The sequence below is a fragment of the Dendropsophus ebraccatus genome, chromosome 10 (assembly GCF_027789765.1).
Source record: "Dendropsophus ebraccatus isolate aDenEbr1 chromosome 10, aDenEbr1.pat, whole genome shotgun sequence".
NCBI lineage: Eukaryota > Metazoa > Chordata > Amphibia > Anura > Hylidae > Dendropsophus > Dendropsophus ebraccatus.
The window spans coordinates 36,759,853-36,831,941 of NC_091463.1; the positions used below are offsets into that span (position 1 = coordinate 36,759,853).

At 46.8% G+C, this 72,089-nt stretch overlaps 1 protein-coding gene across 1 annotated transcript; it reads left to right on the top strand.

The window, feature by feature from the left end:
• Positions 1-19,625: 19,625 nt before the first annotated feature.
• Positions 19,626-38,324, top strand: STEEP1 (STING1 ER exit protein 1). Its single transcript, XM_069986759.1, has 7 exons — positions 19,626-19,865; positions 28,803-28,920; positions 30,964-31,005; positions 34,294-34,432; positions 34,729-34,818; positions 35,682-35,774; positions 37,878-38,324. Exons 1-7 carry the CDS (start codon positions 19,742-19,744, stop codon positions 37,938-37,940), a joined length of 669 nt encoding a protein of 222 aa, XP_069842860.1. The 5' UTR covers positions 19,626-19,741; the 3' UTR covers positions 37,941-38,324.
• Positions 38,325-72,089: the final 33,765 nt, after the last annotated feature.

Sequence of the window (72,089 nt, forward strand, 5' to 3'; positions counted from 1 at the left end):
AACCAATGGGACACGGCAGGGGTGCCCCCTGTCCCCATTGATATTCGCCCTTGTAATGCAACCGTTGGTGCAGCGCATTGGAGAGTCCCTTGTGGTCACTGGAGTCAGCATTGGGCCCAAGGAGAACCGCATCGGTCTCTTTGCAGACGACGTGATTCTGTGTCTGACTAATCCAGAGGTATCCTTGGGGGGAGTTATGAACTAGCTGTAACTAACTTGAACTCCCTGTCCACAATAATCAGTAATGATATAGCATCCTTTGCCCACTTACCCATTTCATGGATGGTTCGCATATCAGTCACTAAGATGATGTTGCTACTTAAAATTTGGGTCCCTTAGCTATTACAAAGTCAACTCTACAAAGTCACTAATTTTAAATATGGGTGTATCTGATGCACTGCGGCAACCATTGCAACACCAGTTCCCGTTCCCCTGGTCAGATGGTAGTATTCCCTACCTAGGTATTACCCTTACTTTCCCCACATCCAAACTAGCTGTAACTAACTTGAACTCCCTGTTTACAATAATCAGTAATGATATAGCATCCTTTGCCCACTTACCCATTTCATGGATGGGTCGCATATCAGTCACTAAGATGATGTTGCTACTTAAAATCCTTTACTATTTTAGGAATTTGCCTATCATGCTCCCCCTTCATTGCCTCAAACAATTACAAAAACTACTGATGCGTTTCATTTGGAAAAAACAAAGGGCCAGGGAGACAGAACAAATTTTATGCCTAGCTCCTAATTTGGGGGGACTGGGATGCCCCTATGTAGTGCGTTATTATTATGCATCTATCTTGGACCAGATCAAAAGCATATGGGTCAAAGACACGTCCAAACAATGGGTCGAAGCCGAGATAGAGATACTGCAGACCGCAGACCCTCAATTAGCACTATGGCACACTAGGCTCTCAGGGTCCCTTTCCTTAACCAATCTCCCGACAATAAAGGCCGCAATTCATGTGTGGAAGACGGTAGCAATCTCCCCACAATTTCTACCTACACGCTATCTGAATCTACCGATAGATGTCATCCAGCGACAGATCCCAGACTCCAACTTTAGTGATTGGAAATCAAGAGGAATAGTACTGCTTAAAGGAGAAGTCCGGCGAAAGTATTGTATTGCCCCCCATCTTCCTCTCCAGCAGCCACAGCCCTTACTGCTCTGGGAGTTGGGTCGTGACATCACCATTTTATCCAGGAAGTGAAGCCTTGATGCTGTAGTAAGTGCAGGGAAAAAAGCACTTTATGTGCATTTCCTGTAATAAGTGTATATTGGGAATTTGCATAACTTTTGGGGGGCAATACAATACTTTGATAAAAATTTTCACTGGACTTCTCCTTTAAAGATATGTATGGTCCTCAGGGATTGCATCAGTTTGCCCAATTGGTAGATCAATATGGTGTCTCCAATAAGGACTTCTTTAAATTTTTGCAAGTCCACCATTTTGTTGCCACGCTGAAGGTGGAGTCCCCCTCGCCCCATTCAATTTATAAGAGGTTCTTCTATAGCACATCCCGACTTGCGCATAGTATATCTAAAGCGTATGTGGCCTTGACCCCTACTGGGGATAAATTATCTTTCCAGACTAAATGGGAGGAGTTAGGTCAGAATTTCTCGCAAGAACAATGGCTTCACTCTTTTACCAGCAGCTATGCTGCATCTCACTGTATTAACCATGTTGAGACCTCTCGCAAAATCATGTACAGATGGTATTTAACGCCCTACCGCCTCTCTAAAATGTTCCCTACGTGTTCACACACTTGCTGGAGGTGTAATGCGGAGGTGGGTTCCCTCCTTCATGTGTGCTGGAGCTGCTCCCTGATCACGCAGTTTTGGTCTCAGATCTGTGCAATATTGGGCAGAATCCTGCAATATCCTATACCTTGGGGCCCAGAGGTGGCGCTCCTACACATGCAACTTGATTCACTTGACAAGGCAGATGCTACTATAGCGGTCCATATCCTTATAACGGCCAAGAATAAGGTTGCTAAGAAATGGAAGAGTGTGACTTTACCTTCCATGCCTGAGGTCCTAAATGTGGTCCACTACAACTACAATATGAAACGCACCATTAGAGCTAAAATGAATAATCTACGGCCCTTCCTTAAGTTATGGGATAAGTGGAGAACATTTAAGTCCATTGATCGTTGCACACTGTTTTATATTACCAATATGCTATGCTAGATTTCTGTTGGAGCGGATCATGCTCTGACCTTACTGATAGTACCTTGACTCTCTTGTACCACCCTCTCTTACTTATTTGTTTGTTTCCTTGCTTGTTTTTTGTTGGTTTGTTTTATTTTTCATGCTTATTTTGACCGGTACACGGTAGGGCTGGGCGATATGACCAAAAAATAAAATCTCGCTTTTTTTGGAAATCTGGACGATTCTCGATTTAAATCTCGATTTTTTTTTTATTTTGATAAATAAACTAAATTTTCCTCACAGCGTCAGATACTATTTTTATGATGTTTGAGACAACAACTGTATTGCTTCCCAGTGTAACAGTGCTCCCCTGTGACTGAGGGGGACTGACAGAGACTGGGGCAGCTGGGGATGACTGACGGGGACTGGGGATGACTGACAGGGCCTGGGGCAGCTGGGGATGACTGACAGGGACTGGGGATGACTGACAGGGACTGGGGCAGCTGGGGATGACTGACGGAGACTGGGGATGACTGACAAGGACTGGGGCAGCTGGGGATGACTGATGGGGACTGGGGCAGCTGGGGATGACTGACGGGGACTGGGGATGACTGACAGGGACTGGGGCAGCTGGTGATGACTGACAGGGACTGGGGCAGCTGGGGATGACTGACGGGGACTGGGGCAGCTGGGGATGACTGACGGGGACTGGGGTAGCTGGGGATGACTGACGGGGACTGGGGCAGCTGGGGATGACTGACGGGGACTGGGGATGACTGACAGGGACTGGGGCAGCTGGGGATGACTGACAAGGACTGGGGCAGCTGGGGATGACTGACAGGGACTGGGGCAGCTGGGGATGACTGACAGGGACTGGAGATGACTGGGGGGACAGGGGCAGCTGGGGGTGACTTTGGGGTACTGGAAATGACTGAGGGAGAGCTGGGGGTGACAGAGGGTGGACTGGAGATGACTGGGGCAGCTGGGGGTGACTGGGGATGACTGGAGATGACTGGTGCAGCTGGGGTTGACTGGAAGGGGACCGAGGGGGGGGCTGGAGGTGACTGAGGGGGGGCTGGGGGTGACTGGAGCAGGAGTGCACATAGCCCGCCTTCTCTCACCCCGGCACACAGCGCCCCCTGTCAGCCACAGTTACAGCTCCCCGGTTTCTGGAGGAAGCAGCAGGGACTGCAGCATAGTGTGATTCCTGGAGCTGTACAGCGGGATCTGACCGGTACACGCCCGCGTACTGCACCGTCCAGCCCGCCCGCAATGATTTTTTGTGAAAATCGAATTTACGATTTTCACAAAAAATCTAATGGATTCAAACACTCTGGGCGAATTAATCGCCCAGCCCTAGTACACGGTTGATACTGGTCCAGTTTGTTACATTTGATGTGCTGCATTGGGTTTGCAAAGATTACATTCCAATTGAGTATGGTGCTAGTGCCCCTCGCATCACTGCGTATTACTCGCTAAATCAGGGTAACTTAGGTAGCTTGTTCCATTGCTTAGCTGAAGTCCTAGGTCTATTATTACTCTAATGTTTGTATGCTGATGTAGAACGTATTAATATGTATGCGAACCAATGCTGTTCCTTAGGTGTGTGTGTACTTTTTATAAATTTTGAGAAAATGTAATAAAATATAAGTTATTAAAAAAGAGATTAAAGAAATTTAAAAAAGATTAAAGAAAAATTGATAAAAAATTAAATTAAGAAAAAAGTACAATATATCAATACATGGTGTCTTAGTAAGGGGTGGTGTGGTACATCATAGTGCAAATGTTTGGGGGGGAAAGCACACATCCTTCTAAACTATCAAAGTGGTAAAAGTGAACTCAAACTGTGCAATCAAACAACAACCAATGAAAAGTGAGATAAGTCCAGAACTTTAAACTTTTACAATGTGAACTATGAAGTGAAAACAGTCACCCAACAATAGTGACATCCCAATCTCTAATTTACTAATTTGACAATTCTAAGTGCTAACTGGTTTAAGTGCTAACAAACAAGCATGAGCACAGCTAGATAGATTTCTCTCTCATACTGTGCAAACTTACAATATGTAAATATTCCAACAAATTAAACTGAAGGGTAACCATCATTTCTAAATTTCTGACATGTCACCAAACTTGTTAGGGTGCAAGTGCTGACCCTAACCCTACTTGCTTAAAGGAAGGGGCAGAGGGCCCTCAGCAGAGTGCGGCATCTGATCCTTCCTGATCATTACTTCCCAGATAGACAAACAGAAACAAAAAGGTGACGATCTGACCACCTCTGCCCTATTTTGCCAACAGTTGGGGGTAAGGAGGCTGACATGTAAATATGAAAGTTATAGTCACGTCAATCGTTCTATGAAGTGATAGTTACCCTCCCCTTTAAGGCACAAACAGCATTAACAAACTATTAACTGTGGCGGTGTGTATCCTAAACGTCTTTTGTGTCAACTCCATTTCCTCACTCTTCTCCTCACTTTGAGTTACATCCATGACAACAACCTCACTGTCTGACAACCGTGTCTCATCGTCATCACCTCTTTCAACCCTGCTTGCAAGTCCCCACTCTCATCACCCACTGACTGCGTGAGCTGCATAGTTTGGGCATCAGGACAGATCGACTGCTCTGGTTGCTCTGACTCAGGGAAGGGTCCAGAAAACAGTTCCTGGGAGCATGGTGGTGAATCTGAATCCCTTCTTTCCCTGGAGGGGCCAGGCTGTGGGGAAGGAGGCTGAGCTAATGGAGCAAGGGTTCCACTCCCTTGGGTAGCGTGGCTGGACTGCGTGGAATACTGGGTGATGGATAAGTTACTGGACACATTATCCGCTATCCACGTGATCATCTGTTCACACTGCTGCAGTTTCAATATCGGTCTACCTTGAGACCCCGTAAGTTGGGCAAAGAAGCTAGGGAGTGGACATCTGCGTTGTGCCACTGCTACCTCCTCAACAGGTGCTGCTGTGTCACCCTGCCCTGAACCACGGCCTCCGACAACCACATTACTTGGAACCCCATGCCCTCGTCCTCGACCCTTATCCCTGGGGTTCACCATTTTATGGATACTGCACAGTATGGAACTTAGATAGGCCTTGGGTATGAAATACAGAAATCATGAAAAATACTTGTGCTCCCACAAGTTTTTTGGGGGGGCTGTATGGTACAATCTGGTAGTGGCTGGACCTATACACACTCTGTGACACCCCTTTACAATGAGCAGTGAAGTGCTATGCAGGTGTACTACAAATCCCAGCAATACAGTGTAGTACCCACAAGTTTTGGGGGGCTGTACGGCACAATTTGGCTAGGCCAGCTGTCAGTCACCATCAAGGGTACATCTGATGCCTCTTGACCGGGGGTGGAGAGGCCACGGCTAGACAAAAAAATAAAATAAAACAGCTGGCTGGTTGGCGGGGGCGCGATCGGCGGGCCCCCGGCAACCAGTCCCGCTCCGCCGCAGACGTAGTGTGATGTCAGAGCATGGCAGTGAGGACACAGAGAAGCATTAGAAGTGAGTGAGGAAGCAATTGAGCCTCCCAATAATTAGGCCAGACACTGCATGGCGGAAGAAGACTTGGCTGTTGGCTGAGAATTGAAGGAAGAGGAGGAAGAGAAGTAGGAGGAGAGGAGATAACAGGAATCTTAATGTTGAGCTGCTTTCTCCTGGTGGACAGTTGAATTCAGGTGAAATCCAGGTTTTGTTCATTTTTATAAACATTAGCTTATCAGTGATAATGGCACCAGCTGCACTGAAGATACGCTGTGACAACATGCTAGCGGCAGGGCAGCCCAGCACCTCAAAGGCGTCAAGCCCCAGTTTGGGCGGTGTATCTAGCTTTGCAACCCAGTAGTTGTAGGTAGAGTGATCGGGAAGGATCTATGGTCAGCAAGGTACTCCCTCAACATCTTCCTAAAGGCTTCCCCCCTACTCTGTCTAGACTGGGGACAGTTGACATAGTCTTGCTGGGGTGCCATGAAACTGTCAAAAGGCCTTGGAGAGTGTTCCCCTGCCCCCTTGACAAGCTGCCTGCTGCACCGCTCCTCTCCCCCGCTCTTTGGCCCACAGAACTACGTACTCTGGCGCTAGTGGTGTCAGATGGGAAGTACATTTTCAGCTTCTGCACCAGGGCCTGTTAATATTTATTCACTCTCATACTGCGTTCCTCGACAGGAATGACAGTGGAAAAGTTTGGTTTGTACCGAGGGTCCAGGAGGGTAAACACCCAGTAATTTGTGTTGTCCAAAACAAGTAGTCAACATGGATGCCAGTTAAGGCCCAGCAACAAGGAGGCAAGGGTTGGCACACCAGTAGTCAACAAGGATGCCAGTTAAGGCTGTAACGCCTGGAGTCGTGGATCCACTGAACCGTCACTAGCGATGGCACAAACCGCACCAGGGAGCGGAGTCTAAGGGGCCGCTGGTTTTCACCAGAGCCCACCGCAAGGCGGGATGGGCTTGCTGCGGCAGGCGACCCCCAGGTCGCTACCCCTGGCTTGATTGCTAGTGACAGCAGGCAAGGCGTGGCAGGAGCAGTAGGCAGAAGAAAGTGCAGGCAGAGGTCTGTAGGCATAACCGCAGGTGGCAGACAGTACTCAGGAAACAATGGGTTAAGCAGCGGACAGGAGCAAGGGACTGGGACAGCGGACAGGAACTAGGAACAAGGACTGAGGTCATGAACAACAGGGAGCTGGGCCAAACGCTATGGGAAGCATGTAGAGGCTCTAACACCTGTGGTGGGGCAGGGCTGGAATTATAGGAGAGTGTGTGTGCAGGAACCAATTAGGGGCGGACTGCCACTTTAACTCTGAGACAGCCAGCGTGCACGCGCCCTAGGAGGCGGGGACGCGCACGCCGGCCGGCACAGCGATGGACAGGAGCGGGCCGAGGTGAGGCGCCCCCAGGGGCCGAAGTGGCAGCAGCGCCGGGTCCCTGCATGTGGACACCGCCGGCTGCAGAACAAGGTGAGGGGGTGCGTCGGCGGTCCGGAGTGCGGGCCGCCGCCACAGCCCTGACAAAGGCCCAGCAGTAGCCAACAAGGAGGCAAGGGCAGACACACCAGTAGTCAACATGGATGCCAGTTAAGGCCCAGCAACAAGGAGGCAAGGGCAGGCACACCAGTAGTCAACATGGTTGCCAGTTAAGGCCCAGCAACAAGGAGGCAAGGGCAGGTACACCAGTAGTCAACATGGATGCCAGTTAAGGCCCAGCAGTAGCCAAAAAGTAGCCTTCTAACCCCAGCACCCTTTCGATTTTCAATTTGACTGTAGCAGTTGGGGTAAGATTCCCTGCAAAATGTAACTACTCACTTCTACCCCCACCACCCTTCGATTTTCAATTTGACTGGAGCAGTTGGGCTAACATTCCCTGCATAATGTGACTCACCACCTCTACCCCCACCGCTGTTTTGATTTTGAATTTGACTTTGATCCTTGAGGATCTGGCAACTGTCTCATTGTCAATTGTCATTGTCAATCTCATAGTCATTGGCAATTGTCTCAAAGGGATCATTACTTGAGGGGTAGTGTACTACAAATCCCAGCAATACAGTGTAGTACCCACTAGTTTAGGGGGGCTGTACGGTACAATGTGGTAGTGGCTGGACCTAGATACACACTCTGTGATACCCCCTTACAATGAGAAGTGAAGTTTTATGCAAGTGTACTACAAATCCCAGCAATACAGTGTAGTACCCACTAGTTTAGGGGGGGCTGTACGGTACAATCTGGTAGTGGCTGAACCTAGATACACTCTCTGTGATACCCAGGGGCGTAACTAGAAAGGTCTGGGCCCCATAGCAAACTTTTGATTGGGGCCCCCTCCTCGTCCCCATCCCACTGCAGGTAATCCCCCCGCCCAGTAGATAGCATATGTTAGGCATCTCAACCGAGAACCCCTCCTGGTAGATCGTGCCCCCCATGGTAGACATCTCCCCTAGTGTCCCCCATGGTAGGCATCTCATCTCGTATCCCCCCATATATAGTGTCACCCATGGGGGTATTATCCTACCCCCAGTACATAGTGTCACCCATGGTGGGCAACTCCCTCGGTAGAATAATGATAGCTCAAGAGGCCCAGTGTATTGCGAGGATGGGCCCCCTTATGTGGTGGGCCCCATAGCGGCCGCTATGGCTGCTATGGTGGTAGTTAAGCCCCTGGTGATACCCTCTTACAATCAGCAGTGAAGTTTTATGCAGGTGTACTACAAATCCCAGCAATACAATGTAGTACCCACTAGTTAAGAGGGGGCTGTACGGTTCAAACTGGTAGTGGCTGGACCTAGATACACACTCTGTGATACCCCCTTACAATGAGCAGTGAAGTTTTATGCAGGTGTACTACAAATCCCAGCAATACAGTGTAGTACCCACTAGTTTAGGGGGGCTGTACGGTACAATGTGGTAGTGGCTGGACCTAGATACACACTCTGTGATACCCCCTTACAATGAGCAGTGAAGTTTTATGCAGGTGTACTACAAATCCCAGCAATACAGTGTAGTACCCACTAGTTTAGGGGGGCTGTACGGTACAATGTGGTAGTGGCTGGACCTAGATACACACTCTGTGATACCCCCTTACAATGAGCAGTGAAGTTTTATGCAGGTGTACTACAAATCCCAGCAATACAGTGTAGTACAGCAGCACCACCAGCCCCAAAATAAAAAAAGAGTACACTGAGCACTTCTTAGGGGTCTGTATGCAACACCTAATGTCCCCTTTCTGCCAGCAGCCGATCACCACAGTGTGCTGCTGAAATCGTGGTAGCTGCACTGCAAGTCCCAGCCAGCAGTCTGTAGTATTAATAAAAGCTTTTAAGCCCAGAAAAGGGCTGTTTGTTTGTATTGCTAGTATATACCCTGCCTACTGGCACGCTAAATCCTACACTGACACTCTCCCTGACCAGCAGCAGCTCTGTCCCTGATCTCTCACAGCATGCGTCTGAAGCGAGCACTGCCGTCTGCGCATTTTATATGGCAGGGTCATCTGATCTGGCCAACCAATCGCTGCTATCGACATGTATGGGTCCCACGTCATCGCAGGATGTACCAAAGAGTCTCCTGCATGTTTATTGGCTGAGAAATAGCGCCCAAACTTACAGGAAACGGATGATGAGATTTTCTCCAGTATCGCGAGATGCTTGTCCAAGTAACGAGTACCATTGAGTACCCTAATACTCGATCACCAAGCTCGGATGAGCATGCTCGCTTATCACTAGTAACTACTACCCCAAATAAATTATTAGTTAATTATTAAGTTATTAGTATTATGAAGCATAAACCTACAATCCATGAAGGCTCCCTTTAAGTATGGTGGCAACCATCCCATTTTTCCTGTGGTAGTTTGGCTATCGGACAGGCTTCTCTTATAATAGAAGGCTGTCGACAGAACAGGTAAAAGAATCTTCTGGAAATGAGCGTGCGTATGATCTAAGTTTGTTTTCAGCTAGGCTCATATTTCTAGCAGTGCTATGATTAGTTACAGCTCATTCTTCCAGACATTGAAAAAGCCTGGCAACATTATAATATCAATCTGCTAAACAACTGTTATGCTACCCTAAGTGCAGAGTAAAAGGAGTAGTCTCATCTCAGCCACCATAATTAAACTTATAGTTCTCACTAAGGTAAAAGTTTTTGGAAACACATTCATTTAGCAATCTCCTTCTCCTGATATGCTGTTCTTTCCTTCCTTCTCATTGTCTGGGTTACAGACCACTGTTGTAGTTTAAAAGCAGTGGTCTGGCTGGCTGGGGTGTGTATAAATATCTAGTGTATAAATATGTATAAATATAAAATATAGTATAAATATATAAATATGTGTGCTATACCTATGTATACACCAGCCAGACCACTGCTTGTAAAGAAGAACGGTGGTCTGTAACCTAAACAATGAGCTATCAACAATAGGAAGGAAAGAGCGGAATATCAAAAGAAGGTGTAGATTTGAATCAAGAATTACGCCTGCAAACAGGTGTAAATCATGATAAATGAGGAGTGGGAGGAGGCCACGACTCCCTGCCTTACTCCCCCCCCCCATTACGAGCGGAGGATGTGGCAGAAGTACGTTAGGGGAAGGGGCAAATCTGCACCTTCTCCCTGGCATACGCCCCTGCCACAAGCTTCAGAAATGCCCCCCTAAGAGTTTAATTGTATTGGTTGAGATAAGAATGTCTCTTTTAGGTACCTTCAAGTTTTAGAATTTTACTTCGAGTCGTCTGTTGAAGAGGTTGTCCATGCTTAGAAAATTACGGCCACTTTTTCCAGAAATAGCACCTCACTTTTCCTCAGTTTGGGTGTGGTTTTGCATTTCAGTTCCATTGAAGTGAATAGAGGTGAATTGCAATACCACCAACTACCTGAGAACAGGGGTGGTGCTGTTTTTGCAAGAAAGTAACTGTTTTTTTTAATTTTTTTATACTGGATAACCCCTTTACTTTTTCTCACCACTGTTTCTTGTATGTCACTATTAGAGTAACTAGATTCCAATAGAATACAGATAGGATGCATTGTGGGCGATCCAAAAACTCTGCCCTGTAGCCACCAAACTCTAAACGCAAATCTCTAAGACAAAGTCGGTGCCATGCATGTCTGGCAGTAAGAGATGCAATTTATAATGTCTTTGGTTCAGTTTGTAAAGTGTTTCATGCGTCACAATTTATATGTACAGTCAAAGAGCCCAAGTATCAGAGTCAGGAGTGCAGGGATTTCCATTTGTGAACATGGCGTTCAGGTTCCCTTTAATCTTAACATCATCTGTGACACCCACATAAATATACCTGCGGAGTATTTGCTGGTGATGACAGTGAATATGAAGATGTTCTGAAGGATAGGCCGTGTTTCCCCTGGGTATCCAGCTATAGACTAAAAGCATTGCCTCCGGACTTATTAGAGAAGTGTGTGAAGTGACCGCTCAATCCTCAGCCACTAGGGACCAGAGCTTAATAATTGCTACGTTGCTGAAAAAGCGTTGCTTATTTTTTTAAGCCTGATAAAAGGAAATCATGAGCAGCTTATATGGCCCCACTTAACTATGCTATTAAATATTAATGCACTGAAAACACCTCGCCCCAATACAATTTTCAGTCTTCATTAGATACTTCTTGTATTATTTGCAGCACCTACAGTTAGGCTCACGCCTTACTGCTTTTTACCAACCCAAAGTTTACTATCAAAGTATAGAATAACAATCACTTATAAGGTGGGTTCACAAATAACTTTCAATGAGATTATTTACTTGTCATCCTGCTGGGAGAATGTAAAAGGCAGCCCCTCTTAATCCCCGCAGCCCGGTGCATTTATCACCGGGTCCGCTATTCGGTTTGCTTTGGGGTCTCCTGACACTCAGCCAATCAGTGCGCTGCCCTGCCACAGAGCACTGATTGGCTAAGCGGGATGTCCAGACGCTGGGAGCCTCCAAAACAAGCCGGCGCGGACCTGGTAATGTATACCGATGAGAATCTCACTGCGAGTATGTAATCTCATTGAAAGTTACAGTTGAAATCCACTGCGGATTCGTTTTGTGTGAACCTACCCCTAAATGGATTTAATTTTATTGTACTGATCCTGAGAACAGGGGTGCTGAACCCAGTTCACAGCAATGAGGACGACACACATTTGTTATAATGCTTCAAAACAGTGAATGGAAACACTCAGATGTTCCCTTATCTGCTATTCACTATACAGTAAAATGAAGTCTGAGTATATGGTGTGGCCAGGGGCATAGCTAAAGGGTCAAGGGCCCTGGTGCAACCCCCCCCCCCCCCCCCATTTCCTACTCTTGTCAATCAATGTGTGATAGCTGATCTGAATAATTTTGCCACCATGACCCCTTAAAAGGATTGTTTAAATTATCTAAAATAAATAAATGTGAGCAGTGTGAGGTGGGTGACCAGTGGACTGGGACTGATAGTACATACCAGTAATAGTAACCTGCATCCTGATTTACTTGCTTGTATATGCACTGTTCTGAGCAGCGTACCGTAGCAGCAAGCACTTGCACTTTATTTATTTGCACCTTATGTTGTAGGAATGTTTACATATGCTCTACTATAGTATTTATATGGATGCATTGTCACTTTAACAACCTGTCCCAGCAACCTGGTCCCCCGCCTCCCCAGGTCTTGTTTTTAATGTTGTATGTGTTTTTTCTGTGATTAATACAATAAATTTGATGAATTGATGTAGATACTATCTGGTTTTGATGTAGTTCCCCCCCCCCTTTTCTCCTATTGGTGTGATTTGATTCGTAGTGGATTAGGGAATATTTATGTGGTTAATAGAACACTCAGGTTGATCCTAGTGTATATAGGTGTTTCATACAGTAAAATGAAGTCTAAGTATATGGTCTGGCCAGGGGCATAGCTAAAGGGTCAAGGGCCCTGGTGCAACCCCCCCCCCCCCTATTTCCTACTCTTGTCAATCAATGTGTGATAGCTGATCTGAATAATTTTGCCACCATGACCCCTTAAAAGGATTGTCTAAATTATCTAAAATAAATAAATGTGCCATCAATCACTGACCTCAGACCATTGAAGCCTGTGAATGGGCAGGTAATAGCTGAAGGGAAGTAAACAAAGGTGCAAAGGTGGACCAGGGCAGGAGAACTGGTAATGGCTGGGATAAAATAGGTAACAATAGCATTTTGAACAGTGCCACTGTCCCAAGGCGAAATTTACCACTAGGCACCCGTGGACCAGTATCTAGGACGGCAGCCTGCAGGGGACAGCGCTGGCCCCCCCCACAACCCCTTTTTTATTATTTACATTTTTTAACCCTCCCTCCCCCACCCATGGCATACTTTATGTTGAACATAGCCTTGCAGTAGGGGGTTGCAGATTGACTTGTTAGCAAAAGTAGTGGCCGATCCTAGCGCTACTTTCAGTAACCTGACACTTGAGGTGACTGCGCTGACTGTGCACTGACAAGTTCCCCGGAGGTTGAGGAACAAGTCGCCAACCAAAACAGAGTGAAGGATAGAGCTCCCAGACAATGGGAGCGTTGCCTGTCTGACCAGTATCTGAAGGGAAGTGGGGGCGGGGGGTTGTTGGAGGAGAGAGGGGCTTTACCAAGAGGGTTCGGAGCCAGAGCAGAGCAGTCCACTATTCAATCTCAATGTAAGCAGAGGGTCAGAATGCTTTGTTTGTGGCACTGCTGGGGTTGCCCATCATCCAAAGTCTTCCTGCTTACTCAGTAACTAACACCACCATGTGGTGTTGTAAGTTACTGATATCACTGTTAACATTACTGACATCACTATAACATAATCAACGACATAATTGATGATGACTAGAGATGAGCGAACCTTGAGCATGCTCGAGTCCATCCGAACCCGGACTTTCGGCATTTGATTAGCGGTGGCTGCTGAAGTTGGATAAAGCCCTAAGGCTATGTGGAAAACATGGATATAGTCATTGGCTATATCCATGTTTTCCAGACAACCTTAGAGCTTTATCCAAGTTCAGCAGCCCCCACTAATCAAATGCCGAAAGTTCGGGTTCGGATGGACTCGAACCCGAACCCGGTTCGCTCATCTCTAATGATGACATCATCAACAACATCATGGATTACATCATCGATGACATCAAAGAGGATGTCAGCAAAATCACTGATGACTTAATCCACAACATCATTGATGACATCATCAACGACATCACATATGACATCATTGACGACATCATGGATGACATCGTCAACATCACAGTTTACATCATCGACGACATCACTGATGACATCATCGACAAGATCAAGGTTGATATCATCAACTACATCACTGAATACATCATCGAGGACACCATTGATATCGTCAAGTTACATCATAGTTGACATCATCAGCAAAATCACTAATAATAAATTCACTTATTACATCGACAACATCATTGATGACATTACTGATGACATCAATGATGACATCATCAGACTTCACTGATGATATCATTAGCAAAATCACTGATGACTTCATTGATGACATCATTGATGACATCATCAACATTGATACTGATGAAATCATAGATGAAATCACTAATAATATCATTGAAGACATGACTGACTATATCATTAGCAAAATCACTGATCACTTCATGACTAAATCATTGACGTTGACATTGATGAAATCATCGATGAAATGACGGATGACATCATTGATGATATCACTGATGACATCTTTGATGACGTAAATGTTCTCATTGATGACATTATCGATGACATCACTGATGACTTCATCAATGAAATTATTAAACAAGCACCATGATGTATGATATAAAATAAGGTATGAAAACTGGTACATTTACCCTTTACACCTGTGTAAAGGAGTCAGAATGCAAAAAGGGGGTCACTTTAAATGTATCTCTTTACTGATGTTGCGGTCATTATAATGGGTGAGTGAACCACCTCTGTTATAGTCTGTGGAGTGAATGGATCAGCCAGGGAGTGAAGTGTACTACTACGTGCTTCAGTCCTATTTACAAAGTCACAGACACCGGCCCTACAACTCTCTCCATGCGGCTTGGATCCACACCAGAATGAATGGAGTAGTACACTCTTGTGTGCTATGCACGGTGGTGCTCGCTTGCTGAACGGCAGTCAAGCACTTCCACATACAATCTTCAAATATAGAAAATGCAAGGGCACTCACCAATTAGTGCAGTAGTCTTAATTGTCTTCTTTTTAAAACATGATATAGCAGGTGGCGAGGGCGCCAAACACCTTCAAGACAGCTGTTTCGCGATATTCCCTTCGTCAGTCTCCTACGTGCTTCACCCACTTCATAACTGGCAATTTCAGCGGGTCTTGTGTTTCAACAACATGTCAGAAGTTTAGATAAGTGACAGTAGGGATGTGAAGCACCACTCTTTTCTGCCCAATTTGAAATTGGCTATGTAGAGAAACTGCTGCACACTATGTAGCACAGCTGCCAAGCAAACCATCTAATGCAGGTACTGTGCATATGTCCTAATAGAAGGTGTGTACAGTGCCTTCTAGGATGGGTGCTGTGTATAGTAGCATCTCCCCATGCCCAGTGTCTGATCAAAGAGAAGAGAGAAGTTCTGCAAATCTCCACAGCAGATTCGAAGCTGCAGATACAAAGCAAATCAAATTTGGGCCATCAAATCTGCTGCGGATCCTGTACGTGTGAATGCATTAAGGGGACATCTACATGTATTGTGTTGGCTGCACATATTATGCTACAGATTTTGCGCTGCAGACTATGCTGTGTAAATTAATGTAAATAAATTACTAAACACATGAAATCCACAGCAAACCTGGTACATCTTTATTGGAGCCCCACCGGCCCTGCTCAGGGCACCCCAACCTCATAATATTCTACAAAATACCTTATTCAGTGACTCACAGGTGACGTCTTCATTGACCTGAGGCATTTAATATCAGTTTCCCCTCCATCTGGCAAAGACCACCATGATGATTTCTTCAAGCAATAATCCATCCCTTCAGCCTTCTAGCCAGGCAAACATCTTAGGCTCCATACTTTTCCTTCAACTTTCTTTCGCCTTTTTATCTACCTATAGGGTCCTATACAGTAGTAATTCTGGTGTTAGGTATCATGTGCAGTAAAGTGAGTAGGTATGGTGGTTGCCCCCTATATGTAGTATCCCCTGCTGTGACCTCCAAATAGTAATAATGCTCCTTGCTTTGGCTCCATATAGTAATAATGCCCCCTGCTGTGCCATCCACATAGTAATAATACTAACTGGTGTGTACCCCAACTTAGCAATAAGGTCCACAGCACCCCCGCCCCATAGAGATAATGCCCTCTGTTGTGACCTCCCACCCACCTCCATTTATTAATAATAGCCCATTGTTGTGCTCCAACAAAGAAAGCAAAATAAAAACGTAATACTCACCTAATCCAGAAATGGAGTGATTCTCTCCCTCTTCTAGTCTCCAACCTGTGCAAGCATGATGTTGTCATATCACTACACCTGCTGGAGAGATCATGTTTTGGCATCAGGCAAATAGAGGAGCAGGATGCTGATGGTTCCTGATCCTCCATTCTGTTCCCTGATTAGCTCACTCACCCTGCCCTACAGTAAGCAGGCTGAACATACAGCAAGCGGGCATCCCTAGAAGCTGTCCTAGGGCTGCTTAAAGGGAACATGCCTACCGGAATGCTGGGGAACCCCTGGCAGGTACCACAGCTCCCTGGTTTGGAACTGCTGCTCTATGAGCTCAACATCCAAACTGTAATTTCAGGGAAAAGATCAGGAAATAGAGCCTATTTCTTTCTATACCAGTGGCCGTCTGTTTAGGACTTCTCACACCTTTATTTCTATTTGTGTATGCATGCTATATGGTACTGTTATACCTGTTAGTTTACACTTATTGTAGGGTCCAATGCAGGTCTACAGAAAGTGTAAACGTCCAATACAGGAATAAATAAGCGGTATGCGGCACTGATCAAATACACAGATACTTATTTCCACATCTAAAAGGCACTGGTACATCTTCTTCTGACTTACAGAAAGCGTAACCCTATTTAGGCGGGAGGGATTTTAAACTAACAGTCTGGGAAAATGGGACATACATAATGGATTCAAAACCTTATGGAGCTATCTAGAGTGTAGATATCTGCATAGTGTTAGGGTACTATTACAAGAAACAATAATCGGCTCGATTTGGCAACAAAGATAAAGACAACAATCAGCCGATGATTGTTGTCATCGGCTGATCGTTGATATAGGTTAGAACCTATAATTGTCGGGTGCCGACCGCGCACTGCTATGTGTAATAGCGGTGCGTGGCCGGCGACTGACAATATAGATTACCTATCCACGCTCCAGGGCTGCTGCTGCAGTCCGCTTCTCCCCGAGCCCCACACGCTATAGCTTCAGAGCGTCCTGTCGGAGCTGACAGTCCGCTCAGCCAATCACAGGCCGGGCCCGCAGCAGCCTGTGATTGGCTGAGTGGCCTGTCAGCTGACAGTCAGCTCTGAAGCTAGAGCGCGCGGGACCCAGAGAGAAGCGGACTGCAGCAGCAGCCCTGGAGTGTGGATAGGTAAAGTATACCGTTTAAGCAAGGGCTGCAAGGACATCAGTAACGATGTCCATGCAGCCCTTGTTGAACGATTATTAGGCCGCGTAATAGGCCCAGTAAACGAGCGGCGATCTAGAAGATCAGTGCTCGTTTACAGTTGTTATCAGGCCCATATTGGCCCGTCTAATAGTACCTTTAGCCAGGAAGTGAGTACAAAGCATTTCTAGGTTCCTGAAAGGCGAATCTGCCTGGAGCAAAGGGCGTTTATCTAGGTAGATTAAATGTTTTGTTGTTTCTACTACACCTCTATGGTTTGTTACCCAGCTTTACCATGACCCTAAAAGGTAAATCTGCCTAGCTAGATAGATATAGTATTTTGTGTAACTTTTAGCAATTACAGATTCTGAGGGATCCCTCTCCAGCGTTTCCTGGCTCCTGGATAATAAAGCTCACTAGTTTTTCTGTAATATGTGAATTGGGGACCTGGACAGATATGGCGGCCTGGGAAATCTGTGTAACAACTTCTGTGGAGCTGTGAAGATAACATAAGATGATCATGCAAAACACAAAGGATCCATCAGTAATATACTCAAAGTTGTCAACAGTCCAAGTTTTGCCAGGACTGTCTTGATTCTGAAGAGACAGCCCCGGCAAAACCATGTCCCAGGTATGTCCTGGGAAGCCCCGCCCCCTGTCACGGGAACTCCGCCCCCTTCCAGCGCAAGCGATGTCATGCAGAGCAGAGAGAGAGTAGTCCCTGGGGGACTAGAGGAACCATACTGATGAGGTAAGTATAGCTTTTTATTTTTTTTAAATACAGATGAAGGGACAAGAGGATGCTGAAGGGGTACTGGTATGATGATGAAGGGACAGGAAGAGGATAAAGAGGGAACTAGTATGGTAATGGAGGGGCAGGAGGATGAGAGGGGTAGTACTATGATGATGGAAGGGCAGGTGGATGAAGGGGGTGGTAGTATGATGATGGAGGGGGAAGGAGGATTAGAGGGGTAGTACTATGATGATGGAAGGGCAGGAGGATGAAGGGGATGGTAGTATGATGATATGGGGTGCAGCTGCATCATATGGGTACAAACTACCAGTATGTACAGTCAGTCAGTAGAATGCTATCTGAGTCTCAGCCTGCTCTGAGTGGGGTGGGTAAAATATAAGGGACCTAATACTGGGGTGTGTAATATACTGGGGACATAATACTGGGGTGTGTAATATACTGGGGACCTAATACTGGGGTGTGTAATACACTGGGGACCTAATACTGGGGTGTGTAATATGCTGGGGACCTAATACTGGGGTGTGTAATATACTGGGGACCTAATACTGGGGTGTGTAATATACTGGGGACCCAATACTGAGGTGTGTAATATGCTGGGGACCTAATACTGGGGTGTGTAATATGCTGGGGACCTAATACTGGGGTGTGTAATATACTGGGGACCTAATACTGGGGTGTGTAATATGCTGGGGACCTACTACTGGGGTGTGTAATATACTGGGGACCTAATACTGGGGTGCGTAATATACTGGGGTGTGTAATATACTGGGGACCTAATACTGGGGTGTGTAATGCTCTTTTTGTGTTGTTCTGACTGCAAATTCTAACTGGAAAATGTTGAACTCGCCCCCATGATAGGCCACACCCACCGAGACCACACCCACAATAAGCCACACCCCTTCTTAACTCTACTGTGTCCCTGGAAAAAAATTTCAAATGTTGGCAACTATGTATACTGTGTGTACTTATCATGAAATGTAAGGCCTTGTTCCCATGCTCCATAATCCATGGACAATACGGAGTGTGGAGCTGCCCACTGGAATAAAATACCTTCATGATACATGATGCCGGGAGTGGCAAGAGTGTTTAAAGGAGAAATCCGACAATTTGAAAAATTTCACAGCCGGCAGGGGCCTGAAGGCATTTTTCCTTGAATTGTGACGTCTTTGGAAATGCCAGTCATAAAAAACTTTTCAAGTCCCCGGACTTCTCCTTTAAATCTTTGCGGGACTGTACTGACACAATAAGGATACATGGTGCTGAGAGATCTATCACTCCACTGGGCAGCTTCTCGCTCCATATTGTCCATGGATTATGGAGCTTGGGAATAAGGGTTGGGTCCCCATTGTGGCACCACAGTGACATTACTCAGCTTTCCCAGCAGCCTGAATGGAAAGTCTTGCTGTATATTGGGGATTTATCACTATATAATAAGGCAAATGTGTTCTATGCACAGGACACCATGAAGCCCAAGACCAGTCATCCCAACTGGTCACACACGGGGCTGTTACTGGAGGGTGCACAGGACTGGGGGGTTGGTTGCTACATAGCAGTCTCACTCTCCCTTCCTCTGGACACACGCTTATGCTGATATACTTAGTAAAACAGAGACACTGTCCCGTAAAACTGTACAATATGTCTGTCTGTCTATCTTGGTCTAGTCTATCTGTAACCTATGTAGCATAACGTTACTGACCCCACTGAACACGCACTTTGTTCTTGCTAGAGGTATCAATAAAGTTGTGGTGACGTCATGTTTCCGCGACTAATGTGAGAGCGCTCCATCTTCCCCGCAGTTGATCAGGAAGCGAACCCTTTGCGATGCCTAAAGTGGTGTCCCGCTCGGTGGTGTGCTCAGACACCCGGGACCGGGAGGAGTATGACGATGGGGAGAAGCCGTTACACGTCTACTACTGCCTGTGCGGTCAGATGGTGCTGGTGCTGGGTGAGTGCCGCTCTGCCTGGCCCAGAAGCTGGAGGAGCCTGATGGCTGAGTGTGGGGCGGTAGTTCTGTGTGGATGCGGGCTGTGGTTGTAAGGTATAGGACTTATGTACTGGGTGTGTTATAGGTGGCTGCTTGGTGGCATGAGAGATGTTGTGTCACCATGGTTACTGACTGCTCCAGGCCTGTCATACTGAGAAAGCAATGGGAATCTGTGTGGACACTGGGGGTCAAAGTTCACAGGAGGAGCTTTATCAGTCCTTGAAGGAACAGTGGTGTAGTTGCCAATAGCAACCAATCAGATTACTGCTCTCTGAAAAATGACAGCTAGAAGACTGTGTTACTCTTCCTGTGCTTGGGGCCGGTGATGTCTGTCTGTCTGTCTCCGGATGTTGTGCCTGTGGTTTTATGTCTCCGCCTTTTGTCTCTGTGCCTGTGCTGTGTGTCATACATGTGCATTTAACCTTTAACCTTTGACCTTCGCCGGGCTCAGTAAGATGGGCAACCTGCAGGCTACACAGTGTGTTACCGTTCTACAGAGAAGAAGCCTGTGTCTTTTCAGCAGCCATAAAGAAAACTGGAGGCATCAACTGAAGATAGAGAATAAAAATCCAGGCCCTCAGGTGGAGCACTAGGGTGGCCACAGACGCATACGTCATCAGATGATACTGCTGTAAATCAATGGCTTTGGAGGTGGTACAGGCCTATCTTCCACCCTGAGTGAGGAGGGGTGCAGCTGTCTGACACCCAGAAAGTGTTGGCCTCAGTTCTATTCTGATTATTGGGACCTATGTGTGTAGTTGTCAGGTGCCAGTCTGCTGTTCTTGCAGCTTGAGTGCCAGGGTGCAGTGGCATCCCTCCTCCATGACTGATTTTAGATTGATAGGGGCAAGATAAATTATCTTCCTGAGGTAAAGATGCCCACTAGACAGGTCTCCAGGAGCCAGTTAGTTTCAGAGGTTGCCAGGGAATATATAAAACAATATATTAGAAATACTAAAAAAAAAAAATATTAGTACATTTAAAAAAAACCATCTGACTGACATAAGCTCTCCTTCCTGCTCAGCCGGTCACTCTGTAGTATGTTACCCTTTATTATTCATAAGAATGACCGTAGAATGCTGGATGCTGCTTCATTTATCCCTATTTGACATTCAATGTATTCCCCGCACTTCCAAGTGCCTGTATGCCTCCAGCATTACTGGTCACAGTGCACCGATTCTGCATAACATTAGAGGAAAAGACTCACAGCAGCCCATGCCTCATCCTCCATAAAATCAGCTGTGTGTGTGTGTCCTATGTAATAACCTGTATACTCTAATGGTGCGACAGACTGCAACAGGGAACAGGTCATAAACGAAAGACTGGGATCTTTCTTCTTTTCAAATCCTTTCCTGGATTTGGCTTAAAAAAATCTTGTCTGTGTAAATGCAGAATTAGGCTGCATTCACACATCCATATAATGAGGATGTTGAATGGCTGACCTTATTTCATCTTTATAAAGCCCTTCAAGACAGAGCCCTTTGATGCATGAAAGTCCAGGTCAAATTAATGCAATGTTCCTCCCCGCCTTCTAAGAGCTTTTATTTTTCCGCCTACAGATCTAGTTGGAGTGTCATTTTCCCATGATCTCTAGTTTTTATTGATATCATATTTGTGTAACAGAAAAATTTTGATCACTTTATTAAATTTTTTTTTTCTGATATATAATTTTTTAAAAATCAGCAATTCTGGTGTGTTTGTTTACGCCGTTCACTGTGCGGGAACAGTTATGTAATATCTTAAAGGGGTAGTGCGGCGCTAAACATTTATTCACAAAATAACACACATTACAAAGTTATACAACTTTGTAATGTGTATTATGTATGTGAATGACCCCCTTCCCTATGTTTCCCCCCCACCCCAGAAGTGTGGCGCATGAGGGACGGCTGGAGCAGTTCGGCCGGCCTCCCGAAGATGTCGTCATTGTCACAAGATGGCGGCCGGGGGTCGACGCGAATGCGGTGAGTATAATGCACCACACTTCCGGGGTGGGGGGGGAACATGGGGAAGGGGGGGCCATTCACATACATAACACACATTACAAAGTTGTATAACTTTGTAATGTGTGTTATTTTGTGAATAAATGTTTAGCGCCACACTACCCCTTTAATAGATCGGACAATTCCACACGCTACGATTTATAATGTTTATTTATTTTATTTTTTAAAATATTTTTATTTTTATAATGGGCAAGAGGGTATATTAAACTTTTATTGGGGGCGGGTATAAGGGTTTTTTAATACTTTTAAAAACTTTTTTTTCCCCAACACTAAAACATGCAATTATTAGATTGCATATTTTGATCAATGCTATGCCAGAGTAAGCATAGATCAGTGTCATCGGTGATCTATGCATAGAACCTGCCTGAGAGCAGACTCTATGCACAGATCGCCGAACCAACAGGACGGAGGTAAGAGGCTTACCCCCGCCCGTCGATACAAGCGATTGGGACCCCCGCACCAATCACTCAGTGACAGGTGCTTGTTCTGTCACTGAGTACCCTAAACACCGTGATCGCTATAGATTGCAGCATTTAAAGGGGATCGCAGCTGCCTCTCATTACCCTTAGCTCCTGGGACACTGATGTGTGCGGGGCCACTCTAACTGCAAAGGTCCCGCACACATCAAACCCCTTCAGTGTCAGGACTGTGTCAAACTGGAAAGAATGCACTACTTCCTGCAGGACATACTGCAGCTAATAAGTACTGGAAAACTTAAGATTTTTAAATAGAAGTAAGATACAAATCTATATAACTTTCTGACACCAGTATATTTGAAGGATTTGCCTGGAGTTCCCTCTTTAATAAAATTGTTGAGTTAAAGTGCTTTTTCAAGTGTGACACTAAAGTGAGCAGAGCCTAAAACTGTGTTCTAATATGAGCCAAAGGATGAATTGGTAAATCTTATGGTGCGTTTACACAGAGATTTTTGAAGCCAAAGCCAGGAATGGATTTGACAAGAGAAGTCCCAGTCTTTCCTTTATGACCTGTTCTCTGTGTATAGTCTGTTCCTGCCTTTGGCTTCAAAGATATGTCAGATGAATCTTTGTGTAAAGGCGCCATTATACTGTGATATACCTTCCCCTAGGTATGTGTTTACAGCTGTGGCTATTTCAGATTAACCGGTCACATGAGATGACCCACTGCTTTTCTTGCGGCCTGGATGTATCTGGGTCAGGACATTCATGCATTATGTAGCCCAGGCTTATCCATCTTGTATAGAAGGGACAGAGCTGAGTTATGTTTTTGCCACTATCCAGATCAGTCATGATCACTGACGCCTTTTGTTAAGCTGTTTTATAATGCCAGTGCCGTGTGGTCCTGCTGCATTGGTCACTGTTAGAAAGACTGCTGGGGAAGGTCATCTATAGCAGATGGCAGTACTTTGCTGTCAGTAGGAATTGCTGCTATGACTACTCAGACGGTAGCAAGAGTGTTACGGAGAGGGAGACTTGAGTCCTGTTGGGATGTGGTGGTAGACTGATAGAGAATTCTCCTGTTTCCTACATTGGGGTTATGCTGTAGTTAGAGAAGTGTGTAGTCTTGGGGAGAGGATCCTATGGTTGCAAAGACATGTCAAAAGCTTTGATCTATGGGGGTCTGAGTGTTCAGACCCCCATGATCTCTAAAACAAGCAGGTTGTACTCTTCTCTCCCTGGCTACAATCTCCATTTCAGTGCATGAAAAGAACTTTATTGTAAAAGTGTTAACCAAGATTTGTAACACATAAAGCCTAGCTGCTTTTTTTTGTTGCTTTTTTTTCCAGAAATAGCGCCACCCCTGTCCTCAGTTTCTATGTGGTATTGCAGCTCTTTTCCTTTGAAATAAATGGGGTTTAGTTGAACTACCACAAATGACCTGAGCACAGTTTTTGCAGATTTGCTTTTTTTATATTGTCTATTTGTTAACTCTTTAGTATGCATCCACACGTAAAGGATCTGTAGCAGATTTGATGGCCCAGATTTGATGGTAACCCTATTGTTATTTAAGTTTTGTATTTATAACTGTATTTGCTACATGGGCTCCATGAAATAATTGCTGTACAATTGTCTGCATAAAGCACCCCAATACCCAATACCTGTGCCTGATTAGTAAAGGCCCTATTACACAGAACAATTATTGTTTAACCCTTTAACCCCTAGACGACCCAGGACCTAGAGTTACGTCATGGAAGTCTGTCACCAGACGACCCTGGACGTAACTCTACGTCCTGGGTGTTTCTCCGGCTATGAAGCGCGCTCCGGAGCGGAGCGCGCTTCACAGCAGGTGGGGGCCAGCTGCAATCAGCAGCCGGGACCTCACCGGTAATGACACGCTGCAGCGATCGCGCTGCCGCCTGTCATTAACCCCTTAAACGCCGCGGCCCCGGTATAGGTGTCAGGGGGAGTCCCTTGTCATTTACTGATCGGGACCCCGCAGTGTGACTGTCGGTGTCCCGATCGTTAAAACGGACCGCCGGAGGTCTCTCACCTGCCTCCGTGCGGTCCGATCGGCGTTCTGGTCACTTAGCCTGCACAGGCAGGCTCAATGAGCAGATCGCCGATAACATTGATCAATGCTATGGCAAAGCAATGGTCAGTGTAGAAATCCAAGTAGTGAATGTAAAAGTCCCCCAAAGGGACTTCAAATGTGTAAAAAAAAAAAAAAAAAGTTAAAAACACCAATACACAACCCCAAAACCCCTCCCCCAATAAAAGTTGAAATCTACCCCCTTTCCCATTATATAAATAAAACATATAAAAATAAATAAATAAATAAACATATAATATACCGTAGCGTGCATAATTGTCCGATCTATTAAAGTATAACAAGCGTCATTGCGAACGGTAAACGACGTACACGAAAAGAGGGAAAAAAGTGCGCGGATTACCGATTTTATGTTACATTATATATATAAAAAAATTCATAAAAAGTGATCAAAACGTCCGATCTTCACAAATATGGTATTAATAAATACTAGAGATCATGGCGGAAAAAATTACACCCCATACAGCCCCGTAGGTGAAAAAATAAAACCGTTATAAGCGTCACAATAGTCCCATTATATTATTAACTAATTGCCAAAAAAAAAGAATTTCATAAGAAAAATATATATAACATTAGAGAATCTGTGTAACCTGCATATGGTTGTGTTCAGACTGACCTATAGAGTAATAGTATCATGTCGCTTTTACCGTATAGTGCATTACGTAGACACAGGGTTAAGGACGGGGCCAATTTTTGTTTTTGCGTTTTCTTTTTTTCCTCCTTGTGTTTAAAAGGCCATAGCACTTGCATTTTTCCACCTAGATACCCACATGAGCCCTTATTTTTTGCGTCACTAATTGTACTTTGCAATGACAGACTGAATTTTTGCATAAAGTACACTGCGAAACCTGGAAAAAATTCAAAGTGTGGTGAAATTGAACAAAAAAAAAAACACATTTCTTTTATTTGGGGGGACTGTGTTTTTACGCCATTCGCCCTGTGGTAAAACTGACTTGTTATGCATGTTCCTCAAGTCGTTACGATTAAAATGATATATAACTATATATGTATAACTTTTCTTTTATCTGATGGCCTGTAAAAAATTCAAACCATTGTTAACAAATATACGTTCCTTAAAATTGCTCTATTCCCAGGCTTATAGCGCTTTTATCCTTTGGTCTATGGGGCTGTGTCAGGTGTCATTTTTTCCGCCATGATGCGTTCTTTCTATCGGTACCTTGATTGTGCATATACGACTTTTTGATCGCTTTTTATTAATTTTTTTCTGGATTTAATGCAACCAAAAATGCACAATTTTGCACTTTGTGAATTTTTTGCGCTTACGCCGTTTACCGTGCGAGATCAGGAATGTGATTAATAGTTCGGGCGATTACGCACGCGACGATAGCAAACATGTTTATTTATTTATTTACTTTTATTTAAAACCTGGGAAAAGGGGGAAGATTCAGACTTTTATTAGGGGAGGGGGCTTTTTACTTATAACAATAGATTCCAGTCCAAATATTTGGTCCTGTATCAGCAATATCCCAGGCAACTGATCCCGAGCGTCTAAATACATCTTGTGTAGAATATCATCTCACTATCTATGAAACTTCATTGGGACTAACTCTCACCCGGTTGACATCTCTGAGAGACTTTCCATTAACTGGCACGGCTGTTTACTCACGCATATCCCTGATGAACCCAGCCACCTGCATTAGCAAGGGGGAAACACGTCGGATGACTAGTGGAAGAGCCGAATGCTATGTCTAAGCGACAGCCCAGACAATCAGTCAACCAAATAGTGCACCTCATATATTCTTCTGTGGACAACCTAGTCTACCACTGATTTCATACGCCCTCACTGTAAGTGACTGTGTGACTGACTATCATATAGTCTTCTCTTTTGTGGACTAGTGTCAGCTCCCGCTTGGCATAGGGGACGCTCTATCCTAGCGGTCCCTCTAGAATTAGGCAGGGTGTAATAGCTATATCCACCTTGGACTAACACCCTCTTCTCTGTATTGTGTGGTTTATGCCATACCTGATTATTGTTACGGTACGTGGCTCTTTGTACATAATAGTAGTATACCCACTGAATAAATCTGTTTGACACTGCTTTACCCAGTAGTCAGTCTATCACTTATTTCTATACAATAATTGTTACGTTGCAGGAATAGCCATTGATATGTTCTTTCACCTTCTGCCCGTCGTATTGAGATTGCTCTTTCTAGATGGCACGGGGAGGTTGTACCACAGCAGTCTTCATTAGCTGCACCACTTTTATCTGCCCGCGTGGCTTTCACTGAGAATATATTTATTTTTGAATGACGTCAATAACTTTATCCGCTTTTCATTGCAAAATGAAATCTTGTGAACTTGTATCTTTGGGGAAGCAGCACTTGAGTTGTGTGAAGATGTAATTGGATTGGAGTCCCTGTGTGCGGCTCGGGCCGCTGCCCGCTGTGCTGCGCTGGTTATTAAATTTGTGAGCCAGCTCAGCGCCGCGCCGATAACCATTCTCAGCCTAAATGTTATGTTAATCAAAGACCTTTTAGCGGTAATGACCGGCGCCCTTTACTGTTGCCTGCAGTAAACAGAAAATAATGATGTCTGGAATGCTCGGGAAAAGTGTGAAACTGTAAACCCTCCGAGGCCTTAAAGGCGCCTTTACTTTTCCTTGAGCCTGCTTACATCCTTGTGCTGTCTCTTTTCTCCGGTAGTAATAAACAGTATTAATTTTGTGAGAAGCAGGTAGTGGAAATAATGCAGGTTCCGGGACCCCACAAATGGCACAACCCTGAAGTAAGCCGTAATAAATAGCCTTATGGCATAGCAGAACCTGTTCCTGTGATATGTAAAATGAGAGAGTGCAGTCAGTAGTAGGGAATAATGTGTCCATATGTGGAAATTTAGGGTAACATTGTTCATATGCACTGAGAATGTTTTGTAGGTGAGGGTGGTGTACGGCTATATTCACACCACTGCCATGGTTTCCGTTATAACAGAAGCCATGACAGCTCCTCTGATTTCTCCTTTATTAAAGGAGAAGTCCAACAGATTATAAAAGCCGTCAGCACTACAATTTGCAATTAAGCTCCATTTATTTTAATGGAACTAAGTTTCAACCCCCATCCAAACTGGAGACGAGTGGTGAAAAAGTGGCCATGTTTTTGTAGCACTGGATAACCCCTTTAATGTGCTTCTGCTGTATAAGGGGGATAAGCTTGGTGGCGGTCTAACTGCTGGGACTCTTACGATTACAAGAAACTCTTCTATTCATTTGGGGACGGTTTTCCTCCATCCTCATCAGTTAGCTTCTCAGTTATTGGACTGTGTAGCCCCTGTGTAGGGGCCACTGCTGGAGGGTCACTTTAAAGGGAGCGTGTCATCAGAAAATTACTTATTATTTAAATTATGTTTTTATGTTAAATATATATTTTCAAAATTTGGTGACGTTTTTTCTAATTTTCCATCTAACAATCTACATAATAAAATAATTTTGAAATCTTGCAGTTTTCATTCTTACCACTGGGGCTAAAACTAAGCTGAGACTGCTGTAAAGTTAGATAGTAGATAGAGGAGACAATAGCAGCTGCCTGTGGAATGACCACCTGAAATGTCACAGAGCACGCTCAGTAATGTTTTACATTCATCGCAAGGGGACAGAGTCTGTCTATTGTCATCTATGTCCATGAGTCTTGCTGTAAATGCTTTTAACAGCACAGGCAGGATGGCAGCCATCTCACACAGACCTAATTACTGTCGTCACCGTCACCAAGCTCTTCTCTCAGCTCCGTCTCCTGTTACACTAGCCTCCCCTGCCTTGTCAGGTGACTCAGCTTGTTCAGCTCCCATTGGCTGAACAACTGCAAGCCATCACTTGTCACATCTCACTTGCTTATCTTCCCTCAGACTGACTCCGGCACATAGGCAGCTCCCCCCTCCCCTCATACCCTCTCTCCTGCTGCCGTGGACTCGGTGAAGGAGTCATGTCACTAGAGAAGATAAGCTGAGCAAGCAGAGTCACCTGACAAGGAGGGGAGGGGGAGGCTGGTGTAACAGGACCTAGAGCAGCCCTCCTGCTGATGACTCATCCTCACAAGAAGGAGCTGCCTGGTGACGGTGACGACAGTAATCAGGTCTGTGTGAGTCAGGACACTTCCTGGTGGGGGGTGGAGGGGGGAAAAGACAGGGAAGGGAGGCAGATAGGTGATTGAAGCAAATTACAGAGTTATATAACTTTGTAATGTGCTTCAATTACTGGGAAAAAGTTTTTCATGGCACTTGTCCTTTAAGATGAAAGTTTTAGTAACTGACTCAGTAAAATATAGGTGATACCTGCCCTTTAAGACTTACCCCAGACCTATTGGTGAAGCATTTGGTGTTTCTCTATGTTCTCTATTGATTCTCTTCTGTTCTTCTATTTCAGACTGCCAGCTGGAAAAACTTCCCATGAGGCCTCGGGACCGAGCGAGAGTTATTGATGCAGCAAAACACGCTCACAAGTTCTGTAACACAGAAGAGGAGGAAGCGGTGTATCTGCGCAGGTATCTCCCCTGGGTCTCCTCCTCTACTCTGCCTTCATTTAGGTGGTTACTCACAGATGGGATCCCATGGTTGTGCGCATTTTATGTTATGTTTATTGCTTTTACCTGTTTATCTCTGCATAAGTGTCTTGTGTGTCAGAGCAGAAAACCAGCTTATAGTCTGTTTCTTTTACTGGGACATGACGAGTACAGAGTAGGGATTTCTTCAACACGATAACTCTCATATAAAACCTCATACATCAAAGAAACATCATAATATCTTTAGGAAATATATATTTGGTGCAGAATTCTTAAAAGGGATATTCAGAGTTACATCACTTATCGACTGTCCACAGGGGATACATTTCAGATGACTGCATGGGGGGGTCAACTGTTGGGATTCCTCTCGAACGGGGTTCCCAGGTCTTTCCTTTTGGTGGTGTAGCTAGTTGTGCCTGCATGCTGCCCCAACATTCATTGTCCATGGAGCTGTCGGAGATTGCCAAGTGCTGTACAGTTCTTCACAGTTTGGCTGTGTCTTATGATTTTGTTTGCAGGCTTGTCTCTATGGAGTTGTATCCCCTGGCAGGCTGTATCGACTGTATTTATGTCTTACAAGGGCTATGCGTGAATGAGCGGTGTGTTAATTCCTATTAGTCGCAGTTGGAGGTATAATTGAGCTGCTCTTCCCTGGCAGCGCCCGTCCTCCCGTCATCTATTTACCAGCTGATTGCCCTTGATTACTGAAGCCAATTTCCTCTCTGCAGGAATCCTCAACTCAAGGAAAACTTCTGCCAAGTGACACGAATGGCGGAGCAGCATTGGGCTTTATTTACGCGAGAGCCTCTTAACCTCCCTTGGGCTTCACTCCAATTATGGGAATCAGCTGCATGACACACACTTTATTTAGAATTATGGCTAATAAATTAGATTAGCATTGTTCTAATTACTCTTCTGCTCGCTGTTATTTTGTTAGTCCAAAATTTATTTGCAAAAGGAGAATAGGAGTATCTGCCGCTCCATAATCTGTGTGTAGGTAAAGGGGAAGAATCTTCAATTTTCCTTGGTGATTTTAATAGTTTTCCTATTCTTTGTATTGCAAACCAGAATACATAGATGTTAAGCCTGTGTCTCCTTCAGGATGTGTTTCTATGCTTAGGTTTTAAATGCAATAATGACTGGATTTCAGAAAAGCAGAAGTACCTTATGTTTCTAGATGACCCGTCCAGGGGACAACTGTAGTGGAGGTGTATTCTGTGTCATTGTTGGCTCTCAAAATAAGTTTATCTAGGGTCTAAAATTCAGTGCGGATCTAGATTTTCTTGATATATCTTTAAATATAGGGGTCAGAAGTACATTTTCTTTACTTATTTATACTTCCTGGAATCCATCCATGTTTAATTGATCTCAAGTAAAAAAAAAAAAAAAAATGAGCTGACGCTGACCAATCTGACAGGGGCTTCGTCAGCTCAGCCTATTGCTAGGATGAGGTAGGACACAGCTGTCCGTCCCCAGCAGACAGTTCTTTACACCGACCGTTCTGTACAGTGGGACTGGAGAAACTGTGAGAATAGTGGATTCAGTGGGAAGGGAGAGTGAGCAAGAGAAGTATAGTGTTTGTTTGTTCTTTCCACACAACTGCCTGAGCAGAGTTAGCAATAGGACCCGGAGTACGGACAGGTAAAGTATTCACCTGGCCCCGCAGGTTTACATACTCGCAGCAGAATGAAAAATCTGCTGCGAGTACGTAAACCATACAAACTGACAGTATCGGGAATCGCACTGGATTTCACTGCGGAATCCACTGCGATTCCGGTACATGTGAAGTTGCCCTTAAAGGGTACCTGTAATGCTACCATCTCCCCACATCAAACTATGTTTACATCTTCAGAGATCTGTTTGGGGTCGTCTGTTTAAACGCTGGCTCCTGAATGGACAGAAAAATAGAAAATGTATTAATAAAATAAAATCTCTGGAGTACCACTTTAATAAAGCTTACCATTTTTGTAGAATGAATAATTGTGATGTTTAATGTATTAATGTTTGTATTTTTTTTTCTTGCAGACCAGATGGCATTGAGCGTCAGTATCGTAAAAAATGCAGCAAGTAAGCAAACGATAAGATGTGTTTGTACCGTTTTGTAAAACAATTATTTGTTAAACACATCCTTTAAGAATTTTTGGTGATTCTTGTGTTTTCTAATTGACTGTCTGTATTATACAATAACCCTGAAAGCCTGCAGTTTTTATTCATGCCACTAAGCCTAATAAGCTGGTTTTGTGTACTTTTTAGTTGAATCTACAGCCTACAGTTGAATCTGTATATGCTAATAAGTTGGTTTGGTGCACTGAACTCCACCCCCAACCCCCGCCTCTCCGCAGTGATGAGCGTCCAAGTGACGTCACTGCTTCCCCCCTAGTATTCATGAGAAAGGGCGGGCCGGCTTGGGTGGATAGGTGCTAACACAGCTGTGCCAGTGCAGTGCCACAAAGATTTAACTATTTTAGAGCTTCTGGTAGGGCTGGGCGATATTGGCCAAAATCAATATCGCGGTTTATCGCACACGTAGCCGCGGTAACGATAATTGAACGATAATTCTGACACGCCCCTTTTGTAAGCCACACCTACTTGCCATGCCAAAGTGGCAATATTTTGATTCACAAAAGTGAAAAAAATAATAACTCACTTAGCAGCAACACAAGGCAGAGCCATTTAGTGCATACTAGTTATTACAGTATAGGGGCACGGCGCACAGTATAGGCACAGTATAGGGGCACGGCGCACAGTATATGCACAGTATAGGGGCACAGTATATGCACAGTATAGGGGCACAGCGCACAGTATATGCACAGTATAGGGGCACGGCGCACAGTATAGGGGCACGGCGCACAGTATACTGTATGCACAGTATAGGGGCACGGCGCACAGTATACTGTATGCACAGTATAGGGGCACGGCGCACAGTATACTGTATGCACAGTATAGGGGCACGGCGCACAGTATACTGTATGCACAGTATAGGGGCACGGCGCACAGTATACTGTATGCACAGTATAGGGGCACGGCGCACAGTATACTGTATGCACAGTATAGGGGCACGGTGCACAGTATACTGTATGCACAGTATAGGGGCACGGCGCACGGTATATGCACAGTATAGGGGCACGGCGCACGGTATATGCACAGTATAGGGGCACGGCGCACGGTATATGCACAGTATAGGGGCACGGCGCACGGTATATGCACAGTATAGGGAGGGGCACGGCGCACAGTATAGGGGCACGGCGCACAGTATATGCACAGTATAGGGGCACGGCGCACAGTATATGCACAGTATAGGGGCACGGCGCACAGTATATGCACAGTATAGGGGCACGGCGCACAGTATATGCACAGTATAGGGGCACGGCGCACAGTATATGCACAGTATAGGGAGGGGCATGGCGCACAGTATATGCACAGTATAGGGGCACGGCGCACAGTATATGCACAGTATAGGGGCACGGTGCACAGTATATGCACAGTATAGGGGCACGGCGCACAGTATATGCACAGTATAGGGGCACGGCGCACAGTATACTGTATGCACAGTATAGGGGCACGGCGCACAGTATATGCACAGTATAGGGAGGGGCATGGCGCACAGTATATGCACAGTATAGGGGCACGGCGCACAGTATATGCACAGTATAGGGAGGGGCATGGCGCACAGTATATGCACAGTATAGGGGCACGGCGCACAGTATATGCACAGTATAGGGGCACGGCGCACAGTATATGTACAGTATAGGGGCACGGCGCACAGTATAGGGAGGGGCATGGCGCACAGTATATGCACAGTATAGGGGCACGGCGCACAGTATAGGGAGGGGCATGGCGCACAGTATATGCACAGTATAGGGGCACGGCGCACAGTATACTGTATGCACAGTATAGGGGCACGGCGCACAGTATATGCACAGTATAAGGGCACGGCGCACAGTATATGCACAGTATAGGGGCACGGCGCACAGTATAGGGGCACGGCGCACAGTATATGCACAGTATAGGGGCACGGCGCACAGTATAGGGAGGGGCATGGCGCACAGTATATGCACAGTATTGGGGCACGGCGCACAGTATACTGTATGCACAGTATAGGGGCACGGCGCACAGTATATGCACAGTATAGGGGCACGGCGCACAGTATATGCACAGTATAGGGAGGGGCATGGCGCACAGTATATGCACAGTATAGGGGCACGGCGCACAGTATATGCACAGTATAGGGGCACGGTGCACAGTATATGCACAGTATAGGGGCACGGCGCACAGTATATGCACAGTATAGGGGCACGGCGCACAGTATACTGTATGCACAGTATAGGGGCACGGCGCACAGTATATGCACAGTATAGGGAGGGGCATGGCGCACAGTATATGCACAGTATAGGGGCACGGCGCACAGTATATGCACAGTATAGGGAGGGGCATGGCGCACAGTATATGCACAGTATAGGGGCACGGCGCACAGTATATGCACAGTATAGGGGCACGGCGCACAGTATATGTACAGTATAGGGGCACGGCGCACAGTATAGGGAGGGGCATGGCGCACAGTATATGCACAGTATAGGGGCACGGCGCACAGTATAGGGAGGGGCATGGCGCACAGTATATGCACAGTATAGGGGCACGGCGCACAGTATACTGTATGCACAGTATAGGGGCACGGCGCACAGTATATGCACAGTATAAGGGCACGGCGCACAGTATATGCACAGTATAGGGGCACGGCGCACAGTATAGGGGCACGGCGCACAGTATATGCACAGTATAGGGGCACGGCGCACAGTATAGGGAGGGGCATGGCGCACAGTATATGCACAGTATTGGGGCACGGCGCACAGTATACTGTATGCACAGTATAGGGGCACGGCGCACAGTATATGCACAGTATAGGGGCACGGCGCACAGTATATGCACAGTATAGGGGCACGGCGCACAGTATAGGGGCACGGCGCACAGTATATGCACAGTATAGGGGCACGGCGCACAGTATAGGCACACAGTATATGCACAGTATAGGGGCACGGCGCACAGTATAGGGGGAGTTCTGTAGTCAAGACCGTAGCACATGGTCCTTGCATGGAAGATGTGAATCTGGCTAAACTCACCACTGGCAGCAGAGATACCTCTGAGCAATCCAGTTTTTCTGATTCAGAATAAGCCCTGGACAACGAGCAATAGCTCTCTATGTGTTTGAAGAGTCTCATGCCTAGCCCATGCTCTGTGCAATTTAGCACATAGTGCCTCATAATGAGCCGCAGTGTAGGCCACTAGAACATGATCGTAGTAATAAAGGAGTGTTTTGATGCCGTAATTGACTGATCATGTCTTTTTGCTTATATACAGGTGCAGCCTTCCTCTTTTCTACCAGCACCAGACAAAGAATGCCCCAGCAACATTTATTTTCAATGGTGCACTGGTCAAGTTTGGACAAGGTTTTGGCAAAACCAACATCTATACCCAAAAACCTGATCCACCTAAAAAGGTATATTACTATACTATATTTTTAAGTTAATGTCTTGAGTGGAATATTCCCGAATGCTGTGGCTCTAAAGTTCAGCTGGGAGGAGATGGTATGTCAGATCAGGACATTGTCTTGTATAAAGTGTAGATGAACCCAAGTGGTCGGTGTCATGTTTCTTCCCTGAGGCACCAAGTGATTGCAAGTTCAAGGACAGTTCCTGGTTATGGTCAGATGTCTTGTTAGATCTCTGTGCTGGCATTACAATTTTTTTCTTCACGTGTACTTCTATTAACAATAATAATTCTTTTCTTTGTTAGGTCATGATGACAAAACGCACTAAAGATATGGGCAAATTCAGCTCTGTTACTGTATCCACTATTGATGAAGAGGAGGAAGAGATAGAGGCGGTGGGTGAAACAACAGAGAACAGCATCTATATTTAACAGCCTATGCACAATCTATTTCACAATATTGTCTATTATATAGGTTTAGACCTAGAAATTAACCTATATTAAAGTATCAGTTTGAAAAGTCACTGCTGATGCTATAACCAGATTACCATGAACATTTCCCCACTTCTTTGTTCAGCTTTTTATAAAGCATTACTGTCACCCTAAAGGCCCTATTCCACGGAACGATTATCGGCCGATAATCGCCCCGTGGAATATGAGGCAACGATCAGCTGACATTGTTCATGTTGGCTGATCGTTGCAGTTGTTTGTCCTTCAAACATGTTGATAAACAAACTACTGATATAGCAGCGATTGGCTGCTGTGGCTCCCGTGGAATAGGAGCAGCGGCAGCAGACCACCACTATCCTCTATGGGCTGTCCTGACAATCTAGCGATCACCCGGGCAGCTCCCCGCGGCTCCTCCAGCACTCACCCGCTCGCTGACGCCGTGTATAATAGCGACATCAGCGAGCGGGAAACGAGGTGCAAACTAGCGCTGACCGTGCTTGTTTGCTCCTCTCAGTCAGCCCGTGGAATAGGGCCGTAAGGCCCACTGTGATCCCGAGAAACCAGCCAGTGCGCAGCAACATGCTTGTCGGGCAAATCCAACTCCTTCACTTCATTACATTCTATACAGTGAAAGAGCCATATGTTAGTCCAGTCAGGGAATGGAACACACTGCCGGGTAGCGGGATTGAGACCTGGTGTGATCAGTAATTTTTATGTTTGATGAATTGTCAAAACTTTCTGCAAATGATAGCAATGCTTTAAGTTCAAGTTATGTGCACATTTGGTTCTAATTTGTTCTAATCTTACAGAGAGAGGTGGCAGATTCCTATGCCCAGAATGCCAAAGTGATTGAGAAGCAATTGGAAAGAAAAGGAATGAGCAAGAGACGATTGCAGGAACTGGTATGTACAATTGCTGTAGGCCTCTATGCCTTTATACGTGTTCCCGACACTTTTTTTTGTTTGTGTTTTCTCAACCTCAGTTCACTGGTAGACAAAGCTAGATATATAATAAGGATCTAACAAGCCTAACATGCCCCTAGATTTATTCTCTTATTCAACATGATAAATCATAATTCACTCTTAGAAGAGTATTGGGCAGTTCTTCAGAAAGTTAGGATTTCATGCTACTTGGTAATCTGGTGGTAAAGACAGCGATGGTGTGTGACCTAGCACTGTGTGTATGTTTTGCAGCCAGTGTGGTTTTTCTTTTACTTACCTGAACATTTAGTAATCTAGGGTTTGTTCTGTAGAAAAGTCTGGGTCTGTCATGTGTGATAAAAATCTGGAGAGTAAAATCGGCATAAATTGTATCACACATTATATAACATCTAGACATCTAAACTTTGTAAACAATTCGATATAGACTTTTATAATTAATAACCAATATTATAAATCCAAAATGTTGCCCAAATGCTTCCACCAGTTTCAAACCCATCCAAGTCATCAGACTTTCATCCACACTTCAAACCATATTAACTTCAAGTTTTCAAGGATGAAGTTTATTTTTTTTCTGTAAAAATGTATAAATTTGTTGCAAATAGAGATGAGCGAACCGATTCGGGTTCGAGTCCATCCGAACCCGATCGTTCGGCATTTGATTAGCGGTGGCTGCTGAAGTTGGATAAAGCTCTAAGGTTGTCTGGAAAACATGGATACAGCCAATGACTATATCCATGTTTTCCACATAGCCTTAGGGCTTTATCCAACTTCAGCAGCCACCGCTAATCAAATGCCGAAAGTTCGGGTTAAGATGGACTCGAGCATGCTTGAGGTTCGCTCATCTCTAGTTGCCAGCTTTTCCCAATCCCACAAAGCCAGCTCCATATGCACTCTGTGAACCAGTAAGGAGCAAAGCTTTGTAGGAGTAGATATTGCTCTAGCAAATTCAAGCTGGCCATGTATTATATATATGAATCTGTCAGTCTGCTTCTGACCAGCTCCGTCCTTCGGCCCATATTCTTTTTCCTGAATAGTCTTCTGTAGCTGAACTGTTCAGCAGCATTCTCCAAACCCAAGAACTCTGCATTTGACTCCTAGTGGCTAGACAAGTTGGATGCTGCCCAAGAAAACATGGATATGGCTACCAAGAAAACATGGATACAGCCTATGTCTAAGTTCATGTTTTCCAGGACTTCTTAGGGCGGCATCCAACTTCTCCAGTCAGTCAAATGCAGAGCATTGTTTTTCGGAGAACGCACCCAAACAGTTCAGTAAGTCCACTCAACACTACTCCTGAATGATGTCCTAAGCTGATTTATAGCAAAATTAATGGTTGGCTTTTATATAATGGTCGTCTTTCAATCCGCTGCAGCTGGGTTCACATATGTCCGGAGCATCAAAAATTTACTATGGCTGTCACCACAATTGATGCAAAAATGTATCACTTGTCATCTGGGCTTTTTGCATTCTCTGATTTGGCTTCTGGGCCAGCTGGGCGTTATAACTCCAGTAAGAACAGTGGGATCAGTTTTTGAACTTACCATTGATGGTGTTAAAATGTTTCCCCTCTTGTAAATGGATCTTTAGCCTTTGTTCAGAACTTCATACTGGACATAAAACCACATAAAAGTACAATGTTTATGTGTCCCGGCTATTCACCTTGCTTACAACATAATTGCACACAGACACACTCATGAGATCAAGCTAGAAATGAATCACTGGGTCTTTTTACTGTGGCTGTGATCTAAGGTAGCCAGAAGGTATTTAGTGCTTCAGCTAAGAGACTGAACACATGAAATGGTCCCTGTTGTCATGTTTATTGCTACGAGTGGAGCTGTGCACGCAGCCAGTTGCTGCACCTCATGTTATTTTAGCCCATGTTAGTTTGGTGTGCTGCTCTGCACTTGGATAAACATCAAGTCAATCATGTTTTGATGCTTCTTTTCCGGTGCATATGTGACTTATGTTCCAATCCTACAATGCCACAGGGGCTTTATAAGCGCCAGACGTTTGGTTCAGGGTACAAGTTATATTTATTCATTAACTGATGTTTTCTTTCCACAGGCTGAATTAGAAGCGAAGAAGGCCAAAATGAAGGGAACACTGATTGACAACCAGTTCAAATAGAAGAGACACACTGGAGAGACACACTGCTTTAAAGGGACAGAGATGTACAGTGACTTACCAGCCATCCCATATTACCTACAAGCTGGATGACATGGGGATTTTATGGATGGCCATGTGTAGCACGTCTCCATGGAGTTTGTCACTCGATAGCTGAGATTCTAATCTGTATAAAGAGTAAAATGGAGCAGAAAGAATTGCTGATGGTTAAGAAGTCTCTCAATTTTTGGAGGGATTTGATGGATTAAACAGTGTTTCAGTATGACGGACTTATACTGTACAGACTTTTTGTATAAAAAAAAAAAAAAAAAAAAAGAAGAAAAAAGTGTTGTGTTGGCTTCCTATTAATTTTTAGTTGAAATAAAATTCTGTATTTTATGGCTGTTACAGACAGTAGTGTTTCCTAACCAGGGTTCATTTCAGCAAAGACAGCAAACTGATGATTATCATAGAAGAAACCTGGAGAGTTCTAAACACCCCCACCCACCCACCCCACGCACACACACCCCACGCACACACACCCCACACACACACACACCCACCCCACACACACACACACACCCCACACACACACACACCCACCCCACACACACACACCCACCCCACACACACACACCCACCCCACACACACACACACACCCACACACACCCCCCACCCCCCCCCCAGACCACACACACACACACACACACACACACGCACCCTCCACCCCCCCCACCCACCCACCACACACACACACCCACCACACACACCCACCACACACACACACACACACACACACCCACACACACACACCCACCCCACACACACACCCACCCCACACACACACACCCCACACACACACACACACCCACCCCACACACACCCACCCACCCCACACACACACACACACCCACCCCACACACACACACACACACCCACCCCACACACACACACACACACACACACACACACCCCACACACACACACACACCCACCCACCCCACACACACACACACCCTTCCTCTCATCGCCAATCTTTCATCCTGTTCTTGTCAGTCTGTGAGAAAGCAGGTGTTTAAAACTTCTTCTTTTGGGGGCTCCTGGTGAAGCTGTTATTGTGGGTGCATGATACGGACTTATCACAAGTTTATTGCAGCGTACCCATGAGCGATAAGAGTAGGAGAAGAGGTCGGTATAATGGATAGTTGAGGCAAATCATTTGCCGATACACATTCTGGTTACAATGTTGATATGCTGACATAATAAACCTAGTCTTTTTCATTTGAGTGCCAGGATTCCCTTGATCATCAAAATGGACCTCATAGACTTACATTACGAGTCTGACCTGGACGTGTGACACAGAACCAGAAGATAACGTGCTAAGCATGCACTACTGGCTTTTTGTGGACATTGATCCTGGTTTAACCCTTTAAGGACAGGGCCACTTTTCGTTTTTGCGTTTTCATTTTTTCCTCCTTGTGTTTAAAAGGCCATAGCACTTGCATTTTTCCACCTAGAAACCCACATGAGCCCTTATTTTTTGTGTCACTAATTGTACTTTGCAATGACAGGCTGAATTTTTGCATAAAGTACACTGCAAAACCAGAAAAAAATTCAAAGTGTGGTGAAATTGAAAAAAAAAAAACGCATTTCTTTTATTTGGGGGGGATGGTGTTTTTACGCCTTTTTGCCCTGGGGTAAAACTGACTTGTTATGCATGTTGCTCAAGTCGTTACGATTAAAACGATATATAACATCTATAACTTATATTGTATCTGATGGCCTGTAAAAAATTCAAACCATTGTTAACAAATATACGTTCCTTAAAATCGCTCCATTCGCAGGCTTATAGCGCTTTTATCCTTTGGTCTATGGGGCTGTATGAGGTGTCATTTTTTGCGCCATGATGTGTTCTTTCTATCGGTACCTTGATTGCGCATATATGACTTTTTAATCGCTTTTTATTACATTTTTTTCTGGATTTGATGTGACCACAAATGCGCTATTTAGCGTTTGGGATTTTTTGCGCTTTACCGTATGAGATCAGGAATGTGATTAATAGTTCGGGCGATTACGCACGCGGCGATAACAAACATGTTTATTTATTTACTTTTATTTAAACCCTGGGAAAAGGGGGGTGATTCAAACTTTTATTAGGGGAGGGGGCTTTTTACTAATACTACTTTTTTTTTTTTTTTTAGACATATACTAGAAGCCCCCCTGGGGGACTTCTAGTATATACACTTTGATCTCTCATTGAGATCTTTGCTGTATAGTTATACAGCAAAGATCAATGAGATCGGCACTCATTTGCTTTCGGCTGCGGAGGAGCGATCTCACCCACTGGACACTAGGGAAATGCTGCATCCAGTAATCGGATGCAGCTGTCATGTTTGACAGCTGCATCTGATTACTGTATTAGCGGGTACGGCGATCGGACCGTGCCCGCTTAGGCTGCATTCCCACGTTCCGTGATCCTGACGGATCACGGACGTGGAATGCATGTACTGGAGACTGTATTCATAAGCGCCGCGCTGTAGTAACAGCACCGCGCGGCTGATTCATTACAGCGCGGTGCTTATGAATACAGTCTCCCCCGCTCCCAGCATCTAATTACAAATGCTGTCCGGGTGCGGGGGGACTCCGGTACATGCATTCCACGTCCTTGATCCGTCAGGAATGCAGCCTTATACCCGCGGTCCCGGGCTACAAGGGGCACCCAGAACCGCGGCCCCGCTCTGAACACCTCTTACAGGCGCATGACGTACGGGTAAGAGGTTAAACACTCAGACCCTTGTTGATTTGGAAAAAGAAAAACAATTCTTTGTCTCTATAACAGGTACACTGGACCAATGAAGTGTTTTTGTGAAAGTGTATTACATCATTAGAGTTCACACAGTGTTAAGTGTCACTGTCATGAAAAAATTTTTTGTAGGTATCAATAGTACAGGTGATTTTAACCCCTTAAGGACAGAGCCTGAAATGGCCTTAATGACAGGGACAAATTTTATGAATATGACCAGTGTCACTTTAGTCATTAATAACTTCGGGATGCTTTTACCTATCCGGCTGATTCTGAGATTGTTTTCTCGTGACATATTGTACTTTACATTTCTGGTAAATTGGAGTCGATACTCATAACAAATCTATATGAAAAAAACCCAAATAATGTGAAAAAATGCATTTTTCCAACTTTGAAACTTTTTTGCGTATACAGAAAGTGGTTATACCACATAAATTATATATTAAATAGCATTAGCAACATGTCTACTTTATGTTGGCGGCATTTATTAAACTATCTTTCATTTTTTTTAGACGATAGGAAGCTTAAAACATTAGCAGCAAATTTCCAAATTTTCAGTAAAATTTCAAAATCAGATATTTTTAGGGACCTGTTCAGATTTAAAGTGTATTTGAGGGGCCTGTATGTTAGAAAGCCCCACAAAGCACCCCATTTCAGAAACTGCACCCCCCAAACTCTGCAAAAGCACATCCAGAAAGTGTTTTAACCCTTTAGGGGAGTCACAGAAATAAAAGCTAAGTGTGTAAGGAATTTGAAAATTTTAATTTTCTGTGCAGAGATTTTATTGTAATCCAATATTTTTCATAATTATAAACCTATTACCAGAGAAATGCACACCAATAATTATTGCCCCGTTTCTGCAGTTTATAGAAATACCCCATATGTGGCCCTATTGCGCTATTTGACGCAACCACAAGCCTCAGATATAAGGGAGCGCCTAGTGAATTTCAACGCCTCCGTTATATTTGGTCATTTTTGACTGTACCACTTCAGGTTTGCAGAGGCTCTGGGGTGTCAAAACCTAAAAAACACCCCTAAAGGGACACCATTTAGAAAACTACACCCCTCAAGGAATGTAACAAGGGGTGCGGTGAGCATCTGGACCCCACAGGTGCTTCACAGATTTTCCGAACAATATGGCGTGAAAAAAGAAAAATTTATTTTTTACACTAAAACGTTGTTCTAGCCTTCAATTTTTCATTTTCTTAAAGGGATAAGAGGCAAAAAAAGACAAAAAATGTGTAGCGCAGTTTCTCCCGAGTACGGAAATACCCCACATGTGTACATAAAGTGCCAAGGGGGCGCAGGACGAGCCTCCAAAGGGAAGGAGTGCCAATTGGCTTTTGGAAGCTGAATTTCACTGAAAAGGATTTCAAGGGCCATGTCGCATTTACAGAGCCCTCGTGCTGCCAAGACACTGGAAACCCCCCACAAGTGATTCCATTCTGGAAACTACACCCCTCAAGGAATCTAACAAGGGGTGCAGTGAGCATATGGACCCCACTGGTGACGGGCACAAATGTGGAACAATGTGACGTGAAAGGGAAAAATTTCATTTTTTCACTTTCATGGCACAAATGTGCCCGTCATCAAGGGGTCCATATCCTCACTGCACCCCTTGTTAGATTCCTTGAGGGGTGCAGTTTCCAGAATGGGGTCACTTGTGGGGGGTTTCCAGTGTTTTGGCAGCACGAGGGCTCTGTAAATGCGACATGGCGTTCATCATCCATTCTAGCCAAATCCAACCTCCAAAATCCAAATGGCGCTCCTTCCCTTCGGAGGCTTGCCCTGCGCCCACATGGCGCTTTATGTCCACATGTGGGGTATTTACGGACTCGGGGGAAATTGCTCTACACATATTGTGTGTTTTTTTCTCTTTTAACCCCTTGTGAAAATGATAAATTCAAGGCTAAACCAACATTATAGTGTAAAAAATGTAATATTTCATTTTCACGCCACATTGTTCCACATTTGTGCCCGTCACCAGTGGGGTCCATATGCTCACTATACCCCTTGTTACATTCCCTGAGGGGTGTAGTTTTCATAATGGGGTCACTTGTGGGGGGTTTCAACTGTCTTGGCAACACAGGGGCCTTTTGAATGCAACATGGCCCCTCAAAATCCATTCCATCCAAATCCAGCCTTCAAAAACGAAATGGTGCTCCTTCCCTTCGGAGGCTTACCCTGCACCCGCATGGTGCTTTATGTCCACATGTGGGGTATTTACGGACTCGGGGGAAATTGCGCTACACATTTTGTTTTTTTTCTCCTCTTTTAACCCCTTGTGAAAATGATATATTCAAGGCTAAACCAACATTATAGTGTAAAAAATGTAATATTTCATTTTCACGCCACATTGTTCCACATTTGTGTCCGTCACCAGTGGGGTCCATATGCTCACTACACCCCTTGTTACATTCCTTGAGGGGTGCAGTTTCCATAATGGGGTCACTTGTGGGGGGTTTCAACTGTCTTGGCAACACAGGGGCCTTTTGAATGCAACATGGCCCCTCGAAATCCATTCCATCCAAATCCAGCCTTCAAAAACCAAATGGCGCTTCTTCCCTTCGGAGGCTTACCCTGCACCCGCATGGCGCTTTATGTCCACATGTGGGGTATTTCCGTACTCAGGGGAAATTGCTCTACACATTAAATGTTTTTTTTATCTTTTAACCCCTTGTGAAAATGAAAAAACATGACAAGATTAATGATTTAGAGTAAAAATTTTACAAAAATTACACTAAATGTTGGTCTAGCCTTGATTTTTTTCCATTTCCACAAGGGGTTAAAAAAGAAAATGAACACAAAACGTGTAGGGTAGTGTCCCCTGAGTACGAAGATACCCCACATGTGGGCATAATGTGCCATATGGGCACAGGGCAAGTCACCAAAGGGACAGAGCGCCATTTAGAGGCTGGAATGGAGGATGGAGGCCATGTCGCAATTACAAAGCTCCTGTGCTGCCAGGACAGTAGAAACCCCCGACAAGTGACCCCATTCTGGAAACTACACCCCATAAGGAATCTAACAAGGGGTGCAGTGAGCATATGGACCCCACTGGTGATGGGCACTTACGTAGAACATGTGCCGAGAAAATAAAAAATACAATTTTTTTCATTTTCACGTCCCAAATGTGGCCGTCACCAGGGGGCCATATCCCCGCTGCCCCCCTTCTTGGATTCCTTTTGGGGTGTAGTTTCCAGAATGGGGTCACTTGTGGGGGGTTTCTACTGTCCTGGCCGCACAGAGGCTTTGTAATTGCATCATGGCATCCTCTAATGGGAATGGCGGCCATACCTACTTAGCTGGGGAAAAGGGACAATTCTAATTTATTTGGGGGTATTAGGCCAATTATTAGTTTATAAGGTTGAAAATGACAGGTGTCCATCAAACTCAACCTGTGTTGATCCAGAGGAAGGCAAAAAACCCTCGTAAGGCAGACGACAGTAGCCTCATCACAGGGAAAAAATTCCTTCCCGACTCCATATTGGCAATCAGAATAATCCCTGGATCAGGGTGACCCCTGAAATAGGAATAAGGGACAGAATTTAGATAATGTAGAACCCCAGTGACGTGTGGTGCGCCTTGGAGCGATCCAGTATGCAGAGGCCGGGGCGATCAGGACAGGTGTCACACTGGAAAATGGTGTCCTTCCTGATCCCCCTGTTACGCCACACTCTGCACTTCTTCTGGGGTCTCCCGTTCTCCTGTGTGGGGGACGTCACCTGGAAAATGTTGCCCTGGTGCGATACGGGGTCCTTCATATCCAGAAGCGCTGGGTCCGCTCCATGGCTGCTAAATATTAGGGCGCTATTACTGCTTCTGATATTTACGGATCGTGCCGCAAGCTACAGTAGCTCAGGCAGCGAGGGACCGGAAGAGGGGGTGCTGGTATAAAAGTTATCCCCGTACAGGTGGTGACCTTTATCCAGCAGTGGGAAGATCAGTTCCCAAACGATCTCCCCACTAACTCCGAGGATGGGGGGGGAGGGGGCATCTGGGGGCTGCATTCGGGTGTCCCTTCCTACATACACTCTAAGGGTACGTGCACACTGCGGAATCGCGACAGATAACCCTTCATGCATTCCGCAGTTGGCACCCTCCGGCGGACTGATGCAGGCGCGCGTCTCCACAAGTGTCATAGACTCCATTCTATGCACGGGCGGATTCCGCTCTCCGTCCAACGTGTTCATTCTTTGGATGGACGATGGAATCCGCCCGTGCATAGAATGGAGTCTATGACACGGGTGGAGACACGCGCCTCCATCAGTCCGCCGGTGGGTGCCAGCTGCGGAACGCACAAAGAGTTATCCTTCTCCATTCCGCAGTGTGCACGTACCCTAAATCTGTAAGTGTACCCTGAGGTACTCTCACAGAGTGTGTAGAATTTCACACCATACCGTCATCTCTTATTGGGACGGTACTGGCGGAAAAGATGTGTCTGGGGGGCAGCGTACGCTACGCTACCCCCAGATACGTCATTGGAGGATGAGGATGATGAGGATGAATGGAGGAACGAAGGATCCCCCCATTCATCCTCACTGGCTGTTTCGGTGTCGGAGGTAATAATAACGTATGCGTCCGACACCGAAAACACCCTGGGGGCCATCTTTATATGGGGATTGGTATATGGGGTATGTAGTGGTGTAGTGTCAAACTTTATTCAATGTAGTGTGGTGTAATGTAGTGTTTTTTACGTGTTTTTTTACAGTAAGTATAAAAAAAAAAACCTACGCCAACAAAGGAGTTGCTGATAAATGCCGCACTTATGTTCGGCACTTATTAGCAGACTGTGGCAGTAGAATATAGAAAAAAAACACCCTACGCCAAAAAGGAGGAGTTGCTGATTAGCAGCGCACTTTCGTGCGATGCTGATCAACACTCAGCGGCGATAGGGTGCGGAAAATAGAAAAAAAAAATTTGAAAAAAAAAAAAAAAAAATTTCTACATTCTGAACATCCCTGTAGCTGCTGATAAGTGTATTACACATATCAGCCGCTAGAGGGCAGCAGAGCGCAAAATACGGAAAGAGCCGACGCTGGAGCCGAAAATAGCCGAGAGAAGCCGAACGTGACGTCACGGAAGAAGCCGAAGACCCGAACGAAGACGAGGATGCCGCGAACCCGGAAGACGCCGATCAGGAGCCCGGGACAGGTGAGTAATGTACAAATACCTGCTCTGGACCCCTCGGCTACCTAGCTGAGGGGTCCAGGGCAGGTATTTACTATTTTGTGGGACTCTGATCGCCGTGCCACCGGCCCGATCGCCGTGAACGGCCGGCCGGCCGTTCACGGCGATCGGGCCGGTGGCACGGCGATCACCATTACTTTTTACAGTAATGGCGGTCGGTGCCGTCCTCGGACAGCACCGACCGCCATTTTTTTCCGGGTCATCGGGTCGCCGATGACCCGGAAAGGTTCCGATCGCCGCTATAGGCTGATCAATTCAGATCAGCCAATAGCGGCGATCGTAAGCACGGTGCCGTGAAGCTAAGATGGCCTGCTATGATTTATAGCAGGCCATCTTCCCCGACCGCTGTGTGTGAACACGCAGCGATCGGGGAAACATCGGGCGTAAATTTACGCCCTGATGCGCCAAGTACCAGGGCGCGAGGGCGTAAGTTTACGCCCGATGTCGTTAAGGGGTTAAGAAACCTTGTAATTGGGTTTATTAGCCAAAAAATGCATTTTTTTAATCATAAAAAAGGTGTTTGAAGCTCTCCCCCCCCCCCCCCCCCCCCCCCCGTCTTCATTGTTCTCTATGGAGAGGGGAGAGATGAGGCACCAAAAGCAGAGGAGGGGGGGACCTGGGAAAAGTCTTTTTAAATGCCGATAATGGCATATTTGCCATTAGGGTTGGGGGGGGGGCGTGAATTATTATTTATTTATTTTTTTATTCAAGACAAGGGGTCACAAGGTTCTCTAGGAACTGTGTTTTCCTGATGGTCAGCTAACTCTTCCATGTAATAGATTTGGTCAACCCAATCTACCCCTAACTCTGTTGGGGGGTGGGTCAGGTTTGAGCTGAGATGTTTTACATTGACACAGTTAATATTCAATTGTATCAACACCTAACTCTCTACACAGGACAGCTGATATGATGGCTGCTCCCTTGTTACAGTTACTATAAAGATTTTTAAGGGGAATATAGATGATACTTTGCTGTAAGGCTGGGTTTACCTGGGTTTTTCCTGTGTGTATTGAGGTCCATATTACCCACACAAATAAGAGCTCCATAGATTTTACTAGGAAACACGTCCTTGTTTTAGCTTTTCTGAAAATATCAAATTGCAAAAGTCAATGTGAAAGTCTTGTTTCACAACAATGTTTAACATCAAGCTGGTACATATGTGAATATCCTTGGCCCTGTAGTACATACCTGTAAATGTTTCATTAGGAACGATTGCCTTAATTAGGGAAGGTCCGAAACTGCCAAGGTTCGGGTTCGTATGAACCCGAATGCTCGGCATCAGTTTCCCACCGTCTGCCCGCTCCGTGCAGTGTGGATACAGTGGGAGGACCACCTGGAAAACTGGGATACAGCCTATGGCTATGGCTGTATCCCATTTTTCCAGGCGGTCCTCCCGCTGTATCCACCCTCCCCACGGAGAGGGTAGACAGCGGGAATCATTGCTGACAGTTTTGGTTCGTACGAACCCGAACCGAACTCTGGTCGGACTATCCCTAGCCTTAATGTTTAAACATGGCTATGGTGTATGTACACCTATGACACTTGCTGGATATTTTTTGCCTTCTGCCTCCTTTCCCTGCTTTTTATTTGCACATAAGACATGCTGATTTGTCACTCTGTCAGCTGATATACTGCATCCTGTCCCCTGCCATTCCCCCATCTTAATAAGGTCTGACAGCTTCGGGTTGCACATCAGAGGCAGCATCTGTTGGTGAGCGGTAAATCCTCATCTGTACTGGATATGTAGCTGCATCCTCAAGGAGAGAGAGGGGGGGCACATAGCTGGGTGCGCTGTGAGCTGTCATCTCTCTAGGAAGTTAACTCCTTGGTTCCTAGACCTTTGCCACTGTCCTCTTCTATTACGGTAGTCATGTTCCCATTTTTAGTTTAATTTTTTTTGTTTACCCACATAAACATTTAACATAAAAAAAAAAAAAATATATATATATATATATATATATATATATATATATAATATGTATATATTACAGTACAGACCAAAAGGTTGGACACCACCTCATTCAGAGAGTTTTCTGTATTTTCTTGACTATGAAAATTGGAGATTCACACTAAAGGCATCAAAACTATGAATTAACACGTGGAATTATACAGTATACTTATCAAAAAAGGTGTTAAACAGTATTATAGGTTCTTCAAAGTAGCCGCCTTTTGCTTTAATTACTGCTTTGCACACTCCTGGCATTCTCTTGATGAGCTTCAGCGTCACCTGAATTGGTCTTCCAACAGTCTTGAATGAGTTCTCAGAGATGCTTAGCACTTGTTGGCCCTTTTGCCTTCACTCTGTGGTCCAGCTCGCCCCAAACCATCTCAGTTGGGTTCAGGTGTGGTGACTATGGAGGCCTGGTCATCTGGCATAGCACCCCTTCACTCTCCTTCTTGGTCACATAGCCCTTACACAGCCTGGAGGTGTGTTTGGGGTCATTGTCATGTTGAAAAATAAATGATGGTCCAACTAAACGCAAACCGGATGGAATAGCATGCCGCTACAATCTACAATTTTCATTGTCATGAAAATACAGAAAACTCTTCGAATGAGAAGGTGCGTATGAACTTTTGGTCTGTACTGTGTGTGTGTGTGTGTATGTATATATATATATATATATATATATATATATATATATATATATATATATATTACACACACATATACAGTGGTACCTCAAACCTACTTGGTTCAGAAAAGCAGTTTGAGAACTGAGCACCGCAGTACAGAACAGCACTATACTGTACAGGACATGACTAGGGTATAGCTGAGTCCTTGTCCCCCACCCATAACCCCTGAATAATTTGAGAAGGAAACCGAGGTGGATTAATTGGCCAGAGCAGCCATTTATTTTACAACAAACATGAACAGTATATATAACATGTCACCCCACAACCCCTTATCTGGGGTTCCCCAAACTCAGATCCATATCCCAGGCAGTCCTCGGAGGCCCAATGCCGACGGTCCCCTAGTACAGGTATCCCCACACGGGATTTGCCGGCAGCCGCCTATCGAGTTTGCTGGCAGCAATGTTGACCCGTGTGTCCAGGATGACCTGCTCCAACTGGGGCAGGAGCCCCTCTTCACAGGTAAGTCCCGGACCGTCAGCCCATTCCACACCGTACAGGAAGTCCAGAGACAACCTTGTCTCCTCCCCTGTACATAACCCACCACTAAGCCTATTGTCCAGGACTCCGAGGACCCCCTCCTCCCTCCAAGTCAACTGGCCGCTGCGACAAAATTAGGCCGCCGACCAATCACACCACTTCCCCCAACCCTGCAACCCGGCAAATGCCCCCCGCCACTCCCTACAGTCCCCCCCAAAAAAGGGAAGGGAGGGTGGGAGACTGTTCTGTCGATCTACCAGAGCTGGAAATGCACTAACTTATTTCTGTTGCCCCCTATATAACCTATGACACCCCTATCCCTCACTTAGTCTGACCCAACCAATCCCCTTTCACTACCCCCCCCCCCCACCTGACCAAAATTGTTACATCTTCTCTCCAAATACTCTCCCTCCCATCTGCCCTCTGAATGACCCAGCTACTGGGCACTCAGACTCCAGTCGCAACTAACCCAGTCAGGTAGGCCTCCCTCCTAGGTTCCCTCTAGTACGCCTAACTTTATACACAAGAAACATTCAACAAAACCAGCAATTATAGTACAGCAGTCACCAACTTCTCACTCATCCTTTACTGTGTAGTGCCCCCCCACTCCCACCCCAGCACTGTAATGTATGAGAGATGGTGCTGCACTGACTGTACTACTACTGTACTGTATATGCACTCCAGCAATCTTATACAGAACAGGATGGGAGATGGTGGTGCACTGACTGTACTACTACTGTACTATATACAGTATGCACTCCAGCAGTCTGAGGCTGGGTTCACACTACGTATATTTCAGTCAGTATTGTGGTCCTCATATTGCAACCAAAACCAGGAGTGGATTAAAAACACAGAAAGGATCTGTTCACACAATGTTGAAATTGAGTGGATGGCCGCCATATAACAGTAAATAACGGCCAGTATTTCAATATAACAGCCGTTGTTTTAAAATAACAGCAAATATTTCCCATTAAATGGCGGCCATCCACTCAATTTCAACATTGTGTGAACAGATCCTTTCTGTGTTTTTAATCCACTCCTCGTTTTGGTTGCAATATGAGGACCACAATACTGACTGAAATATACGTAGTGTGAACCCAGCCTAATACAGTACCGTACTGTATGTGAAGTGTCACCAGTGCTAAACTAACCAGGTACAACCCACCGTCCACGCTCAAAAAAAAGTTCAAATACTGAGCAAAGTTTGAATTCTGAATGTTACTTCCAGGTAAATTTTTGTTTGGATACCGAGGTATCAGTGGCGGAACTACCGCCATAGCAGCCGTAGCTATTGCTACGGGGCCCGGCGCATCAGGGGGCCCGGTGTCCAATCCTGTAATGGACCAGGCCCCCTGAGCTGTAATTTGCAGCATCCGGCCACCGAGCAGGCCTCCCGGATGCTGCAAATCCTTTCAGAAGATATGTTGCTTTCACTGTGAGCTGATGAGCACTCACAGTCCGTACGGCTGTATCTGACAGGGTCAGGAGCCAGTGGCTCCGGACCCTGCCAATCACTCCTGCAGGGCTGCCATCAGGGGCCCGGCGCTGCCTCCCACACACTTCAGCGAACTTTGTAGACTCTGGTATACAGAGAGTGCAGGGGAAGGGGACGAGAGTTGCTGATGATGATTCTTTTGGGCTCTTGCATCAGCAGGGCTCATCCGCTCCCCCTGCACTCTCTGTGGACAGGCTGCACAGGCTCACCCCCCTGGATTGGTCTCCCTCCTCAGCAGCTGACCTGGTGTGCCCTCTCCCAGGTGACAGGAAGAGGCAGAGATGCTGTGGGCCCCTCTCCTACCTCCCCCTCTCTCCCAGCAGTGAGGCCTGTTCCCTCCAGTGCATATCTCTGCAGTCGGTGCTGAGGGGGGAGGGGCTGCAGGCTGCACAGTCCTGAAGTGTCATGCATAAAAAGTAAGTGTATATGTGTGACTGTGTTCATATTGGTCATATCTGTGTAATGTGTGTATAATAAGTGTATCTATTACTGTGACTGTGTGTATAATAAGTGTATGTATGTGTGACTGTGTATGTGTGTGTAATAAGTGTATGTATGACTGTGACTGTGTATAATAAGTGTATGTGTGACTATGTATGTGTGTTTAATAAGTGTATGTATGTGTGACTATGTATGTGTGTATAATAAGTGTATGTGTGTATAATAAGTGTATGTATGACTATGACTGTGTATGTGTGTATAATAAGTGTATGTGTGACTATGTATGTGTGTTTAATAAGTGTATGTATGTGTGACTATGTATGTGTGTATAATAAGTGTATGTGTGTATAATAAGTGTATGTATGACTGTGTATGTGTGTATAATAAGTGTATGTATGACTATGTATGTGTGTATAATAAGTGTATGTATGACTATGACTGTGTATAATAAGTGTATGTGTGACTGTGTATGTGTGTATAATAAGTGTGTGTATGTGTGACTGTGTATGGGTGTATTATAAGTGTGTGTATGTGTGACTGTATTCATATCTATCTGTGTAATGTGTGTGTTTCTGCATCTATGTTATGGTCTGTGTGTTAGTGGAGGTATATATGTAATCTGCATGTGTTTGTATCTGTGTAGTTGGCATATTTGTATCTTGTAATGTGTGTGTGTGTGTGTGTGTATACATGTATTGTGGATCTGTGTTTAATCTGCCTGTGTTTGTATCTGTGTGATGTGTGTGTGCATACTTGTGTATATCTGCCTGTTTGTACAGTATGGGTTTGTGCATCTATTATATATTTATGTCATATATCTTTCTATGTGATAGTACAATATGTTGTGTGTAGTTTGTGGATATGTGTATATATTAATGGATTATCCTGTAATATGGGTGGTATGGGGGGGGGGGGGGGGGGGATGGGCATAGCCGCTCACACTGTCCATATTCAGTTGCAGCAACCACTGTACAATCCCGATTCCCAGACAGTTGCTGTTTTGCAATGGTAGCTGCCTTCACATGTATCGCATTGTAGCAGATTTCGCTTTTCTGGCTCCCTGGCGTCCTGCTCAGCCAGTTAGTGTGCTGTCCGGTCGCAGCCATGAATTGTCTGAGCAGGACGCCAGGGAGCCAGCAAAGCAGGTGGGAGTGTGGACAGGGACAGGTAATGTATTAGCCGGAGCGCAGTGGGTTAAGTGGGAAAGGGCCACAGACTTTCATTCTGCTGCGAGACTGTACAGCAGTAGGAAATGACACTACAGAGTATCACTGCGGATTTCACTGCAGAACTCACAACATGAAATCCTGTATGTGTGAACGCACCCATAGAATAGCCAGTCGCTGTACTCTCCCTTGTAGCCAGGGCCGATTCTGGGGTTTCTGCCGCCTGCGGCCCCCGCTGACCCCGGGCACTCACGACTCGCTGGAGGGCGATGACAGCTGCTGACTGACGGCGCGGGACAGCGGTAAGCGTTGGCGGCGGGACGGGACGGCTGCGGCAGGACAGGTGAGCGGCTGCAGGGCTGCTGTCTGCCGCCCCCTGCAGGGGCGCAGAATCTGCCGCCTGAGGCGGAATACTCATTCCGCCTCATGGCAGAAACGGCCCTGCTTGTAGCTGCATTAGGCCTGAGTCCTGCAAGGGAGTAGCTGTAGCCGACAGTGTCACATCCAGCTACTAGGAGGCCTACAGTACCTGCACAGGGAGGCCTTACTACTATACAGATGCACAGAGAGGGGCCTGACCACTATCTAGGGGCATAGAGGGGTATATCGGGGGCATAGAGGGGTCTAACTACTATATGGATACAAAGGGGACTAACCACTACATGAGGGCACAGTCAAGGCAATATACATATGGAGAATGATGATGCTGCAAGAGTGAGGAGCCTAAAATGTTTGAAGAGAAGTCCTCATGATGGCCCAGGCCGGATGGAGAAGAAGAGGAAAAGTGAGCATTGCCGATCGGAAAAGAAGCCCCTGTGATTCACTCAAAGAAGACGTCTCCTGTGAGTCATTGGCTCTAACTGCACTGTAGTCACTTATGGTGGGCAGAGCCTGGGTACAGCTGGTACTTCTCTATATGGTCTCTGTATAAGGTAATATTGGTCTTTGTACAGTGGATCTTATTCAGTAGTAGAGTGGTGGTATTAGTCAGTATATGGTGGTAATATGTGGCCCTTGTAAACTGGTACTGGTTTGTATTATTCATCTTACTGTACTGGATTTGGTCAGTAACAGTATAGTTATAATGTTAGTCGTCTTGTTGTGGTGGTAATAGTTGCTCCTTTTACACTGGTATTATTAGTTATATTGGTCTCGGTATACAGGATTTGATTTGTGTGACGGTGATATACTGTATATAGTAATGATGTATGATAATTTTGGTAATAATTTTTGCTCCTTACACACAGGTTAGGAGGGGGGGGAGAGGGCAATCAAAAGTTTGCTATGGGGCCCGGCCATTTCTAGTTACGCCCCTGCGCGGTATTACTGTACTTCAAGACTGGATGTCCGAAAAGTGTTTGAGAACAAAAGCAAACGGTGTGTGTTTCGAGCAGTTTGAAAACTGAGGTACCACTGTCCCCATGCCTGCTCTAGCAGCAGAAATCCAGCTACCACATCCTGGATTGGGATAAGGGGTGAAAAACTAGAGGGTACTTTAAACTCCGCTCCTGGGTATGGCCCAAAGCAAAACCTGTTTGGTAGCACAGCAGATCCACATGCATTGCCCATTTGCCTACAGCAATCAGAATATTGCTCAAGAAAGGCTTCCAGGCCCTGTTGAACATGTTCAGTAAATCAAGAGTCTATACTCTCATAGAAAATATTCCCTGTCTATGAGGATGGTGACACACTCTGTGCTGTAGACATGGAGGATCCTCCTTGTGGTGGTTTCATGGTTCTGCTATCATTGACCAGTATAACATCTGCCTCCATCTGACATTCTTGTCAAACTCCGATGTCTTTTACCTCACTTCAGCAAGGGCAGAATGTGACACACAACAGCTGGGAGAGATTTTTCCATGACTAATGAACAGATGCTTCATAGCTATATTTTACTACATTTAATAAAGATTGCTGGGTATGAGAGGTTTATCCGTATTATCCTGAGATTTCTTCTATATTTGATGGAATTACACTCACTGAATGGCCACTTTATTATAGCTTTCAATCTAGTAACACGTTAGACCTCCTCAGATTTTTTTTAATAGAAATAATTTACAAATCTGTATAACCGAGGGGTTATCCACCTAGGAGCAAAAAATTAAATGCTCTTCCCCCAAAGTGCACCACAGAGCCCAGCATCTGCATCAGAACCCCAACCCCTCCCCTCACCAGCCAGCACCACGGCTCAGCTTGCCCCCTGGTCCGGTCAGCTTCAGCACCACACTGTCCAGAATGCCCAACATCCCCATCAACCCCCTTACTCGAGACTGAAAACGACCCCCTCAACGTGGAGAGCACTTGGTTCCCTTGTGCTTTCGTCGCACCACTGGTGGTTTAGCAGGCCATAGCTTGGCTCCCAGGAACACTGGAAACTGGAACAGCAGCAGCATACTGTATATTCCTCTACTAGATTCCTCAACTTCAAATCCATTCCACCGACTAGCTGAGCATAGCACTTGGCCCTCTCTATCCTTTTCCTTATGTACTTCAGGGCTGTTTCCTAATGGTGGAGAGGTAACTTGGCATGGGATTGGACAGAGAAAATGGGGAGGCTTTTAGGAGAGCTGTGATAGGCCCAGAGACGGGAGGTGGCTGACAGGCCTCTCAAGCAAGTGGCAGAGAAGAGAGCTCTGTGACATGACTTCCCTGCAGCATGTGCTTGCTGTTAGTGAATAGAACACAGTATCATACACAGACAAAATGCACTTTACATCTTTCATCCACAGACTAATCCTTTAAACACTGAAATAAAGGTTAGGGAATACAGAAGTGGCACATAGAGGTCTGGGATACTGCGCTGGATGGCCTTAACTTTTTGAATAGAAGTAATTTACAAATGCTGGCCCTCACAGGGTCTTTAAAGCAACTCCGTACCCACAATCTGTCCCCCCAAACCACTTGGAAGGACAGAGAGGTTGTGCCAGCCTAATGCATATACAAATGTAAGCCCCGGCCGTTAGACACAGCGCTGCCGGATTAAAAGTTGTTTTTATGACAATAACTGCATTCCCTACAGAACGGACACCAGGACAGATCTTGCATTAAAAGCAGCTATCCGAAGGTACAAGTGGTTTGGGGGGGGGGGGGTCAGATTGTGGGTACGGAGTCGCTTTAAGGGAGGAAGAGTTGTGATTACAGCATGCTGCCTTGTGATGAACGATGCCACAAAAAGAGCAGACAATGAGCACAGCAGGTGCTGCAACCTCACTAAATGTGTGATGTGTGAAGCAATGGTCTGCAACAAAGAGCTGGCAAGAGAGCTGTGGGAGGGGAGTAGGCAGGGTGGGAGGCCAAGTCATTGTCCTGAAACCAGGCCACTTTATAGTAAAATTGTTCAGCATACAGTAAGTGTACTCACTGCACTAACTTGACAGACGCTCCTTGCGTACCTCAAAGAGCTAATATCAGAATCCCCTCCTCCAGGCTGGGCTGTCCTGCTCTGTGGCGGGTCTGTTTATAAGATGGCTGACATGAAAGAGCATGCGACTATGCCCCGTCTGTATACGCTGGTGGAGACTGGTGGGTGGGGCATGGTAACTTGCTCCTCCATGTCGGCCATCTTATGGGCAGACTCACCACAGAGCAGGGCAGCACAGCCTGGAGGAGGGGAGTCTGATTTTAGCTCTTTGAGGTACACAGGGAGCTGCTGTCAGTATATACAGTGAGTGCACTTACTAATACTGTACACTGAACTATTTTACTATAGAGTGGCCAGCCCCTTTAACAACTTTTGCAATGAGACTGCTAAAAGACGCAAGTAGGTGGTATATGTTGCAGAAATATTTACATAAATGTAAATACCCAAGCAGTGGCATAGCTATGGGGGTCACAGAGGGTGCTGCTGTGACTGGGCCCATAAATCTGGGGTCCCAGAGACCCACCTTACATTTTCAAGGTTGACTGCTTATGTCTGACCTGCTAACATTTATCTCCAATGCTCCAAGTGTCACATGTAAGAGGTCAGAGAAGCAGAGAAGAAGCAGCACTGACAGCAGCAGAGGAAACAAGAACTGTGTGTTAACCCCTTCCCTTAGATTTGATATTTCTTTTTTTTTTGGAGACTAAATATATATAAAGCCATAGATTAGGGAGGGTCCAGGCCAAGCTCTTGTATTGGGGCCCTTGACCTTTCGCTAGTCCCCTATACCCAAGCTTTCCCCAGCAACATATCCAGTATTCAGACAACTTTTGGAAGGTATTATCCACTGCAAACCAGGAACTTACAACAAAACTTTGCGGACCTCCGACCAGATAGTCTATACGTTACAACTGGCTCTTGTGAAAGTCGATTTCTTTTTTCAACACATCAAATGTAACAGGAAACCATTCACTTACTGCCTTATATATCCCACCCCTTGACAGGTGATGTGGCACTCAATATCACTCACTTTACCGGTCAGTGGTATTAATGTAATGGCTGTTAGGATTATTCCTCCACCTCGGCAATGTCCGTATTCTTACTGTTCATTTTATGGTAAAGCATATTTGTGAAAATAAACATGTAGAATTTTATTGCAAGGTTATATGACTAAACAAATCACGGGAAGGTTGTGTGTAATTACACTACAAATGTCTCCGCTCAGAACTGGAGAGATAGAGAAAATGTGTTTATAGCAGATAATTAAACGGGGACGTCTGCAGACCGTCAACCAAGCTACAGAATCAGAACGTCTGGATTTTAATGTATTAAAAATAAAGATTAAGCAAAATCATTGCCGCTTTCAACATCACTTGGTACTGACCCTATTAGCATTTCCTTGTAGTACAGGCAGAGAAAAAAAGCAGCAGAAACTACCAGAAAAGCAGGACAGCAACATAAATTTAAATTTTGGCACAAAGCACAACACAATCTCTACCTGTTACAATATAGAAAATATGCAGCAGGTGTGAGATGTCACACCTACGAAGTGTTCGATGATGTGACAAATGTAATTCAGTTTGCAACTCTGATAGTATGATGACTCTGTGGCCAGCAGGTGTGACAGGGTGCTGGGAGTAGCAGTACCTGCAGTCACCCAATATGCTTTTTATAATAGAAGAAGTGCGACCTTTGATCTCTGTGATTCAGCAGTGAATATTGTGCACTGTGTTTGGGTACACTTCTTTGTAATACAGATCCAAGCTATCCACAGGACAATAGTATACATAGTATCCATACATATATGATTATGGATATACTTAGCTGCTGTATGTCCTGCAGGAAGTGCTGTATTCTTTCCAGTCCAAGACTGTGCCCTCTGTACTGCTCTGGACAGTTCCTGACATGGACAGATGTGGCAGCAGAGAGCACTGTGTAAGACAGGAAAGAATACACCCATTCCTGCAGGACATATGTGGTGTCTTGACCGGTTTCCTGCTAAGTTATTCCGGGTGGCGCCACTTGGTGGTTGGTTGTTGGTGTATAGCTCAGCCGGTGAGGATGTAGTCGTGACTCCAGTGCTAACTCAGCACACAGGTGTGGTGGTATACATGCTTTTAGTTTTTTTGTGGCTGGCTGTATTGATCCCCAAAGGTCAGTGACCTGCTGGGCTGTGAGGGGTCCCTTGGGCTCTTATCACAGTGATTCGGAGAGGAGAGATGACTGTCAGTACCATCACTCACAGAAAGGGGAAAATGATCCAAGGACGATGTAGCCTGTGTGTATAGGTGCTGGTGCAATCATCACTGAGTCCCAGTAGAATAAATAAACTGATCTTTACTGATAAGTCTCTTGCAATACAGGATGATAAAGTAATGAGTGGTTCCTGTGGTAAAGACTTGAGTTTCACTGAATCTGTGCTGAGAGATGCTGAAGCGGTGAGGTAGAATAGCAGTGCTGGTTTAGTTGAGTAGAGTAGAGAGTTCAGAAGAGTGAAGAGGAGTTTGTCGGGAGAGCCCCAATCCAGTTTAGTAGTGTGCTCTGTCGGAACTTGTAAGAAGAGATACTTAAAGATCATTGAAAAGAGAAGAATACTTGTGCCCATGTTTTGACCTTTGTCGCTATAAACCACCTTCTGCCCTGCAGTGTCGGGGTACCCGTCCTACGAGGGCTACACAAGTCCTAGTCTTGGTTATCTGAGTTGAGCAAAGTGTCCAAGTGTGTCCCAGTGTCACATGCGCTGTAAGATAAAGTACATAGGCCTTGGCTATAGCTGCTTTGCTCTATCCGGGTCAGTTTCACTGTCTAGGATACTGCCCTGCACTGTATAGAGATGTTCAGGGCGTGGGTTGAGGTATTCTTTGACTTGACCTCCCTAAGTGTTTAGCACTGCATCTTGACTGTAAGTGTAGCTTTGGAAAAGAAAGTCTCTGCGTTCTCCATACGTGTGTCCACTACCACAGATGGTCTGTCCCGGACAGGGAACCTGGCAGAGCCCTCCCTCAGATGCTCTGCTGCTGATGCACAGCATAGGAGCTGGGCGCCGGGGAGCTGATCACTGAGGCGCAGCCAGGACAGACTCCGTGCCCCACTGCGCCTCAGTGATTAGCTCCCCGGCGCCCGGTCCAGCTCCTATGCTGTGCATCAGCAGCAGGGCATCTGAGGGAGGACTGGTGCACATGGAGAAGGTGGAAGAGTGCTCACCGCACCCCGACCGGGCGGCAGGTGAGCGCTCCTGCAAGGGACCGGGCAACTAGATGAGGAGGGGCAGGAACGCTCACCCCGCCAAGAGCGTGCATTGAGTGAGCACTATTGCAAGGGAGGTGCAGGAGCGCTCAGGAGGTGCCAGGAGCGAGCGGCGGGTAAGCGCTCCTGCACAGGATGGGGTGGCTGGGTGAGCTCAGAACTGTTTGGGGGACTGCTGACCCAGCTGGGACCGGGCGGCGGGGGCCTCCGCAGCGGGGTGAGGGAACCGGGCAGAAGGTATAATAGGACCGGGGAGGCAGGGAGAGAGACAGGCAGTGTGATGGGATGGAGGGAGGGGGTACATTAGAGCACTGGGCAGCACAGGGAGGGAGAAGGCACTGATTCAGCTACATAGATGCATACATGCGCCCCCTGCTGGACACTACACTTGAGACGTGATGTCACTTTTTTTTGAGGAAGTAAAGCCTGCCTGATCTACTAAATTGAGGGAAATAGCACTATATGTGCATTTCCCATAATTAGTGTATATTAGGGATTTGTATAACTTTCCTTATGTAATAACATATTAAAAATACATTTTGCCCGGAGTACCCCTTTAATGCACCCTACACCATACATACAGCACAGATCTGGGGTAAGCATTGATAAGTTCCCCTCAGTGAGTCATCTTCAGACTACAGGTCCATGTGGCTGCTGTAAAGCATAGCTCTGAAGACTGTTTCTAGCAGCTATGGCATACCTCCCAACCGTCCCGAATTCCGCGGGACAGTCCCGTTTTCGGGGTTCTGTCCCGCGGTCCCGGAACGGCTCCCCGTGTCCCGCATTATATGTGGCCCCAGTGAAAAAAACAATAAAGCAGTAACTCACCTGTCCGCCGGCCCCTGCAGCTCCTCTCCCGGCAGAGCGCGCACTCCCGTCATCCTCCGGGGCGGGCAGCGGAGTATACAGACACTGACTGTGCCGGAAGTGACCTGCAACCTCTGCCATGGATCACTTCCGGTACAGTCAGTGACTCTGTACCCCGCTGCCCGCCCCGGAGGATGACGGGAGTGCGCGCTGTGCCGGGAGAGGAGCTGCTGGGACCGGAGGACAGGTGAGTTACTGGTTTATTGCTTTTTTCGCTGGGGCCACACTAATGGGGGGATTGGCTACTCTGTGGGGCGCTATATGGGGGCATTGGTTACTACGGGGGGCATATATGGGGGCATTGGCTACTATGTGGGGCACTATATGGGGGATTGGCTACTATGGGGGGCATTGGCTACTATGTGGGGCATATTTGGGGGCATTGGCTACTATGTGAGCACTATATGGGGCATTGGCTACTATGTGGGGCACTCTATGGGGGTTTGGCTACTATGTGGGGCACTGTATGGGGGATTGGCTACTATGTGGGGCACTATATGGGGATTGGCTACTATGTGGGGCACTATATGGGGGGATTGGCTACTATGTGGGGCACTGTATGGGGGATTGGCTACTATGTGGGGCACTATATGGGGGCATTGGCTACTATGTGGGGCACTATATGGGGGCGTTGGCTACTATGTGGGGCACTATATGGGGGCATTGGCTACTATTTGGGGCACTATATGGGGCATTGGCTAGTATGTGGGGCACTATATGGAGGGATTGGCTACTATGTGGGGCACTATATGGAGGGATTGGCTACTATGTGGGGCACTATATAGAGGGATTGGCTACTATGTGGGGCATATATGGGGCATTGGATACTATGTGGGGCATATATGGGGCATTGGCTACTATGTGGGCACTATATGGGTGATTGGCTACCATTTGGGGCATATATGGAGCACTGGCTACTATGTGGGCACTATATGGGGCATTGGCTACTATGTGGGGCACTATATGGGGCATTGGCTACTATGTGGGCACTATATGGGTGATTGGCTACCATTTGGGGCATATATGGAGCACTGGCTACTATGTGGGCACTATATGGGGCATTGGCTACTATGTGGGGCACTATATGGGGCATTGGCTACTATGTGGGCACTATATGGGGCATTGGCTCCTATGTGGGGCACTATATGGGGATTGGATACTATGTGGGGCACTATATGGGGCATTGGCTACTATGTGGGGTATTGGCTACTATGTGGGGCACTATATGGGGGCATTGGCTACTATGTGGGACACTATATGGGGCATTGGCTACTATGTGTTGCACTCTTTGGGGGATTGGCTTCTATGTGGGGCACTCTATGTGGGATTGGCTACTATGTGGGGCATATATGGGGGTTTGGCTACTATGTGGGGCATATATGGGGGGATTGGCTACTATGTGGGGCACTATATGGGGGCATTGGCTACTATGTGGGGCACTATATGGGGATTGGCTATTATGTGGGGCACTATATGGGGGGATTAGCTACTATGTGGGGCACTATATATGGGGATTGGCTACTATGTGGGGCTCTATATGGGGGCATTGGCTACTATGTGGGGTACTATATAGGGATTGGCTACTATGTGGGGCACTATATGGATATTGGCTACTATGTGGGGCACTATATGGGGGGATTGGCTACTATGTGGGGAACTATATGGGGGCATAGGCTACTATGTGGGGCTCTATATGGGGGCATTGGCTACTATGTGGGGCACTATATGGGGGCATTGGCTACTATGTGTGGCACTATATATGGGGCATTGGATACTATGTGGGGCACTATGTGGGAGATTGGATACTATGTGGGGCACTATGTGGGGGATTGGATACTATGTGAGGCACTATGTGGGAGATTGGATACTATGTGGGGCACTATGTGGGGGATTGGATACTATGTGGGGCACTATGTGGGAGATTGGATACTATGTGGGGCACTATGTGGGAAATTGGATACTATGTGGGGCACTATGTGGGAGATTGGATACTATGTGGGGCACTATGTGGGGGATTGGATACTATGTGGGGCACTATGTGGGGGATTGGATACTATGTGGGGCACTATGTGGGGGATTGGATACTATGTGGGGCGCTATATGGGGATTGGATACTATATAGGGCATTTGTGGGGGGATTGGATACTGGATAGGGCACTATTCAGTCAGCAGCATGTGGTGACTGTAGGGGAGTGGCTATGGAGGGTTGCTATGGGGGCGTGGCTATGGAGGGTTGCTATGTGGGCGTGGCTATGGGGACCGCGGCGCACATGTCCCTCTTTGCTCTTTGCAAAAGTTGGGAGGTATGGCTATGGTAAGATGGCCGCCCCAATAATCATGTATAAAAAAAAATACATAAACTTAAAGCAGCTTAGAAAAAAGAATGTGTTGGTGACAAGTCACATAACTGCAATAAATGAGCAGCTGTTGCTCTTTGATATTTTGTGCTATTGATACAGAAAATCACTGTTCCTTCATTTCTTTATTTTTCATTCTATGCTGATTTATTCACTTTCTAAAAATGTTGCACGTCCCTCACCCTTGTGGTTTTGTATAGATGCATTTAGTACCTAGGCTGCCAGGTTACATCTGCCTGGAATGCGTCTCATTAAATGTAGAGCACCTGTAGACACTGCTCCAATGGCCTCTGCTTACTATTCTACCTCATCCTGGCATTCTGTTTGAAAGGATCCTTGAAATTTATGTAGCCGTGCTCCATGCAGAGAGTGGGATGGATTGCAAACAAGCTACTCTGCTTATGTTTCTACATTCCTCAGTAGCTTGCTTTGGCACAAAACACAGAGATGTGCTCACTGTTCTGATGTAACCTGTGTTACTAGACAGAGTGGCCTACTGGGAATGGGTTAGCTTTCTTCTCTACTACCGATCTTAATTTATTATTTCTTTGCTGCCTCATCTCTTCTCCACAGTTTGACAGCCCCAAACTCCATGGTCTGTCTGGAAAGAGAAATAAATTGGTTCAGTAACTGATGAAAATGGCTTATGTTTAGTGCTTGAAAAAAAAAAAGATTTCCCGTCTAACATCTTTCATATCTACACCAATTAATCATATGATTTAATTATCTTATTACATTGACATGTGTCAAGGGGTGGTATATATTAGGCAGAAAGTAAACCGTCAGCTCTTCAAATTGATGCGTTGAAAATTATACCCAATCCATAATCCATATACCGGTGGATAGTGGGAGGAATCTACAGACTTGAAAAAAATACTCAACGTGTGCATAAGGCCTTAGGCTATGTTCACACAAGGTATATTTTCATAAAAGTACGGCCGTTGTTGCATTCGGCAACAACGGCCGTACTTTTTACGAAATATATGCTGCCTTGCCTTCTATAGAATCCTGGCCAGAGCGTATACACATAATATACGCTCCGGCTGGGACCTCTCGCAGCACCTTAGAAAATTGACATTTGAAAATTGACAAAACTGTCAGTTTTCTGCGGCCGCTATTCAGTGAATAGCACCCGCCGAAACCCTGTCAGTGCACACTATGGAGCGAGCCTCTCCGGCCACTTGCTCTATAGCAGGGGTCTCAAACTCAATTTACCCAGGGGCCGCTGGAGGTAGAGTCTGGGTGAGGCTGGGCCGCATCAGGTTTTCCACAAGAAAAGCTCTTACAAAAACATTCCAATGTCATCAAATGTTTTTATATTTTCATCTGTTAAAACCCCTAGCCCTCCCCCACACACAGAACTATCACTTCCAGCCCTCCCCCACACACAGAACTATCACTCCCAGCCCCCCCCCCACAGAACTATCACTCCTAGCCCTCCCACCCACACAGAACTATCACTCCCAGCCCTCCCACCCACACAGAACTATCACTCCCAGCCCTCCCCCCCACAGAACTATCACTCCCAGCCTTCCCAGCCACACAGAACTATCACTCCCAGCCCTTCCACCCACACACAGAACTATCACTCCCAGCACTCCCCCACACAGAACTATCACTCCCAGCCCTCCCCCACACGCAGAACTATCACTCCCAGCCCTCCCACTCACACAGAACTATCACTCCCAGCACCCCCCCACCCTCACCCACAGAACTATCACTTCCAGCCCTCCTCCACACACAGAACTATCACTGCCAGCCCTCCCACCCACACACAGAACTATAACTCCCAGCCCTCCCACCCACACACAGAACTATCACTCCCAGCCCTCCTCCACACTCAGAACTATCACTCCCAGCCCTCCCCCCCTCCCCCACAGAGAACTATCACTCCCAGCCCTCCCACCCACACACAGAACTATTACTTCCAGCCCTCCTCCACACACAGAACTATCACTCCCAGCCCTCCCACCCACACACAGAACTATTACTTCCAGACCTCCTCCACACACAGAACTATCACTCCCAGCCCTCCCCCCCCACAGAGAACTATCACTCCCAGCTCTCCCCCCCCCACAGAGAACTATCACTCCCAGCCCTCCCCCCCACAGAGAACTATCACCCCCAGCCCTCCCCTCCATAGAAAACTATCACCCCCAGCCACCCGCCCCCCCCCCCCAGAACTATGATACCCAGCCCTCCCCCACACACCACTATCACCCCCAGCTATCCCCCACACACCACTATCACCCCCCGCCGAGAGTACTCTTACCTGAGGGCCTTACTGATTGGCTGGACGTGCGGTCCGGGTGACGTCATGTTCCGGCGCCGCGCAGGAGTGGAGCTGAGCGCTCCGGCAGAGAGCTGCACTGCACTGCACATGTAACTACAAATAAAAGATAGATGTGCCGTGTTTCTGCCGGAGCCCGGGAGGAGGGCGGGGGGAGGGGGCAAGACACCGGGAAGCGTGGAGAAAGAATGTATGTACAGTACTTTGTCATTCTCTTTACAGATCCATCAGCAGTCAGCTGTGCATCACTGTTACATATAGCAATGCACACCCGGCCGATGATTTTAGGTCACGACCTAAAGCCATGATCAGTCGATAAATGCTGTCATCAGCTGATTGTTGTCTTTATTACACAGAGCGATGATTTGCCAAATCAGCCTGATTCAGAAGATTATTGCTCTGTGTAATAGGCCCTTATGCTGCGTTTACACGGAGCGATAATTTGCCCGATCGTACGATTAACGATTTCAAAGTAACATTTTTTTTTAATAACGATCAGTGTTTAGATGGAACGATATATCACATGGAAAAATCGTTTTGCGATTGTTTTGCGATTGCTTAAGCCTATCTCGCACAAAGGGTTAAATCGGTGAACAACTGTTTACACGGAACGATCTGCAATTTTTTTGCGAACGACCAACGACGATTTGAAAACATGTTCAAAGATCAAAATGAACGATTTCTCGCTTGTCGCTTGATCGTTCGCTACGTTTACACGTACGATCATTCGAATTCGATCGTTATCGTGCAAATTTGAACGATAATCGTTCCATGTAAACGCAGCATTAGACTGTCTACTTAAAGTTTACACTGTAAATCTGGCTATGGCAGCACAGTGAACACCCAAGGAAGGTCCTCAGAGCATCCACCCACCACTAACAGGCTCCACACCCAGGAGAGCAAAAATAGCAGTCTCTATAGCAAACCACCACTTGACAGCTTGCAGATCCTTTCTGTCACCAAAGGCTGTGTCTTAGCATCAGAAATCACATAGGATATTGTGCCAATTCATTTCTGAATTACAGTTCACAGGTCTTTGCAAAAAAAAAAAAAAAACCCTTCTTGGAGGGCATCAGACATAACCCAGTGTACTCTCTTTCAAACAACTACTCGTCTGAGTTTTCCTGCATTTCTGCATTCAGTATCACCATGGTCTCTTCTCTGGATATTTCTTTGGGTTGTAAGACTAGCTTTAGCTTAACCCCCTGTGGGTCGGACTGAGCATCTTTGGGGGTGGGGGTGGAGGTTAAACTTACGCTCCCATCGCAAATTTGAAGAGCCAGAGTCTAGAACACATTAAGCTCAGTGTGCCGAGTTCTGGTGAATAAAGAAGATGCCAGATGATGCCAGATTACTGTTTGCTCCCCCCACAGTCTGGCCCACGGGGGGGTTAATTTAACCCCCTAGGGACAGACTGTCAGTTCCATGTCACTTCACCCCTTTCATTCTAGCGTGGGTGTGTCTGGGTCTGAGAAACATCAAAGTCAGAAAAAACACAAAACATATAAACACGGAATGCCAGAAAAAACCATGCAAATGCATGAAAAAAACCTTCATGCTCAGCGTTAGCGTTTTTTCTGGATGCAAGAAAAACGTCACAAAAAAGCTCTGTCTGGGCGCACCCTTATAGGATGCAATAAGAGATAATGAAAAATAAAGTACATTGCAATGCATTGGTGATAAAGTGTACTGGACAGGCAATCAATCATTTATACAGATTCCCCATGTGAAAGTTAAATAAAAGGTTATTTAAAATCCAGCGATGGCAGAAGTACTTATGACCCCTTTTTCCTATATTTTAAGTCCCAACTAGTATCAACCAAAATGGTACCAATAAAAGCTACTGCTTAATGTGCAGTAAATAAACTCTCACACATCTCTAATCTGTTCCAGACATAAAAAACATCTAAAAAGTTGTAAGGATCAGAACATGGAGATGCAAAACATTTTTTTTTAGTTTTTAAGCTATGTTCACGCGTCGTCTTTTTTGGCAATTTTGGCTGCTGTCTTTTTGGACATAAAAATAGAAAATAGACAGACGCTTCCTGCTGTGGTATGTCAAACAAATGGATGTGCTCATGCAGAGTAGCGAATGATCCCAATGTGGTTGAGGCCTAAGGGGAGGCCTTCATGACAGGGCCTTGCTGCAGGAGGGGATGTTGCCGGGGTGATGGAGGGAGGGGTAAGGCCCAGGGGGGGAGGAGGTCTGGGGGGAAAAGGGGGGTAATGATTGGTGGGGGGTATGCAGAGGGGTGGGGGGAAGGCAAGGGTATTTAAGGCAGGTGCAGGGAGGGGAGGGTACCTTTTGGCCTTAAGCCGTTGGAGGAATCTGTGCTGCTGCTATGGATCCTCTTGCGGGTGCTTTTGAACAGCTTCGTCGGGCCGCGGAGGAGAGGGGCCCTCAGTGGCTCCAGGACCAGCTGCATGCTCTGCTGCCAGGTACGTCATAGGCCCCCGCTCTGTCCCTGTCCGTTGCGCTCCGGCCGCGGAGGTCTCGGCCTCCGGCGCGCCTCAACCCGGACATGAACCCCAGGGTCCGGCGCCGTGTAGGGAGCCCCTTCAGGGACGCTTCAGTCTCTGCGTTGGCCCAGCGCACTCCTGCTCGGCCGGCGCGGGCGGGACTCCCCCTTCGACGTCGACGGACATCGTGGGGACCGGACCAGGAACGCCGGGCCTGCAGGGTGAGGAGTCGCGCAGGCCTGCTCGGCGCCGGGTGGATACTAGGCGTAGGCCTGCACGGAGGTTGCAGTCCGCATCCTCTCGGCGGAGTGACCGGGCGGCGTTCTGCTGGCCCCGCCCCCTCTGCCCGAAGTGGCCCGGCTGCTGGATCCTCGGCGGCGCCTCCGTCCGGGGGGGGGGGCACCGGAGCTGCGTGGCAAGTGACAGGTGATCGTCCTGGCCAGGATGACCTGTCTGAGGAGGAGGTCGTCGATGGGCCGTTGCCTCTACCGGGAACTGCGAGGGATGCCGGACTGATCGCTGCTGGGCCCACAGCACCCAGGCAGCAAGGTGAGCTGGGATCTTATTTGCCTGTGGGATTTGGGCCTGGGAGTGTCACGGGTGGGGGTTTGGGGCAGAGTGGGCTGGGAGAGCTGCTGCAGGGGATGCGCGCCTTTTTCTGTAGCCTGGGGCGGGGGTGGGTGTCCCCTCGCCGGCGCTTGCTTGGACAGGGGGGGGGGGGCTAGCGCTGCGGGGGGTGCGCTGGCTGCTGCAGGGACGGGTGGTCAGGGGTCTTGTAGTACGCTTTCAGGGGCGGGGGTGCCGGTAGAAACTCAGACGGAACCGGAGGCTGTCAGGAGGGAGGATCTCACCCGGCTGGATGATGCTGCCAGGGGGGAGGTCTATGTGTATTTTGAGGGCCCCCTTGGTTCCCATGTTAAACAGGATGTGCGAGACAGAATTCACAAAGGGGAATATGTGGAGATTTTCTCTTTATTGCCCATTGAGAAATTTAATCTGGATCGAGTTAAGCCGGGGGATGATAAGAAGGACAAGGAGGAGAGTCGGCGGTATCGGCTGATACCGCAGACTTTCCAGAATTGGTTGTAGGCCTTCATTATTTTGGCGGGAATTGTGGGGGAGAAGGCACCGAGGAAATGCTTGGGAATGTTTTGTTATTTGGATGCTGTGCATGAAGCGTACCGGACGTATGGGGGTCAGGCCTGGTTGCGCCATGACGAGCAATTTCGTCAGTGCAAAGCGGTGAGGCCAAGCATTCGTTGGGTCCACAAAGACATAGGTTTGTGGTTGCGGACTGTGCTTTCTTTTCAATCAATGAAGTTGAGAGTTTGGAGCGAAATGTAAATTCAAACACGAGTGCTCAACGTGTTGGGGATCCCACGGGGCATCTCGTTGTTTTAGGGGGCAGAAGGGTAGGGGAGGTGGGGGCGATTCAGCTGGAAAAGGGGGCGACACTGGTCCGGCTGGACGCGATGTTGCCCTTTCTAAATAGATATCCGGATCGGGGAAGGGCGGTGTTGCTGGAGGGCGGCTTTAGGGAGGGTTTTCGGATACAGTTGGTTACGGTTAGTTTGCCTCGGCAGGGTGGGAATTTGAAGTCGGCCTTGTTGCATCCATCGGTGGTGTCGGAAAAACTGGGCAAGGAGGTGGCGTTGGGCAGGATGTCAGGCCCTTTTACGGCTCCTCCAATAGATAGGCTCTTGGTTTCCCCTTTTGGGGGTGGTGCCGAAGAAGGAGCCGAATAAATTTCGACTTATCCACCACCTTTCTTTTCCCAACGGGTTGTCGGTGAACGACGGGATAGACCCGGAGCTGTGTTCTGTGGTGTATACGTCGTTCGACTCAGCGTTGCGGTGGGTTTGGGAGTTTGGGCGGGGGGCGTTGCTGGCAAAGACGGATGTGGAATCTGCGTTTCGTCTATTGCTGGTTCATCCTCACAGCTTGCACCTGCTGGGCTGTGTGTGGGATGGGGCGTACTTTGTTGATCGATGTTTGCCCATGGGATGCTCTATCTCATGTGCTTACTTTGAAGCGTTTGGGTCATTTTTGGAGTGGGCGGTGCGGGATTTTTCGGGATTATTCACTATCTGGACGATTTTTTGTGCATCGGCCCCGGGAATTCCAATGTCTGCGCGGTTTTGTTGCACTCGGTTCACGTCCTTGCTGAGCGGTTCGGAGTTCGCAAGGGACAAGACTGAGGGGCCCACTACCTGTTTGAGTTTCCTGGGGATTGCGATCGACACGATGGCGATGGAGTGCCGATTGCCCCAGGACAAACTGGATGGGTTGCGCGAGGAGGTGGCGCGGCTGAGGGGGCTCCGGAAGGTTCGGCTGCGGGATTTGCAATCCTTACTGGGAAAGCTTAATTTTGCGTGCCGAATCATGCCGATGGGCCGAATTTTTTGCCGGCGGCTGGCTCAGGCGACGGCAGGGTTGACATCTCCACGGCATTTAGTGCGGCTAAGAGCGGAGCTGCGAGATGATTTGGCCATCTGGGCATCGTTTCTCGACGCCTATAACGGTCGCTCCTTGTGGCAGGCGCCAGCGCGGCCGGCAGAGGATTTTGAGCTGTTTACGGATGCGGCTGGGGGGGACGGTTTTGGAGTGTACTGTCAAGGGGACTGGTGTGTGGGCTCGTGGCCGGAGGAGTGGAAAGAGCGGGGGCTGGTGCGTAATCTGGCTTTGCTCAAACTGTTTCCCATTGTGGTCGTCTTGGTAATTTGGGGGAACAGGTTCAAGGACTGCCGGATTCGATTCCACTGTGACAATCTGGGGGTAGTTCAGGCAATCTCTTCGCTGTCGGCATAGTCACCGCCGGTGGTGCTGTTGTTGCAGCGGATGGTGTTGTTGTGCTTGTCACTGAACATTTGCATTACTGCGGTGCATTTGCCAGGCGTGTGTAATGAGATTGCTGACTCCCTCTCTCATTCGCAGTGGGATCGTTTCCGGCGGCTCGCTCCTGGTGCGAAGTTGGAGACGGAGGTCTTTCCAGAGGAACTGTGGCAGCTGCCTTTCGGGCGGCATCGGGCTTGATTTCTGCTTCCGTGGCAGACGGGACGCGAGTGGCGTATTCCAGGGCCTGGGGGCAGTGGGAGGATTGGCGACGGGAGGTAGGGGAGGTGGGAGGCGAGGAGGTGTCCTTTTTATTGTTGGTGGGGCATTGTTGGGAGGAGGGGTGGTCCGTTCCCATGGTGAATCGGTTAGTGGCTGGTGTTGCTTTTGGTTGTAGATTGAGGGGGCTTCAGGACGTTACCAAATAGTTTCTGGTTCGGAAGGCGTTGGTGGGTTTTCGGAAGGGCTGGAGGCCTGGAGATACTAGGACCCGGTCTCGTTTCAGTTACTGCGGTTGATTTATGGTCGCTTGGAGCCAGTTTGTTCTGATGGGTTTGAGGCAAGTCTGTTTCGGCTGTCGTTCTCGTTAGCCTTTTTTGGGGCGTTGAGGGTGGGGGAGCTTGTTAGCCCTTCAGTCACCAGGCCTGGGGGGATTTGTTCGGAGGATGTTGAGTTGGTGGAGGGTGGTGTTGTGTTTTTGCTGCGTAGGTCTAAAACTGACCAGTTAAGTAAGGGCACCAGGGTTACGTTGTATGCTTTCCCGGGGCTTGAGGTGTGTCTGGTCCGGTGCGTGGTGGAGTATCGTAGTCGGGTTCCTGGCGAGTCTGGGCCGTTCCTGCGGCATGAGGAGGGCGTTTTTTTGTCATGTTAACAGTTTTTGGCCGTTTTTCGAAAATGTTTGGAGGTTTGCGGGGTGGCGGCTAAGGATTATGGGGGCCACTCCTTTCGGATTGGGGCAGCGACGGAGGCGGCGAGGGCAGGTTTGGGAAACGATGTGGTCAGGAGGATAGGGCGTTGGGAGTCGGCCCGTTTCAAGTCGTATGTTCGACCTCAGTGGTTGTAGGTACTGCCCCGTGGTGGTGGGGTGGGGGGGGGCGTTGATTTAAGCCAGGTGGTATATTGTGTTTTTGTTATGCTGTTTAACTCTTGGTTTGTGTCTTGCAGGTGATGGGAGTGCCTTAGTGTGGATTTTGGGCCACTCCTACGTCTGGTGGGGAGCAGTCCGGGCGGCGGATCGGCTGGAGGGTTGTCAACTGGGGTTTGCGCGCGATGTGGCTAGTATTCGGTGGCTGGGGCGTAAAGGAATGACGTGGGGCCGTATGTTGTCCGAATTCCATAAATTTGCCAGGTGGGAGCGTGCCCCGGATATATTGGTGCTGCACCTGGGCGGTAACAATATTGGTTCTAGGCCATTCAGGGAGATGATCAGGGATGTGAAGTTCGACCTTCTGCGGCTTTGGGCCTCCTTTCCTAGGTTGGTGACTGTATGGTTGGACATTGTTCCTCGCCAACATTGGGACGGGGCCCGATCTGTGGAACGGTTGAACAAGGCTCGAATTAAAGTGAATCGGGCGGTTGGCCGCTTCATGGTTCGTAATGGGGCTGTTATAGTCCGCCATCTGGACTTGGAGTCAGGTACAGGTGGTTTTTGGAGACATGACAAGACCCACCTCAATGCTATTGGCATCGATCTCTGGTGTTTGGCTCTGCAAGGAGGCATAGACATGGCACTGAGGGTTTGGAGGGACGGCAATATCTAAGGGAGGTAAGATATTGCCGTTGGTGGAGGATCCTCGAAGACGGGTGGCTTCTCGGCTTATGGAGAGTTTGGGAGGGAACTAGTTGTTCCGGACTTCCTATATGTTATGGTTGTCAAGGTGAAGAGTTGGTTGGAGCTGGCAGTAGTTATTCCAATTCCCTGGTCAAGTAAGGCCGGACTAGGGGGGTTGAAAACCCTAAGGGGAGGCCTTCATGACAGGGCCTTGCTGCAGGAGGGGATGTTGCCAGGGTGATGGAGGGAGGGGTAAGGCCTAGGGGGGAGGAGGTATGGGGGGAAAAGGGGGGTAATGATTGGTGAGGGGTATGCAGAGGGGTGGGGGGAAGGCAAGGGTATTTAAGGCAGGTGCAGGGAGGGGAGGGTACCTTTTGGCCTTAAGCCGTTGGAGGAATCTCATGCCCACCTGCCCCTTCCGGTGGGTTTTGTGTCCATGTTAGTGGGGAAGGGGATCTTTGTCGCAGCAGCTTCACAGTGGAGGGTCCTCGAAGTCAGGAGGCTTCTCGGCTTATGGAGAGTTTGGGAGGGAACTAGTTGTTCGGGACTCCCTATATGTTATGGTTGTCAAGGTGAAGAGTTGGTTGGAGCTGGTAGTAGTTATTCAATGTTAAGGGAAGTTTTGGAGCGTGGCTGGCGGAAAAGTAAGCACATACCTTCTTAGTTTTGCTTGCGAGCCGGCGTTACTTCAACTGCAGGTGACTAGGTTGTGCAAGGTAAATAATTCAAGACTGCCAATGGGAGTATTTTGGGGCTTCGAGGACCGCCCACTGGGGGGCTAA

Bases quoted from the DNA above. Each gene is read 5' to 3' on its own strand.
- STEEP1 (XM_069986759.1), top strand. From the start codon at position 19,742: ATGCCTAAAGTGGTGTCCCGCTCGGTGGTGTGCTCAGACACCCGGGAC. The intron at 28,921-30,963 runs GTATCTCCCCTG...TTTTTCTTGCAG, and splicing joins GAAGCGGTGTATCTGCGCAG to ACCAGATGGCATTGAGCGTC. The intron at 34,433-34,728 runs GTATATTACTAT...TTTCTTTGTTAG, and splicing joins AACCTGATCCACCTAAAAAG to GTCATGATGACAAAACGCAC.